General features: G+C 39.7%; 1 protein-coding gene across 1 annotated transcript; it reads right to left on the bottom strand.

Moving 5' to 3' along the window:
* Positions 1 to 35,903: 35,903 nt before the first annotated feature.
* On the bottom strand, positions 35,904 to 61,560 carry Ccdc198 (coiled-coil domain containing 198). Its single transcript, XM_026384146.2, has 6 exons — positions 61,338 to 61,560; positions 58,745 to 58,827; positions 45,130 to 45,216; positions 44,369 to 44,470; positions 42,938 to 43,097; positions 35,904 to 36,139 (listed from the first exon to the last, which is right to left on the bottom strand). Exons 1-6 carry the CDS (start codon positions 61,558 to 61,560, stop codon positions 35,904 to 35,906), a joined length of 891 nt encoding a protein of 296 aa, XP_026239931.2.
* Positions 61,561 to 72,089: the final 10,529 nt, after the last annotated feature.

Here is a 72,089-nt window from a genome sequence, read left to right as displayed (position 1 = left end):
TTTTAATAAGGGGAGGAAAAAGGAATCCCTGGGGAAACAACTACTTTGATGATTAAACAAGTATGAAATCTAATTAAAATATGTATCAATATTTTACTCTGTGAAGTCAGGTCATAATATTTTCTTTATAGTATTAGGCCCACAAAATTTTTAATGGACCCTTGTGGGAAAAAAATCTTACTTGAAGTATCAGCTTTTGGTTATATAATGCTGAATGATGGGGCTAATAAACAAAGCTCGCTTCAGATACATTAAGGTGCTAACGTGCAAAGCCTGTGCCACTTAAGTACTGGTTAAACCAACAATCTCAAGCATACTATAAAAACAACAACAAAAAAAACCCTGTCATTTCCCTATTCATGAGAATGAGGATATTTATCTTTCAGGATAGTTACTTGGACTCACTGGAGTATACCTCTATGACGGTAGGGAATTAGTTCATAGCTGGATTTGTTTTCTATTCAGAACAGTGCCTAGAAAAACTAAATTGTGCCAGAGTCATAAAAGAAACCCTTGATACAGAAATGAATTAATTGATACAGAATGCTTTGAAGGTACACAACAGAAATGAGTTCTCAGATTTGGAAGCCTCTGAGGTATCAGGGCAGACAATCTGTTTATTTTTCTCTCCCCACGACTGATCTTATTCCTTAACATCCTACATGAGAGTATGCATCCTCTACCTAAAAGGTCATAAAAAATTATTTTTTGCCCTGACCCAGTAGCTTTGTTCCATCATTCACTGAACAATGATTAAAGACCTCCTCTGAATGAGGCATCTGTGCTAGACATGGAGAAAATAGAACCACCCAAATAGCTCTTGTGGGGTTCACAGATCTACCTTGAAAGATAGGTAGCTTATTTGCTAAATTTAGTTTACCAAGGGGGAATATGGTTGTTATGTATTTGACTTTTAAATGTGAAGTATTGGGGCTGGGGATGTGGCTCAAGCGGTAGCGCGCTCGCCTGACATGCGTGCGGCCCGGGTTCGATCCTCAGCACCACATACAAACAAAGATGTTGTGTCTGCCGAAAACTAGAAAATAAAAAATATGAAAAATAAATAAATGTGAAGTATTGTTTGTAGAGACAGTTACGTAACTTATGTGTAAGCCTTGCCTTTTTTTTTTTTAAATTAGCCTCAAGGGTTTAACCAAATTATAACTACCAGCTATGTATTTCTATACCTGGGCAGAAGGGTGCCTGGGATGTAATCTTTTTGGTTCCAAGTCTGTGCATTTCTCTTGGAAAATGGGTTTGTACATTGGGCGGACAGTTGTAAGCCCTGAAGTGCAAACACTGGGAGCAATGGAAATATTTGCCAGCATCAAAGGGGATGTTTGAATATCCAGTAGAACACACTTAAGCTTTCACTATGAGCCAGACATTGTAATAGGCACTACAGAAGAACAGACACTCCACCTCTGTGGCATCATATAATCTCTGAGGTCTAAGGTAGCAGAAGTCTGAGGAAAGAAAGAAAAAGGCCTTTGGGGCCCTGCAGGTTATCTGTATTCTTTGAGCAGGCTGCAGTCTCAAAATTATACTGGGAATCTTGGGAACACTTAAATAAGTATTCCAGTGTATAGCGAGTCAGAAATATGGTAGGCAAATTTTAAGATTGATTACGAAAAGGGATGAAGTCTTCTTCCTAGAGAGCAGTTTAAAACTGAACAATGAAAGTAATGTCAATGTGACTATTACTTCAGCAGCCTAGTTTTCTCTTTCAGATCATAGCCAGCATTTTGTACTATCACTGTGTCCCTCTTTAAAAAAAAAAAAATCCTTGGGCTGGGGTTGTAGCTCAGTGGTTGAGCGCTTGCCTTGCATATGTGAGGCACTGGGTTCAATCCTCAGACCACATAAAAAAATAAAAGTTATTCTGTCCATTGACAACTAAAAAAATATTTAAAAATTTTTTTTTAAAGCTTAAGGATTTTAGTGTGTGTGTCTGTTTTGGGGAGGTAACACACAAACAGAAAAAAAAAAAAAAAAAAAGGATCCTCTGAAATAGTCCAGTCCCTCTTTGGAAATGAAGGCCTTAATCCTGCCTTTTGCTAGGAGTGCTGCTAGCGAATAGTCCTGAGCCATCAGCAGAGAAGGGTTGGTGTGTCGGATGTTATACGCCTCCTGCGAGAAGCCTGTACCCAAGGCTGGTTGATGCGGAATGTACAGTCTCAGCTGTACATTCTGAAGAACCATCCCAGTGCCAGAACTCCCTAGGGTTCAGCCGAGCCTTCATTGACACTGCATCTCGGCTCAGCTTCCCTCTCTGCTCAACCTGCCTCCTAGGAATACTTCATAATTCACTTCCTACATTCTGGTCTCCATTTCTGGTCTGCTTCCTGAGGATCCTGGTTGGAACACAAGGTAGAACTAAAGGAGTTAGAGATTTGTAGAGACAAAGGAACTTCTTCACAAATAGCTTTAAAATAGCCATCTTTATTTCTTGACATCTGGGACTGATGGGATACAGGAGGTCTGTCGCAGGAACACCAGAGCCACCACCAGGGTCTATGCAGAGGGGAAGGGCAATTAAAGGTCTTTTCTTATGGTTAAAAGCACTGCTTGGAGAATCAGATTTGGGTTCAAATCATGTCTGACTTTGGATAAGTTATTTACATATTTTCAACCTTATGATGACAATCTCATAGGCCAGTGAAATGGCATTGCTTCTACTTGCTGTTTGGGGGGATTCTGGGAGCACAGAAGGGTAGTTTTAAGAATATCTGCCAACATACTCAGTTCCCCTTATGATCCCTGTGTCACAGCTGATAAGGGAGAGATCCAGGCTTTAGGTGTGAATTCTTGGGCTGGAGTAATTTCTCACAGATATCTTTACCTCCACCTTCCTTCTCTCAGATCAACTGAGTAGGGTCCTGGGTAAAATAAAATATTTGCAAGGGAAGGAGAGGGAAAAAGTCCTAGTAGGAAGCAATAATCAAATTTAACCTAGAATGTATGCAAGTAACATACATATCCTATTTATAGCTACTTGTGACTTACTATTGATAATTGATACATAAACATTCACAACAAAATGGTATTCTTTTTTTGAATTTAGAGTTAATGGCATGCCTATAATGTCAGTGTTGCACATATTTTGATTGTGATATAATTTTCTGCTGCTCCTGACCGACAGGGGCAGGTGAACTTAAGGTCACTGTGTGAATTAACAGGAACACTAAATAAAACACAGACACACTCTTTACCTTATCTCGGCCTTAAGCTCTCCAAACAGGAGCACGAGGGATACTTATCAGAGGCTGGTGAGAGAGAGAAAGCACAGTGGGAAGTGCGCTTTTATTGGGAGGACCCTCCATCTTAGAAAGTTCCATCCAAAAAAGGTAAGAATGGGTGGAGCTACATTAGACATATATATATATATGAGTGTAATTCGACCCAATGGTTGTAGGGCCATGCCCAAGCCTGAAGACACACCCTCAAACTTCCCAGATGGGGCAATGTGCAAGTCACTAGGAGGTGTAGCGAGGGTCAAAGCCTCTCCCTGCTGGAAGACACGAATCATTCAGAGCAGCTCGCCACAACTTTCCTAGGTGAAAGAAATGAATAAGGTTTCCGTAGTTCCTCCAGGATGTTGTGAGTATGTCACACCAGGAGGATGATCCCTAGAATACTGAATCAGAAAAAAGTTTGGGAGCCTAATACCTGGGACTGAATTAGGATTAGGGATCTTCTAATTTGCTCCTGGCTTTTGGATGGTACTGCTTTATTTTTGCAGATACTGTTCAGAAGTAATTATTTTATACATTTAAAAATTCAACTAAGGGCTGAGAGTGCTGTTCAGTGGTAGAGCTAGCATGCCCAAGGCCTTGGATTTAGTTCCCAGCACTGTAAAGAAACAAAACAAAATAGAAAAGGGGAAAAACAAAACAAGCAAACAAACAAACAAAAAAACCCCACAAACCCACAAATTAAACCAAAACCCACAAAATTACACACTCAAAAAAAAAAAAAAAAAGAACTGTGGAAGAAAATACCTTGAGGCAAGAATGTTTAAAAAGAACATAAAAGGAAAATAAAAATTGGAGATGAGTATTTTTTTAATGGTCTTTTCTAAACAACCTTTTCACCCTGCCCTTGATTTAACCAAAGGAACAAGTGAAGATAACTAAATACCAGTTTGCCCTGGGGGTGAGTCATCAAGGACATTCAGCTATTTGATGTGAGTTGGAACTATGATCTAAGATGTCTCTGATATGCAGAACAATTCTGCTCTTTGTTTGTGTTTACATGGCTACTATAAATTGTTTTCCATTTGTACATCTCAGGATTAAAACATACAACAATAACAACAACAACAACAAAAAAAAAAAAAACTGGAGATGGTGTATTTGTCACAGATTTCTACCCTAAATTATTACTAAGCCAGAATCTAGAGGGACCCACAAAATGCTCATGCTTAGTACAGCATCTTACATAGTGGTTAATTACATAGGCTTTGGCATTAGAAAGCCTAGATTCAAACCCACTTACCAGCTTCATGATCCTGGAGAGTTTGGTCTGCAGAGTATCAGTTTCTTTATCTATGAAAGTAGAAGAATAATTGATCCTCATAGGGAAAAGAAGATGATTAAATAAAACAGTGCAAGTAACATTTAGGAGAGGGCTAGAGTGTTTAATAATATTGAGTTGCTTTTATTATTATTAGTGGAACATATAAGCACTTCTATTTTGCAAAATTAAAATACCCCGCTACTTTAACTTGACAATCTGAACAGTGTGCTGACTTCTAAGACAGGAAGGACACAAAGTCATCTTTGCAGAGGTTGTACTTCAGAAAGCTGTTGAAAGAGCCCTCAGCTGACAAGGTTACATCCACACCCAGCCTGAGTGCTGCATGTGCCAGGAAGGGCTACATTTCTTGAAGAGCTCTAAGGATCTTGGATAATACCTTCGCTTCACCTGGATTGAGTTACTAATGTTCCTTACAGGACCCTTTTCCCCAAGCTAGATGCTTACTACTCACTTATTTATGGGAACTAAATCCTTCCTTTTACATTTAATCCACCTCTTGGAGTTGGCACTCTTTAATAAAGCATATGGTTGGCAATTACATTTTTAAAATTAAAAATTCCAACTCATGAGGATGGAGTGTGTACTTTTAAAACCTTTTAATTTTGAAGTAATTTCAAATTTATAGAAAATTTGCAAAAAAAAAAAAAAACCACTAGGATTTCTAAATTGCTAACACTTTGCTATTTTTGCCTTATTTTTTCTGAATCATTTGAAAGTTATAGAGACTACAGCCCACTGTGTTTTCATACTGCAATGCCTATAATTAATGTTGAACAATACTATCACCTAATCTGTATACATCAATCCCCATTAAAATTTTGCCTAAGTTTCAGTAATATCCTTTATATGTCCAGAGTCTGATCTAAGATCATGGGTTAGTTGTCATTTCTTCTTAGTCCCCCTCATTGACAGTTATGTACATACTTTTAAATAAGAAATGGATACATATTTGTGGCAAAATGCTTTCAGATTATGTAAATATCCTTATCTAATTTTCACCTATTAGTTTACTATTCATTGATGATTCATGACTGAATCAGTTATTACCATGATAGCTGCCAAATGGTAAATTTCCAATGTCATCATTTATTTATTATTTGGCATTTTCTTGTAAAGTAGAGCTTCCCTTGTCCTATATTTATGTATACATTCATTCATTCATTTATGTAAATGTGAAATCATTGATTTCTATTTTATTAAATGTGTTATTACCTGTTTCTATTATTATTTATTTCTTTAAGAGGGTCCTCCTATCCTTTTGACATGTTTCCATGATTCTTTGAGCACTCCCTTTGTAGTACAACAATGCTCCAGTCTCATCTGCTTTTTCTCTGCCACATCCCTGGAATTGGTTGTTTCTTCAGAGTCCTGGTTCCTTTGATTGGAGAACGCTATTTAGAAACCATGAACTTGGTGCTCATTGCTGTTGGGTCTCATTGCTTTTAGGCTTTCTTGGCGGACCAGGAAACATGTTTATAGAGAAACACAAGAGACACACACACTTAGGTATGTACCCTGTTGCACATCTTCTCCCCCCCCCCCCATGTCTCTCATCTATTCTAGAAACCATGAATTCACAGTGACATCTTCAATTCAAATCCAGTTTCTCAGGGCTTATCCTAGCCACTGTTATCTACTTGTAACTTTCTTCTCCAATACTAAAATCTCTGGCTCTCATTGGCTTTAATATATTTACTTGGATGACCAAAAGTTCTTTCTGCAACCAGTGTCCTGACCATACAGGCTGCCTCTTTGCCCCTATCCCTGTTGACTACAGCAGCCAAAGTCTTGGCCCTGATCAAGAGAAATGGAAGTGGAAGAAACAGTATAGATTTTTTCTTTCTTTTTTTTTTTTAACTTTATTTTAACTTTTTTTTTTCACTTTGTTTAATTTGTTTATGTGGTGCTGAGAATTAAACCCAGTGCCTCACACATGCCAGGCAAGCGCTCTACAACTGAGCCACAACCCCAGCCCTAGATTTTTTTCTTTAAGCCTGATATGCAAGTTCTGAAAAATGCAACATAAAGTGTTTTTCCTTCATAACTCCAATTCCAAAGTCCAAAAGAGACAAGTAGAAAACCAAAGTGAGAGGTTCAGATTCAATTGTCACAGCTAGAGTTTGACTTGGCAAGTGATTATCTCTTGTACTTATTCTTATTATCAGAGACTGATGAAATACCCTAGTGAGGCCATTGGAGTCAACCACTTTATTGCATAATGGACAAACCTGCCCATTTTAATGAAAAACATGTGCTTGATTAAGGTGGTAGAAATTGAAGATCAGATGTTAAGGTCCTTTGCCACTCACTTTACATTTCCTAGTTTGCATTCATTTTTTTAGATCATAACCAATATTTGGGAATTTATTATTTCAGTTTACTTAAATGTTATCCTGGCTGGAGGTATTATCTATTTCATATAGTCCTTGAAGCCTTAGTAGTGTGGATGATAACCTTGAGTTTGCTTGATCAGTCCTCATACTTCTTTGTGAGCATCAAAACATTCTTGTTAACAGTGCTGATCTCTTGAGTCCTTGGCCAGAGATTCTGATTTAGTAACTTTGGGGAATGTTTACATTTTAATGAGATTCCCCAGGAGGTTCAGGTGGTATAGGGATGACTGTGAGAAACACTGGATTAGCATGTTTCCATTAAAATCTAGAAGAGTCCTAAAGCTGTAGTCAATCATTCCTGGTGATATGCAAGGTTGAATTGGCTATTAGGACTCATCAAAACTTTCATAAGCAAGACAATTGGTATGATGACACTTGACTGCAATTATAGCACAGATGTATGAACTTGTTCATCAACACTGATGTGTCCAGGCTGTGCTAGTATATCTGAAAGAGGTGTACCTAATAGAGAACCCTATAAAACTAGGCAGAGCCAAGCCCGGATGATAATGCAATGGGCCAGGCCTGATCTTCTCAGGCAGGAGAACAAAACTTGAGTTTGACTGGCTGATGTTCTTATTAAATAAGATGAAAAGTGACCAGGGACAGACTGAGGACATGAGCTTTATAATCCTTGGTTAAAGTCTGTTTCCTTTTTCAAGTTTTCCTTTTGGAACAAGGACCGATGACTGAATAATTTATATTCTTCATCAGAAAGAAAGAAACTGTCAGTATTTATTTAATCAGCAACATGGTGAGCTTTCACAAAGGTTTCTGCATGCAGTCATCAAAGTCAGCCAGCAGACAGGTGACTTTATCATCACATTCCACAGATAAGGAAGAGTGTATGAAGTTTGCTCAGGATTACACAGCTAGGAAGTGGTCATGGAAACACTTGGTCTTTGTTTTTAAATTCAGTATTTGGGCAATAAACATTACATTGGGCAACATCTTGTATTTTGACTTTTTTTCCATGCCAGCAGGATGCAATTCAGGAAAACAAGACACTGACATTCGAGAAAGGGGAAAGCCAGGTGGACCTGGTTACTTCACATTTGAGCACCAGCAGGTTGTTTCCTCTGGGTGTTCTGTTTTTTTTAAATATTGATTTTTTAGTTTTAGGTGAACACATTTTTTTTATGTAAATGTTTTTATTTGGACTGGGGTTGTGGCTCATCGGTAGAGAGCTCGCCTATCACAGGTGAGGCCCTGGGTTCAATCCCCAACACCATATAAAAATAAATAAATAAAGATATTGTGACCAACTACAACTAAAAATTAAATATTTTAAAAAAGTTTTTATTTATATATGACAGCAGAATGCATTACAATTCTTATTACATATATAGAGCACAATTTTTCATCTCTCTGGTTGTATACAAAGTACATTCACACTAATTTGTGTCTTCATACATGTACTTTGGATAGTAATGATCATCACATTCCACCATCATTAATTATCCCATTCTCCCTCCCTTCCCCTCTTACCCCTCTGCCCTATCTAGAGTTCGTTTATTCCTCCCATGCTCCCACTCCCTTTCCCACTATGAATCAGCCTCCTTATATCAAAGAAAAATTTCAGCGTTTGTTTTTTTGGGATTGGCTAACTTCACTTGGCATTATCTTCTCCAACTCCATCCATTTACCTGCAAGTGCCATGATTTTATTCTCTTTTATTGCTGAATAATATTTCATTGTGTATATATGCCACATTTTTAATCCATTCATCTATTGAAGGGCATCTAGGTTGGCTCCACAATTTAGCTATTGTGAATTGTGCTGCTATAAACATTGATGTGGCTGTGTCCCTGTAGTATGCTGTTTTTAAGTCCTTTGGGTATAGACCAAGGAGAGGGACAACTGGATCAAACGGTGGTTCCATTCCCAATTTTCCAAGAAATCTCCAATTCTGCCAAGGACCTGAAGAGACACTTCTCAGAAGATGATATACAATCAATCAACAAATGCATGAAAAAATGTTCATCATCACTAGCAATTAGAGAAATGCAAATTAAAACTACTCTAAGATTTCGTTTCACTCAGAATGGCAGCTATTATGCATATAAACAACAACAATAAGTGTTGACAAGGATGTGGGGGAAAAGGTACACTCATACACTGCTGGTGGGACTGCAAATTGGTGCAGCCAATGGGTGGACATATATCTTTATTTTATTTTTACGTGGTGTTGAAGATCGAACCCAGTACCTCATTCATGCTAGGCAAACACTCTACCACTGAGCCATAGTCTCAGCCCTCCAGGGTGTTCTTGTTGTCACCCCAAGTGGTTGTGTTATTTGCTTTTATAGAAATTTATGCCTTTACTTCACAGCACCTGCCCTGGTTGAGAGCCAAACATTCAACTGTGTGACTATTGGCCTAACAGATGTCACCTTTGCTAGATGATAAAAGCCTGGGAGAAAGGAATCCACCTGCTTTTGATCATTGTTTTCAGCATTTTTGCATGGAGTCTGATAGCTAAGAAATTGTTGAAAGGATAAATAATGATAAGAGGAATTCAAAAGGACATAGGAAGAAAATTGTGGCCAAATTCTTCCTCAAATATAATGAGACCTTGGGAGAAAAAAAAAAATCCAAGACAAGCACAACCTAATTTTTGACTCTTACCCCTTCTCTTTCCCTTTCTTTCCTCTTTTCCTTTTTTAAGGTAAAACTCTGCTTCTCTCCCTTCCCCCTTCTCTCTTTTATTCTTCTCTACTTTCCTACATCTCTTTCCTCACCTTTTTCCCATAGAAATTCTGTCATCTCACTGATGTGTGTGTGTGTGTATATATATACACACACACACACACACACACACAATGTAATGAACTTTTATGTATTCTTTCCCCAGATTTAATAAATAACATCCTGCCAAACTGGATCTATCTTTCTACTTCCACTTTTGTTGCTGGGAGATTTGAAATTATTTAAAGCACATGACAACATTGCAACTAACTCTAGCATACAAGGGTGTTTAAAAACAACTCAAATGCCTTTATAACTTCTAACAATAATCTTTCATTTAATTTTAATATTACATAATTCCCTGCCCATGCTCAAATTTTCCCTGTGGGTCTAAAAACTGTCCTAAAATTGGTTTGCTGGGTCAGGATCCAGGCCTGTATAATGTGTTGTTTCTTAAGTCTCTGTAACTATTCTTTCTTCTACCTTTTTTTTTTTTTTTAAATGTCATTTTGTTGTTGGAGACAGTGAATGATTTTTCCCACACACCATCACATTTTGTACATTTGGCTGATTTTAGTTTCCTTGTCCAATTTAAAAAACAAAAAGTTGTTAAATTGACATGTAATAATTGTGCACATTTGTGGAGTATGATGAAGATATTTCAATACATGTATGCAATGTGTAAAGAACAGGTCATGTTGATTGGTTTATCTGTCACCTCAAACATTTATCATTTCTTTGTTTTGACAACATTCAAAATCCTCTCTACTAGCTCTTTTGAAATATATAATTAATTCCAACTTTTTCTTTTATCCTTTGAATTTTCTGAAAACCAGTGGATAGATCTCTAGACATGATTAGAGAAAACATTTGGCATTTGTAATTTGGGGGGATTGGCTAACTTCACTTAGCATTATCTTTTCCAACTCTATCCATTTACCTGCAAATGCCATGATTTTATTCTCTTTTATTGCTGAGTAATATTCTATTGTGTATATTTATTTTTTTAGGTGTAGATTGACACAATACAATGCCTTTATTTTTTTTATGTGGTACTGAGGATCGAACCTGGGTCCAGCCCATGCTAGGCAAGCGCTCTACTGCTGAGTCACAATCCCAGCCCAGTGCCACATTTTTTTTTACCCATTCATCTACTGAAGGGCATCTAGGTTGGTTCCACAGTTTAGCTATTGTGAATTGTGCTGCTATAAACATTGATGTGGCTGTGTCCTTGTAGTATGCTGTTTTTAAGTTCTTTGGGCATAGACCAAGAAGAGGGATAACTGGGTCAAATGGTGGTTCCATTCTAAGTTTTCCAAGGAATCTCCATACTGCTTTCCATATTGGCTGCACCAATTTGCAGTCCCACCAGCAATGTATGATTGTGCCTTTTCCTCCCAAATCCTGGCCAACACTTATTGTTGTTTGTTTTCATAGTAGCTGCCATTCTGACTGGAGTGAGATGATATCTTAGAGTGGTTTTGATTTGCATTTCTCTAATTGCCAGTGATGATGAAATTTTTTTCATATATTTGTTGATTGATTGTATATCCTCTTCTGAGAAGTGTCTGTTCAGTTCCTTGGCCTATTTATTGACTGGGTTATTTGTTTTTTTTTTTTTTTTTGGTGCTTAGCTTTTTGAGTTCTTTATATACCCTAGAGATTAGTGCTCTATCTGATGTGTGAGGGGTAAAAATTTGCTCCCAAGATTTGCACCTCACAGATTGTTTTTTTTGCTGAGAAGAAACTTTTTGGTTTGAGTCCATCCCATTTATTGATTCTTGGTTTTAATTCTTCTGCTATAGGAGTCTTATTAAAGAAGTTGGGGCCTAATCCCACATGATGAAGATTAGGGCCTACTTTTTATTCATTGTCTGAATGCACCCCAGCTTGCTTATCTGTTTACCTACCAAAGGTCAACTTGGTTGCTTCCCAGTTTGGGCAATGATGAATAAAACTGTCATGAACAACTAGACATAAGTTTGCATTCATTTGGGTAAATACCAAAAAGTGTGCATACTTGTATCACGTCAAAAGTATGTTTAGTTTGTGGGTATGTGTGTGTGTGCATGCGCATTGCTGGGTATTGAACCCCGGGCGTCACACATGCTAGGCTCTGCTCTACCAGCCCTAAGAGTATGTTTAGTTTTGAAGCAAGTTTAAACATCTTTTAAAGTGACTATACTATTTTTCATTGCCACCAGCAATGAATGAGAGCACCCATTGTTCCACAGTCTTGCCTGCTCTTGCGTACTTACACAAAGATTGGATTTCAGTCTTTGTTTACAGTGATATCTAATTGCTGCTTTAATTTTCAATTCCCTAATGTATATGATGGTGAATACCTTTGCATGCTTACTTTTCATCTTTATATCTTCTTGGTGTGTTTGCATCTGTTAATGTTTTCTGCCTATTTTTTCATCAGATGGTTCATTTTCTTATTGTTGAGTTTACTTTAGCTTTATAGCAAGTCTTGAAGCTGGGTAGTGACAATAATACAACTTTTGTTATTTTCCTCCAACACTGAATTAGATATTCTGGGCCTTTTGTCTGATGTGTGAAGGGTAAAAATTTGTCTGTCCATGGAAATTGTAGAATCAGTTTGTCAATATCCACAAAGTCAGTTGCTGAAAGTTTGACTGAGCTTGTGTTGCATTTATAAATAATGTTAGGAAGAACTGACATCTTGACAATACTGGGTCTTCCTGTCCATGAACATGGAATATCTCTCTATTTATTTAGTCCTTTGATATCTTTCATCAGAGATTTGCAGTTTTCCTCTTATAAATGGTATACCTATTTTGTTACATTTATCATAAGCATTTTATTCTCAGGAGTACTAATATAAATGGTAATGTGATTTTTATTTAAAATTCCACTTGTTCATTGCTGGTATAAATGAAAGTGATTGACTTTTTATATTAACCTTATGTTCTATAACATTGCTTATTTGTTCAAGGAGTTTTTTTTGTCAATTCTTATGAATTATCTACATTGATGATCATGTAATCTGTGAAGAAAGAGAATTTTATTTCTTCTTCCCAATATGAATACTGTTCTTTTCTTGTCTTACTGGTCAAGACTTCCAGTGTGATGGTGAAAAGAATGATTTAAGAAGGTACCTTCTCGCCCTGTTCCTTATCTTGGTAGGAAAGTTCACTATTAGGTATGATGTTAGCTGTGGATTTTCTATAAATATTATTTATCAAGTTGAGAAAGTTCCCTTCTAATTTATTCCAAGTTTACTCAATTGTTCTTTCCTTTTTATTTTTTAATCATCAATGGATATTGAGTTTTGTCAAACCCTTTCTGCATTTATTGATACCGTCATGTGATTTTTTTTCTCTTTAGCCTGTTGATGTACATTAATTTTTGAATGTTGAACCAGCCTTGCATGCCTGGGGTAAATCCCACTTATTCATGGTAAATATTTATTTTTAAAGTCAAAATTAGAAGGTCAAGGGTTGTATGTATTCTCTCATATATGAAAGCTAGAGAGGAAAAAGAAAAAGAAAAGTGGGGGATGATCTCATGAAAATCAAAGAGAGATCAGTAGAGTAAAGGGACCAAGAGGTAGGAGGTGGGAAGAAAGTGGGGGGAAGTGCTGGGGAGTGATATTGGCTAAATTGTATTATTCCATTGCGAGCATGTGCAAATATACCACAATAAATCCCATCATTATGTATAACTCTAATTCAATAATTAAAAATGTGAAGAAAAACTTACTTTTACATATTATTGAATTCTATTTGATAATATTTCATTGATGATTTTTCATTGATGTTCTTGAAAGATATTGGTCTATAGCTTTTTCTTTATTTCTTATAATGTCTTTGTCTGGTTTTGGCATTAGGGCAATGATGGCTTCATAGAATGAGTTAGGAAGTATTCCCTCTGCTTCTATCTTCTAAAGGAAATTGTAGGGAGTTGGTATAATTTCTCCCATAAGTGATTGTAAGATTCACCAGCGAACCCATCTTGGTCTTTTCCATTCTCTTTTGATGTTATTCATTATTGATCAATTTATTAGAAATAGGCCAATTCTAATTATATATTTCTTCTTAAGGAATTTTTGGCAGATTTGTATTTTTGATGGAATTGGTTGGGTTTTGTCAAATGCTTTTTGACAATTTATCCATTTTAGTCAAGTTATCAAATCTGTGGACAGAGTGTTGTTAATAATATTCTCTTATTATCTCTTTAATGCAAATGGTATCTGTAGGGATGTTCCCTTTCTTATTTCTGATATTAGTAATTTGTGCCCTATTCTTTTTTTCCCTCTTACCTAGATGCTTGTCAGTTTTACTTATTTTATCAAACAACCAGGTTTCATTTTCATCAATTTGTCTCTATTGACTTACTGTTTTCAATTTCATTAATTTCTGATCTAATTTTTATTATTTCTTTCCTCTGCTTATTTTGGATATTGTTTGCTCTTCTTTTTCTAATTTTCTATGGTATATATTTATTTAAGATTTTTCTTCTTTTCTAATATACACATTGAATGCTGGGAATTACCCTTTAAGCTCTATTTTTATTGCATTCCCCAAAGTTTGCTATGTTGTTTCCCTTTTATTTAGTTTAAAATATTTCTTTTGATTTATGTGTTATTTAGAAGTGTGTTATTTTGTCCCCAAATTTTGGGGAGAGGGATATTCTTGCTATTTTCCTATAACTGATTTCTAGTTTAACTTTCATTGTGGTCTAAGAGCAGACATTGTATGATTTCTATTCTTTTAAATTCACTGGACTTCATTTTATGGCCCAGAATGTGGTTTATCTTGGTGAAGGTTCCTGTGATCTTGAGAACCCTATATATTCTGCTGCCACTGAATAAATTAGACTTAGGTATCCATAATATTCAGTTGATTAATGGTATTGTTGAGTTCAACTATGTCCTTATAGATTGTATGCTTGTTGGATCTGTCTATTTATGATAGTGGGGTGTTGAAGTATCCAACTCTAAAAGTGGACTTATCTATTTCTTCTTGAAGTTCTGCCAGTTTTTGTTTCATGTATTTTGACATTCTCTTGTTAGGCCCACACACATTAAGGATTGTTATGTCTTCTTGACCCCTTTTTTCATTATGGAATGCCTCTGTTTATCCCTGATAATTTTTCTTTCTATGAAGTCTGCTCTGTCTGAAATTAATATAGTTACTCCCACTTTCTTTTGATTCATATTAACATAGTATTTCTTCCTCCACTCATTTTATTTTAATATATGTAAATTAAAAATATATACACATATATATATATACCATATATACATACATATATGTATGTATTTTATATATATGTATATATATATTTCAAGTGGGTTTCCTATCTGAGTGTGGTAGTGCATGCCTGTAATCCCAGTGACCTGGAGGCAGGAAGATTACAAATTTGAGGCTAACCTCATAAGTTTAAGGGAGACCCTGTCTCAAAATTTAAAAAGGATTGGGAACATAGCTCAGTGGTAAAGCACCCCTGGGTGCCATCCCCAGTACTGAAATAAATAAATAAATAAAGTGGGTCTATTGTAGACAACATAGGTTTGGGTCTTACTTTTTGATCCATTCTGACAGTCCATGCCTTTTAAATGGTGTATATAGACCATTGACATTAATAGTGATCTTTGATAAGTTAGATTGATATCTATCATATTTGCTATTATTTTCTGTATTGCCCTTGTTGTTTCTGTTTTTTGTCTTACATTCCTTTTCTACATTTTTGTGGTTTAATTGAGCTTTTTATTATTCTATTTTCTCTCCTATCTTTATTAATGTTACCATTTTTTTAATCTTCAAATTCTAAAATGATTGCCCTTGAGTTTGCTAGTGAAAAACCAGCTTCTACCTCAGAGCAAAGCCTGTTCAAGGAAGGGGGCATGACCCTTGTCTTTGGAAAGACCCAAGAGCACTCCTAGGCACATACTTACCCTGCTGAGTTGTTTGTCTGCAAATAGCAGGAGAGATCTGTGGAGCCAGGTGTCCCTGACTCAGTCAGGCTAGGTGAGGACCCATAGCAACCCCCTCAACCACCAATCAGCATGAGACAGGAAAATACCTGGGATACCAGATGACCCTCCCAGAAATATATGGTGGTTGATAACATGTTGGGAAACCATGTAGTTCAGCACGTACTCCCCTTGTGGCTTAAACCATGATAACGTGTTGGGAAACCATGTAGTTCAGCACGTACTCCCCTTGTGGCTTAAACCATGATAACGTGTTGGGAAACCATGTAGTTCAGCACGTACTCCCCTTGTGGCTTAAACCAATCAGTTCAAATGAATCCCCCTCTTGTACTAACCAAACACCCTTACCCAACTTGTTCCCTCCAGTGAATGTGCTAATCATGTTTTAGAGTTGTTTTATGATTTTCCCGTGGTGTGTGATGATTTGCTAAGAGATGCTATGATGTATGTAAGTCCCTGCCTTCCCCAAAGAGTGTATAAAACTGCTGCAAACCCTGGGCTCGAGGCCTCTCAGCATCACCAGTTGCTGTGTGCCTGGAGGACCGAGCTAGCTCGCAATAAACACCTCTTTGCTGCTTACATCAATCTTGGTCTCTGGTGGTCTTTTGGGGGTCCTGAACTTGAGCTTAACACTAGACACAATTATAACTAATCCACATCTACTTCCAAACAATATTATACTGCTTCACAAAATAATCCTAATTCCTCCCACCTGTCCTTTGTATCATTGCTGTCGTTAATTTTACTTGTATTTAATTATGTGGGTAGTTAGGTTATTATGCATATGTTTGCTTACAACAATGGTAAGGTATGGGGGGCACATTCTATGGTTCTATGATTGGGTTTTAGTCTTTTGGTGAGTCTGTGTTCCCAGACTGTGGACTTCACTAGCACTTTGCAGTCCCCCTTACCCTGTAGATGGGACGTTGTTTTAGTCAGCTTTTCAAGGCTATGACCAAAAGAACTGACAAGAACAAGTTCAGAGTAGGGCAAGTTTATATGGACCTCACAGTTTCCGAGGTCTCAGTCCATTGATGGCTGACTTCATTGCTCTGGGCCCTAGATGAGGCAGCACATCAAGGCAGAAAGGCTTGAAGGGGGAGAAAAGCAGCTCAGGACATAGCACCAGGAAGCAGAGAGTGCTTTTACTCCCCAGGGAAAATATATCAATCCCAAAGGTACACCCCCAGTGACCCAGCTCCTCCAGCCACACCCTACCTGCCTATGATTACCACCTAGTTAGAGCATTCAATTGGAGTAAGGTACTGATTAGATTAAGGTTCTCATAACCCAATTATTTCACCTCTAACATTCCTTGCATTGTCTCACACATGAGCTTTTGGGGGATACCTGACATCTAAACTATAACAGATAGAATATTTAGAGGGGGCTAGAGTTGGGTATTTTCCTTCCCCCAGGTTGCTTAAGTTCTGATAAAACCTCAGCAGATTAGGTTCTGATAAAATAGTTTCTTCTGAAGGCAGGGCCTTCTTAAGGAGAATGGAATTCTGTAATACTTTTCCCTGCCCCTGCCAGAAGCATGAGGGGGTTTTCCTTTGATATTCATTGTGAAGATTGACAGAGCTTTTAGAGGTAAAACACCATGCAAAAATGTGGGTGTTTTCTTAGGACTGGGTTCTCCTAGAGATTTTAACTCTCAGATTTGTCCACACTGAGCTTCCAGCAATTTGTCAACTATTGTTTAAGTTTTCCTACCCTGGCACCAGCTTCTACAGTGGTTTCTACTCTGGTAAATTGGAATTTTCTGTGTTTTCCTGTCCTTCCAAGTTTTAGGACAGTGGTTCCTATGACCTCACTTCTTTGATGAATCTAAGAAGAGTTGTTAATTTTTCAGTTTGTTTAAAATTTTACTCATTGTTAGGACAAAATGAAGAATCTAAGTTCCCTACTTAGGATGAATTGGAAACCCAAACTCTTGCATTTTTAAATTTTTTATTAGTTTTTAATTATGGAAACTTATTTCTACAAGTCCAAATCCTCTAAATAATGGATTGAACTTCATCAAAACTTGAAGTGGTATTTTCATGCCACATATTAATTTATTCAACAGATGTTTGTGAAACCCCTGTGTTAGGCTCATGCTGGGCAGATAGTATTGAGCACAGCAGGCAGAACCCTTATCCCCATGAAACTATATTGGACATCTCTTGATACTCTTTGTATTTCCCCTCCCTCCTTATCTGCCAGACTGCTGTTTTTCCCTTCTCTTCTTCAGGGACTCCCCATGAAGGAGATTTCAAAATTGATCTTGAGTGGTTAAGGAAAAAGACAACTACCTATGATTCTTCTTTCTAATTTTTCTGTATTCATTTTATATATAATAGCTCTGAGTTTTCACATGCAAAAAAATAGGGGAAAGTTTTAACAATGACAAAAATGACAACTATCTCAGGATTTTGAGGAGTATATTCCACAGGACAAATATACATTAATCTTAAATCTCTAACCAGAAACAGTGGGTCTCTATTTACATTTTATTTATTAATTTATGTTATTTATTTTGCCTGACTAGAAATATTTCTTTTTTTCATTGATTCATTTTTATGATGACAAATAATTTTCAAGTTTATTTTCTATTTTTATTTGTTTATATACAAGGCCAAACCACAAACAGGTATGGCCAAGACATGTTATGTTACATTTACACACTCCTGCTGGATCTTCCTCTGGTTCACTGACCAGGTTAGCTGGGAGGGGAGGATGTTCTTAGATGGCACCATCTAATTTTTTTGGGGGGGGTACAGGGGATTGAACTCAGGGGTACTCGACCACTGAGCCATATCCCCAGCCCTATTTTGTATTTTATTTAGAGACAGAGTCTCACTGAGTTACTTAGCGCCTCGCTAAATTTCTGGGTCTGGATTTGAATTCACCATCCTCCTGCCTCTGCCTCCTGAGCCACTGGGATTATAGGCGTGGGCCACTGTGCCCGGCAGGTGGCACCCTCTTGATGCCCTGGGTCAGGAAGGGAAGGGCAAGGATGGGATGGGCCGTCCTACCTGTCTGCATTCACACTTATCTGGGACCAGGATGGTGGGATGCCCCAAGTCATGTCTCCGCACTCTGGCCCTCTGGATTGATGGTTAGCAGTGAGTGAGGATCAGTCCACCTTAGCAGGAGGTGGAAGAAGCCACCCATCCCTCTTGCCACCTTGATCTCTGGTTACTGGGCCCTGTTTTCTTCCTCATGTGCCTAGGTGCCCTTTGGGACAGTCAGCTCATGGTTTTATGTTGATTTGCTGTATCAAGAACTTCTGTTGTTTTTAGAGTAAGGAAGAGTTACCTTCGATTCAAAGTTTCTGGCCTTGGTGATATTTTTTCTTGTCTGTACCTGCTGCAATATCCATTCTTGGCCTTTGAATCTTCAGGTTCTTTTGCTAATGATCAGTTGTATTATCATAATTATATCCCTCAATGCTTGACAACTCCTGTAAGAGGTAAGACAATCCTTATTAACCAGTTTTCATTGGTCAAGAAACTCTTCCAGTTCATTTGCATCTAGCTGATATTTCAGATCAACTTCACATAGATTGATTTATCCTCAGAAAATCAAATGACCAAAAGGGATTTTGGAAGTCTAGTCTAACTCCCCATCCATCTCAGCCATTCTGCTATTATATAATTTTTGATATATGGGCAGATTGTTTACTTTTCAAATGTTTACAGGGAAGATTCTAGCCTGCAGAGTAGCCCAACAAATTATGCAGAGGAAATAGAAATGATAAAAAGATTAAAAATGGAAGTGAGGAAAGGAGAATAATTTGTGGAGACAGCTCTTGCCTTCAGAATTCGAGTCTCGAATGTGTGTCTTATCTTGACACATTTACAGCCTACTCCTTAGATGGCTGTGTAATTGCTGGTTCAGGCTTTCTGTGACTACCTCTAATTACTGATAATTCGATCTTATTTTAAAGAGTTGGTATACCTTTTATAGCCTATATTTAGGACCACCTCTGAACCATTAAGTCAGATAAACAGTCATAAACTAGATAATAGGAACTTTGCTAGTCATCATGGAAGACAGCAGCTCAGAATGAGGCAGGTCAGAGCCAGATCTGCTTACCAGCTTTCCAAGAATGGGTATTAAGGAATGCCTGGAATCCTCCGGAAGGAAGCATGCAGGAAAGAAATGTGGGAGTGAGCTGAGAGAACCAGTAGCAGAAATGTGAGAAAAAAATCTCTGTTCCCAACTTTTTTTGTGATAATTTTACCTTAAAAACAAACAAAAAACGAAGGCATACATGTAATAAGAATGGCCAGCAGAGGGCCCTCAGAGCATTGTTTAGTATTCATGTGGTGTCTGAGTTTTTACCCCCCTTGGTGGTGCTGAGGATGGCACCCAGGGCCTGGAGCATGCTGGGCAGGTGCTGTACCACTCAGCCACATTCCCAGCCCTTGAATTTATTTTTTTTAGGGGGGGAAAAAAAACCCAGCCTTTTCATCTTATTGGAAAATAGTTGCTCAAAGCATATCACAAGTATTGAGTTATAAACCCTATTTCGTGCAGAATAAGGCATTTCAGCAAAAGCCAATAGGTGGCAAATCCTCAAGAGGAAGAAGCCCTGCACTGGTACATTGGTACTTCCCACAAAGGGAAACACCAGGATTCTTGTTCCTGTTTTTGGGAAAAGAGGATGAGTGGTGGTTGGTGTGTGTGTATGTGTGTGTGTGTGTGTGTGTGTGTGTGTGTGTGTTGTTAAACACACTGAATGCCCTTTTCCAATAGTTATGAATAGTTGCTAAATCAATATGCATCAAAATCAGTGGGTCAATCTCTTGAAGGTCACCTGTGAATGCTATGGCTATCTTAGCCCTGTGGGAGGGAGAGAGGAATTCCAGGTTCCTAAATTCCCCTTCAATTCTAGCAATCTGTGATTTCAGAGTTCGGCCTTGATCTGAAGTCTAACTTTCCTTCAGTAAGACTTCCAATACGTTATCAACTGGAAACAGATGGAGACAGGCTTGGCATGTGGAATAAGTTTGGATTACATTTTGGGGAAAGACTTTTGTGTGTGTGTGTGTGGTACCGGGGATCAAAAACCCAGGGTCTCATGCCTGCTCAATCAGTGCTCTACCACTGATCTACATCCCCAGCTTAGAAATGTTGAAGGATGTCAATAACATTTGAGTATGTCTACTGGGATGCAAAGAATATAATATTATAAAAATCACCTTCTTTTTCTTCATTATAAACCTGAATTTGATGTTAACATCTTTTTCTTTATTTCTGGAGTCCACAAACTTAGGGTTTATGAACAACTCTAGAGAAAAATGATTTGTAATGTAAACTCATTGAGCTTACATCTTGGGAGCAAATTTTTACCACTTACACATTAGAGCACTAATCTCTAGGGTATGTAAAGAACTCTTGAATAGTTGAATAAACAGTTTCTAGACTAATTAGCCCTTTAAACCTTCTCCTCTTGTTTCCTCTGTCATTGTCATGATTGGATAGAACTCTGACACTGCTATGTTTTATGGATGTGTGATGTGTTGGAAAGACAGCCAGTCCCTTAGCGCTCATTTGGTTATGAACATTTGTGGCTTCTATTGTATCCTTGAATCCTTTGTTTGGAAAACTGACCATCCCCAACTCCATATAATTCCAGCAGGCTCCCAGTCACCTGCCTTCCCAAAGTGGAGAAGTGCACCATTGTGGCCACCAGATCCTTTTTGGAGGATTAATTTTCGTACTTGGGGGGACATGAAATATGATCTTTTATTTCTGTTCCTGCTCAATTGGAAGGACACATACCTTTGCCTGCTAAGGTGATCATGCCTATCTACTTTGTCTAATACTAATACGGTCACTCCAGCTTTCTTTTAGTGTTGACATTGTGTATCTGGTTCTGTCCTTTTATTTCCAACCTATTTGCATCTTTTTACTTACAGTGTGTTTCTTGTAGATAGCATTCAGCTGCTTCTCTCTGATCCTATCTCCAATCTGACAGTCTCTACATTTAAATTGTGTTGTTGACTACTCACATTAAATGTGATTATTGTTGTAATTGGGTTTACATCTGCCACCTTACAGTTTATTTTTTTTGCATCTGTCATTTTTACCACTCTTTTCCTCTGTTTCTGCTTTATTTGGAGGTGGGGTGGGTTTAGTGATTTGATTTTATTTCCTCCTATTGGCTTATTCGTTATTAGTATTACTTTTTTTTTTCTCTTAGTGATGGTTATACAGTACATGGAACACTTCTTTGATTTATCTGCCTTGCGTTTGGTATCTCTGAGTGAGTCAATAAGAATCCAACATTTTCCTGAAAACCATTATTTTGTCATCAGGTTAGCAGTAATTCACCCTTACATTTTTGAAGTGACAGTTTGTCACATAAACATATCCAACTAAACCAAACTAATGTAGCCCCAACCTAATATCCTGTTAGCCCAATTCTCAGAATGCTGATGCTTTCCCCACCCTACTTGGCAAGGAGGGAAGTATAACAGAAAGGAAACCAGGGGAAATATGACATCCTTTACAAAGGAAAGTTACTTTTTAAGAATTAGACTTTTAAAAAGTGCAGTGTTATGGGCTGGAGTTGTGGCTCAGTGGTAGAGCACTTGCCTGGCATGAGTGAGGCTCTGGGTTGATTCTCAGCACTGCATATAAATAAAAGAATAAAATAAAGGTCTATCAACATCTAAAAAATATATTTTTTTTAAAAAAAGAGTAGTGTTAGATCACAGCAAAGCTGAATGGTAGGTATAGAGATTTCCTAAAGAGCCTCCGCCCATACACATGAACAACCTCCTCCATTATCAACGTCCTCACCAGAGCAACACATTAATGACAACAGATGAACCCACATCATCACCCAAAGCCTTTAGTTTACTTTAGGATTTGCCATTGGTGTCATACTTTCTATGGGTTTTCCACAAATGTATAATGATATTTATTCACCATTTTGGTACTTCATGAAGAAGTTTCACTAACGGAAAAATCTTCTATGTTTATTCATCCCTTTCTCCTTCCCAGTCCCTGGTGACCACTTACCTTTTTTATTGTCTCCTTAATTTTGCCTTAAAGGTACTTTTTCACATTTTACAAAAACACATAACTAAGTAGAAATAAGCTCTAGGTCCTCCATCCAAACCTCTCAGGCCTTAATTTGGCCTGGCTTTGCTAGCACCTGTATCTGAGTCTGAGAACTTTTCGTGGCAGGTAGATGTGGGAACTTATGGCATTTGAGAAATGTCAGATAATTCATTTGTCTTGCCTGTGCTTCAGCATCATCAATCAGTGGCTGACTGGAGGTGGTGTGTCACCCCAGCTCACTTGCCCTCAGCTGAGTAACACAAGACACAGAATTCCCTAACAGGATTCGGCTCCTGTTTCACAGAGTAGCAACTTTCTTTTTATAGTAATTTAAAAAAATATCTTTATTTTGTTTATTTATTTTTAGGTGGTGCTGAGGACCCAACCAGAATCTCACACATGCTAGGCAAGCGCTCTATTGCAGAGCTGCAACCCCAGCCCCAATTATTTTAATTAAGAACTTAAAGTCAAAAATTGAAAAAAAAAATCATGTGCCATTTATTTTAAATATCACTGGATGCTCAAACAGTTTTAGGCTTTTCAAACATGAAAGGTAATTTTAAACTATCTCATTGTCTTGTAATATGTCCCAAGTAATTAGAAACATGATTACAACCACATTCCTAGTAGATGAAAAAGTGAGGACCATAAAATTGTGACACCTTTTAAAAGTTCATAGACTCAAAAGATAACTGCTACCCTTTAAAAAAGGGGAGAAAATGAATCTTGGACATAGGATAGAGATTCATAATTAATTCATACTGACTTATTCATTATTCATGCACATTGAAAATTCTTTTAAGATCTTGTTCATTTATTATCTATCTAAAAAGAAAGGAGAAAATTGGTCTATATTGCCTTCTGTGTTAATTTCTGTCTGGAATTTTCAGTGGTAAATGCACAAATTCAAGTCTGTTTTCCAGTGAGAGCAAGTCTGGCTATTCAGCGTGGAGGAGGGGGGGAATCCTGGGCGCCACCAGTGTGGGTCTTGTGTCCTTCCACAACTTGTCTTTCTGAGATTGTCAGATGCAACATGATGCTCAGGCCAGGTGGGTAAAACCCACCTGTGAGACTGACTTTACAGGGATAGTTTCTGCAGCCACCCAGAGTAGCAATTTTCTTGATTGTGTCCTCAATCGGCTGCTTTCCCTAAATGCCTTCTCCATTCCCCTTCTGGTGATTCCTGGGATCATCTCCTAACCAACTGCAGCATTCAGTCCTTGTCTGCTCCTGGGGGTGCTGTAACAAAAACTCAAGGAAATGAATTGCAAGAGCACTTCCCACGACAAAGGACTGTGCAAATGAGAAGTCGTGAAGCTTAAGCTCCATGAACTTCATGGTTGGCCACTCCAGGAGAGAGCTTGCAACCTGTTTTGCAGTGACCTCTGGGGGCTGCAGCCCAGCAATTATGGCAACAAGACCTATTTTAGTAGAGAAGGCCTGAAATAGCTGTACTCAGATCTGTTTGACTTCTGCAGGTTATGAAGAATATTTGAAAAATTTCCAAAATCTCTGAAGAGAGGATGGGAGAGAGCTGAGAATTGAGAGGCATGGAGACTCAGTACAGTATGCAGGACGGACAGCCTACCCCAGAGGCTCCAGAAAGAATATTATTGATTCTTGGAGATGAGCAGCACCTCGCTGACTGAGGTGGTGCCCAAGTCAGGAGGAGAAAACCACTGAGCTTCCTCCTTAGCAGTCACTCTCCTAGGCCAATGCCAAGAGTATGGTAGGAAATGACACTAGCTAGGAAGATTGAGGTGGATTCTCAGGAGATGGCAGCCAGTATTCAAGGCCTCAAGATGGGAATGAAGGACCTCACTAAAATGAGATATTCTCCACATCCCACCAGCAAGGGGTATTAGCAAGACCTGTACATCTTCCCCCAAACCTGGATCCTGACTGGGGAGAGAAAAACAAGAGTGGGAAAGAATCTTAACAGATTGTGTTTTTTTCCTGGGGTGACTAAAGTACCTTAAATAAGTAAGGGGACAGTTTTGACTAGTAATGGATATGGGAGTTTCAAAGCTAGGATTGCAAAGAATATTCTAAGATAGTATACCCTGAGACATCTTCCTTATACTTAGTAACCCCTATACTTATCATTGAGCATTTGTCTTTGCATATGAGTCTTTTTTTAAACATCAAACCATTTTATGCATATATATTATATATATGTATACATTATATGTATACATACACATATATATACACACACATATATATACACATATATCTGTATATATGTGTGTATATATATGTGTGTGTGTGTGTATTTTAGTTGTAGATGGACACATACCTTTGTTTTATTTTTATGTGGTTCTGAGGAATGAATCTGGTGCCTCATGCGTGCCAGGCTCGTGCTCTATACTGAGCTACAGCCCCAGCGCCCACATGAGTGTTTTTAGCTCTGTTGGATCAATTCTGAGAAATGGCTTGCAAAAATTATTGATTTAAAAATATATATTTTAGGGCCTGGGGATGTGGCTCAGGTGGTAGCACGCTCGCCTGGCATGCGTGCGGCCCGGGTTCGATCCTCAGCACCACATACCAACAAAGATGTTGTGTCCGCTGAAAACTAAAAAATAAATATTAAAAAAATTTCTCTCTCTCTCTCTAAAAAAAAAAAAATAAAATAAAAAAAATATATATTTTAATAAAAACACCTTCAGCCACACGACCAGCATGCTAGCTTCATATTAGAGGTTAGAAACATAGAAACTAACTAGTGAGTTCAAATTAAAGACACATGACTCTCAAATTACCTTTTTTTTGCCCAGCTCAGAGACGGCTTCTCCCAGCTCCCGCCTCTAGCCACCTGATGCAGTAGCGAGGTTTACACAAGAGACCAGCAAGAGAGAGAGAGAGAAACAAGCCAGGGAGTGAGCTTTTATTGGGGAACAAAAAATTCAGGGAAAAATTCAATCCAATGAAGGTCGAGGGGGGCATCATTCCAAGGTCAGGGTCAGTGATTGGTTTTCAGGTCAGTGGTCAGTCATACCCCCACACGGACAAGCCCTGGCACCTGGGGAAGGCTGGGGAAGCCTCTGACACAGCTTGTCTGAACGCCTCACACCCAGTCAGGGAGGTAGCTCAAATCACGTGCAAGAACGGCTTCCCACAACACCTATTTAATTTCATTATTAGGTCTAAAAGTTGTTCAATTGAGTCTTTGGGTAGCTTAAATATATAATAACTTCATCTATAGATCTTTTCTTTTTCTTTTTGGTACTGGAAATTGAACCCAGAGGCACTTTACCACTGAGCTTCACCCTTAGCCGCCCCCACCCTTTTTTTGAGACTGGGTCTCACTAAGTTGTTGAGGCTAACCTTGAACTTGAAATCCTCCTGCCTCAACCTCCTGAGTTGCTCAGGTTGCAGGCGTGTGCCACCATGCCCAGCTTTATCTGTGAGTCTTGATAATTTTTTTTTCATGTTTCCTTTACTATGTATTTCTGGCTATTATTTTATATCTTCTTGTACTGACTAGACTTCTAGAAACACATACCCCCCCCCCCCCACACACTGTATTAGGGTTCTCTAGAGGAACAGAACCAACAGGAAGTATGATTATAAAAAGGGTATTTATTAGATTGGCTTATGCAACCAGAAGTGAGATAGTCCACAATGAGTGCAGGCTGGAGAGCTGGAGGAACCAGTATTTGCACAGTCCAAGATACTGAAGCCTCAGAATAGGAGGGATCAATGGAGATTTAAGGCTTCTGGAAACTCCCTGGAGAATCACTGGCAGAGTCCACTTTGGAAGAGTGAAGGAGCGAGAGTCTGATATCCTCAGGTGATCACAACAGCAATCAAGAACCTGTTCAGGAAGAATCAAGCTTGCATCTGCTGCAGTTTCCTAGTTCTTTCAACTTTTCTTCCATCCAAGCTTCCAACCTATTGGATGGTGCTGCCCACGCTGAGGGCGGGTCTCCACTTCAATTTGCTATTCCACATACCAATCATTCCTAGAGGCGCCCTCATTGACACACCCAGAGGCCTCTTAATCTTCAGCATCTCTTAATCCAATCAAGTTGACAATTCAAATTAGTCATCACACACATACACACACAAATTCTTAGTTTTATTCCTGATTTCAATAGGAATAATACTATATATTATTTTAAGCAGTATTAACTAGTATATCATGTGTATTAAGTAATAAGTCATCTGATGTGTTATTATCTGTTAAGGCACTTTTCTAAGCATTTCATGTGTGTTATTTTATTTCATCGTCATGACACACCATGACAGGCTCTGTCCTTATCCCCATTTTACAATGAAGACACTGGCCAGACAGTTTAATTTACCTGGGACGGGAAGTGCAGAGGATATAACCTCTGACTCTCTGGCCTGGTGGTCCTTGCTTCTAGCTGAGTGTGCCAGTAAATGTTTGTTTTAGCTTTGTGTAGCTGTGATCAAAAGACCTGACAAGAATAACTTAGAGGAGGAAAAAATTATTTTGGCTCATTTTCCAAGGTTCAGTCCATGGTTGGCAAACTTCATTGCTCGGGACCAAGGGGGAGGCAGAACATCATGGCAGAAGGGTGTGGTGGAGGAAAGCATCTCAGGACATCACATCCAGGAAGCAGAGAGGGAACTTTGCTTACTAGGGACAAAATATGAACCCTAAAGTCATGCCCCTAGTGTCCTATTTTCTCCAGTCATACCCTATCTGCCTACAGTCACCACACAGTTAATAAATATAAGTAGAATTAATAGTTCGTATACTTATAATTCATATAAGTAGAATTAATCCACTGATTAGGTTGCAATTCTCATAATCCAAAAATTTCACCTCTGAACCTTCTGGTATTATCTCACACATGAACTTTTGGGGGACAACGTATTCTAAACCATGATGATGTCACATCCAACTTTCTGGAAAAAACCCTAATCCATAACATTTGCTAACTTTTTTTAAAAAAGAGAGAGAGAGATTGAGAGAGAGAGAGATTGAGAGAGAATTTTTTAAACATTTATTTTTCAGTTTTCGGTGGACACAACATCTTCATTTTTTAAAAAAAATTTTATGTGGTGCTAAGGATCGAACCCAGCATGCCAGGTGAGCGCGTTATCACTTGAGCCACTGTTATGTTCGAATTTGGGACCCCCAAAAGACCACCAGAGACCAAGATCGATGTAAACAGCAAACAGGTGTTTATTGCGAGCTAGCTCAGTCCTCGCGCGCGCGCACGCACACACAGCAACTGGTGACACTGAGAGGCCCTGAGCCCAGGGTTTGCAGCAGTTTTATACACTCTTTGGAGAAGGCAGGGACCTCACATACTTCATAGCATCTCTTAGCAAATCATCACACACCACGGGAAAATCAAATAACAACTCTAAAACATGATTAGCACATTCACTGGTGGGAACAAGTTGGGTAAGGGTGATTGGTCAGTACAAAAGGGGTATTCATTTGAACTGATTGGCTTAAGCCAAAGGGGTGTTTGTGCTGAACTGCATGATTTCTCAACACCATAAACTACTGGGAGGGTCATCTGGCATCCCAGGTATTTTTCCTGTCTCATGCTGATTGGTGGCTGCTAGGGGGTTGCTATGGATCCTCACCTAGCCTGACTGAGTCAGGGACACCTGGCACAGCAGATCTCTCCTGTTATTTGTAGATAAACAACTTAGCAGGGTGGGAATGTGCCTAGGAGTGCTCTGTGGGTCTTTCCAAGGACAAAGGTGATGTCCCTTCCTTGGACAGGCTTTGCTCTGAGGTAGAGGCTGTTTTTTCACCACATCCCCAGCCCAACATTTGCTAATTTTTGTGGTGTAAATACTACCACTACAGCTGACATGGCATCACTGAACATGAATTGGGAAGAGATCCTCACAATTCTTCAAGTCTGGGGCTGACTACTCCAGCCAGTTCCAGTATACCGCAGCCTCTGGTGTTCCACCCCATCGCAAACAGGTGGTTACTGCTTAAGGCATTGTCTGGTTTTAAGAAAGAGAAATCAACTAAAGATGGCCTGAGTAGAATGTGGAATGTACTATAGAGATACAGTCCTGGAAGGAAGAACAGAAAACTGCGGGGTTTGATAGGGACTGGGAATGAGGAGCAGACATGCTGTTCAAAGTTCTCTACTGATGTTAAGTGTTCTCCCTATCTCCAATATCCATTGCTCATGAGTGCACTCTCTAAGGTTCCCGCCAACAGCAGAGATGGAGGCCCCTTCTGATTGGCTCAGGGGGCCCCAGGTCAGCCTCAGGGTAGCCATCCATGGCCATGTGGCTTCAGAGAGTCTGTTTGCCTTTGTTCATGTTCACTTTGGAGATGCCAGTCTAGACTTCTAGCCCCTTCTATCTCTAAAACCCTGTTACACTTCCAACCCATTGTTGTGCTATTGCCCTCTAGGGTCCTCCAGTCTGGGCCCTGATCTCCTTTATGATGACATCCCTGTTCATCTTTCTACTTTGATTTAGATATACTGTGTCCCCTACCATATGATCTCTTCTGTGCACATTTCTACCATGATGCCACCCACCATGTCATGATAAATACAACCAATAAGAGTGTAAGTTATAGGTTATGGATTAGTAAAAAGTATAGATTATAGATATAAGATTTTGATAAGTGAAATAAGATAATTATAAAGCAAGGCTGTCATAGACAGGCCTAAGGCTCCATTTTGCTGCCTTCTATAAAAAAACTGTTTCTGAGGAACTTAAATGAAAGCTATTTTCTTATAATATATTGTTTTCTGTACTTTGTGCCCCACAAAAATGTACTCAGCCCAGGATATAGTGGTCTTGGTGACCCAAGACTTTGAATTAGATTCTTGCCCCTGCTAACTACCTGCTTGAACTCAGGATACAGTTGTCTAACACCCACTCAAACCCAAGATGTGATTGTGAGTTGCCATACTAATTGCTGTCTTAGCTTTTATGATTGGCCTGTTTGTATGATGCTAAGGAAATCCACTGAGATGTGGTTTTCATCTTCAAGTTCCCAGGATACAGGCCATGAAATTGCTGTTCTCCCACAGAGCTTCAGTCTCTATGGATAGGTGACAGTCCCTGGCCAGGTAAGTAAAGCTCTCATTGATTTGAATTTGGACTTTGAGTGTTTTCTGAAGCGGCTCCCCATAACATCATGATGTAGCAACGGGAGCTCTTAACAGAAACTGAATCAATGGGGGTTCCTCTTGGACTTTCAGCCTCCAAAATTGTTATCTAAATAAATCTTAATTTAAAAATTTTTAAAAAAATTTTTTAGTTGTAGTTGGACACAATAGCTTTATTTATTTTTATGTGGTGCTGAGGATTGAACCCAGTGCCTCACACGTACGAGGCGGGCGCTCTGCCACTGAGCTACAGCCCCAGACCATTAATTTTTTTTTTTTTTTGGTACTGGGGATTGAACTCAGGGTCACTCGACCACTGGCCACATCTTCAACCCTATTTTGTATTTTATTTAGAGATAGGGTCTCACTGAGTTGCTTAGGGCCTCACTAAGTTGCTGGGGCTAGCTTTGAACTCGTGATCCTCCTGCCTCAGCCTCTTGAGCCGCCAGGATTACAGGTGTGCTTCACTATGCCCAGCTAAATAAATCTCTTTTTAAAATAAAGTACCTAGCCTACAAGTTATAGCTGTAGAAAAGACCTTAGTACATTTTTCTTTGCTCACTCTACCTTTTATAGCTGTGCTAGTCAGTTTCCCATCAGTGTGACAAAATGTCTGAGAAAAATAACTTAAAGGAGGAAAGATTCATTTTGATTGATAGTTTCAGAGGTTTCAGTCCATGACTGAATGGCTCTATTGTTTCTGGGCCTATGGTGAGGCAGTCCATCATGGTGGATGCACTGGTGATTTTATGGTTTGGCTCTGGAATTTCCCCCAAAGTCTCATGTTGAAGACATGGTCCCCAATACAACAAGGTTGGAGGTGGGCCTTTCAGGCAATGATTGGATCATGAGGATTTATCAGTGGATTAGTCTGTTTGATGGATTCGTTGACAGCTGAATGAACTACTGGGAAGTGGGACACAGTTGGAGGAAGTAGGTCACTGGGGGAGTGCCCTGGAGGATTATCTTCTCCCCAGTCCCACCCCATTACCTGTTTCCTGGGGGTCATGAGCTGAGAACCTCCACCATACCCTTCTGACTGGATATTCTGCCTCACCTCAGGCGCCAAGAAATAGAACCAGCTGACCATGGATTCCAATCTCTGAAACTGTGAGATGAAATGAATCTTTACTCCCCTAAGCTGTTCTTGTTAAGTATTTTGGTCATAGCAAAAAAAAGGTGACTAACACCTGGCATGGTGGTGTACACCTATAATCCTAGCAACCTGGGAGGCTGAGGTAAGAGGATCACAAGTTCAAAGCCAGCCTTACCAAAAGCAAGGCACTAAGCAACTCAGGGAGACCCTGCCTCTAAATAAAATACAAAATAGGGCTGGGGATGTGCTCAGTGGTCAAGAGCCTCTGAGTTAAATCAAAGGTAAACCCCCTACCCCTCACCACCCCCAAAAAAGCTGACACAAAGATCAAGTCTTCAACACATAAGCTTCTGGGGTACATTTCAGACCCAGACATAACACTAGATTTCTTGTTGACCCTTGGACCTTATAAGCACATTCTCACCTCAAGGCCCTTGAATATAGTCTTATAGAATATGGAAAGCTGTCCCATAGGCTTTCTCAGGGTGTATACCCTCTTTTCATTCAGGGCTCTTCCTCAGAGAGTCCCTCCCTGAGTGTCCCGCCTCAGCAATCTACTCCATCAGTGCCTGTTTTCTTTCCTGTTTTATTTTCTTCCAAGTGCTTCAACTTGCATGGAATTATATACTAGATTATCTGCTGATGGCCTCCCTATGGGAATGTAACCAATGGGTACAGGAGCTTTTCTTGTTCAAGACTGTAATCTTAGCATCTGGAACAGTGCTTGGTGTGTAGAAGCTACTGTAAACTCATTCTCTGAATGAGTGATTCAATGCATAAATGAATGAATTGCAGACATATTAGGAAGTTTTATGACTAAAAACAAACCTTGACCATTAACTTAGTTTTCTGTATTTAAACAAAATAGTATTTCTTTAAAAATGAGATGTAATTCAGATTTTTAATGGTCCATCTTCCCTAAACTACCTCTTAGTGTGCTTTCTCCCAAGCCCTCTGGCAGTATTCTAAACCAGTGTGGTTTTACAGTAATCCATAGAAATGGGCTTCCTTTGTTCATTCAAGGCAGGAAGTAGTTGATGATAATTATAATTTGATGACAGTATGCTTCCATGGTAAGAAAGGGAGTGGCACAAAGAGCTGGCATTCTGTTTTCTGTTTTTAAAGGCTCTGTGCAAGCCACAAACATTATGTGTTTGCTTACAAGGCTGTTTCATGGATGATCTCTGAAAAAGTCATCTAAACCCCAGGACAGTAACTCAAAATGAAGTAACGAAATAAAGGGATGAGGAAATAGTCCTCGCCTGAAAAAAGAAAAAAAAAAAGAAAAGAAATAATTGAGAGAAGCATATTGTGGCCTCAGTTGCGGGGGGCAGGGGGGGCGGGGAGGGGGTTGTTATATTTCTCTTTCTCATGAAAAATTCAGAGCAAGAAGGAAAATGTTGTTTTCACAAAATAAGTATCCATTTGTTCATAGACAAGCCCTTTTTCTTTCCAAAGCTGGAGAGATTTTTAGCTGAAGAAAATTGACAACTGTGCCTCCAGGCTGAATTTTATAGTTTTCACCAGCAACATCTGTGTTATGATGGCTGTATGTTGCCCTGAACAAATTCAAGATTAACTATAGGCTGGGTGTTCTCAGATAATACCAGAAAAATGAACATCCCTTTTCTGTGGGGGCTCTAGACCTCATGCCCTTAACTGGAAAAAATTACCTCAGAAGTTGTTGCTTTTAGATAGACGTTGCTATATTCTGGTGAAATAAAATATTTATGCTGCTGGAGCTGTGATTTCCAATCTTAGACAAGCTTAGAATTTTCTTCCTTTCTTCCTTTGCTGGGGATTGAACCCAGGGCACTTATCACTGAGCTGCACCCAAGCCCTTTTGATTTTTTAAAATTTGACAGGAGTTCTCATTAAGTTGCTTAGGTTCTCACTAAGTTGTTGAGGCTGGCTTTGAACATGCAGTCCTCCTGCCACAGCCTCCCAAGTGCTATGATGATTGGCGTGCACCATCAGTGCCTGGGCCAAGCTTGGGTTTTCAACATTACATCCATTTGGAAGCTTAAACACAAACAAACAAACATTCTAGAGCCAGAGCTCTCTACCACTCCCAACCCCTAATCAAAAGGCAGGCCCAGAAATCTTGACTATTTTTACTTTTTTGATCACTTTACAGGTAATTTTAACTGAGGCCAGCATTGAACACTGCTGTCCTCTGGCCCTTGCCACAGTGTTTCTCTGAATTCCATCCTGGATGGTGCTTTCTGGTAGGGCTGCTCATCCTGCTGCTCCCCTGCCAAATCGTGAAGGGGGCTAAGTAGGTCTCCACTCTCGCATCTGCCTTTCTTGGTGCTTTCATTCTTCTCTGTGCCCACAATTCAGTGATCAGTGTAGCTACTCAACATCCTTGAAAAACAATACCACAAAGTTCTTGCCTTTTGCTGTATACTGTTACGTCTTTCAAACAAAATGAAACAGAACACACCATATAATAGAAAAGAAGTGTGGAACACCACATAATGAAGCTGGTGTGTTAGAAATAAAATTGGGGAAAGAAGGAAGAGACCCTGGGTCCCAGCAGGTTACCTTTGGTAAACAATGTTCTACCCCAAAGGGGATTTCTGCTGGGTGACTTTGGAAAATGAATCTCTCTGTTCTCAGTTACCTCATCTATAAGATGGGGATGATGTTAATACCAAAACACAAAATGTTGCAAGGATTGAATATGTAAAGCATTTGAAGAGGGCCTGACACACAGAAGCAGCCCATGCACATTGGCAGTTACTGTGATCATTGTTATGGCTTCAATTCTTGAATTTACAGTCGGGGAGGGAGAGTTCCACATGGAGCAAGTAGATATACTCAGAGAAGGCATTATGATTGATTGTCTTTGCAGCTAACACATTCTGATAGAGTATTGAGAAATATTTTGAGCTTTTTGCATCTTTATCTACATGTGGGTATAGCTTCTGTACCCCAGGTGATGTTTAATTTAGGCCATCCATTTAGATGTACAAATTCCAAGAGCTTTTGGAACAAGTCCTTTTCTTTACTGTCTAATCAGCCTTGAATATATAAGACTCTTGAGAAATGATGGAAATGAGTGTAAGCAACTGCATAGCTGGAGAGAAACAAGTGCTTCTCTAATTGACTAGTTAACACATCCATTAATTAATCCAGCTAACATTTAATAGTAAACTCTGCAACAGATGTTGTGCTAGGAAGTGTTGATACCACAGGGAGAAGACATAGTCTGTACCCTCATGAAGCTCACAGTCCGGTGAGTTTGCAGAAGGGAGCTTTGTCCAATTTCAAGTGACAGAGCAGAGCAATAAAGGCATGCTTTGCCCCTCTGACTTCAGCCTCTGGGAGTCCAGTCCTACTTTAAAATTTCCAGTTTCACCATAATATGTGAGGACACTATGCAGAGGTTGCTGCATTTATTTATCCTCTCAAGGATCTTTTTTGAAAAATCTAGCTGGTCAAACAATTTATAAATTCAGCTGCTGGAAATAAGCTTCTTGCTAAGTACAAAAATAGTAGGAGGAGTACTCACAGAGTGCTGGGAGTAGATGTGCCCAGGGATGGGGTTGTCTTGGAAAAAAATCTGAATGTTCATCCCCTGACATATCAGGCTTTTTGTCTTCGTAGTAAGATTGGTCTGGATGGACTGAATGTCAAATTTCTATTTTTCCTTTTTTGAAGTTTCCATTTGAAGGTTTCAAGAGGGTTTTTTTTTATTATTCTGTTCTAAAATTTTATTAGATTCTTGGAAGTTTCTGGATTGCTTCATCCTGCTGCTCCCCTGCCAAATCGTGAAGGGGGCTAAGTATGTCTCCACTCTCTCATCTGCCTTTCTTGGTGCTTTCATCCTTCTCTGTGCCCACAGTTCAGCTATTTTTTTTTAGACTATGCTAGACATGGAGCTGAATCATATACAAAAGAAGTTCATAAAAATTGCACAAAAATATATTTTTTTACAAATAGAACAACTTCTGGACTTAACATTTCTAAGATTTCCTTTGGTTTTATTTTATTTATTTAAAAAAATTCTTTTAGTTGTAGATGGCCACAATACCTTTATTTATTTATTTTTATGTAGTGCTGAGGATCGAACCCAGGGCCTCACACGTGCTAGGCAAGTGCTCTACCACTGAGTTACAACTCCAGGCCCATTCTTTAAGTTTCAAAGAGCTCTAAAATCAACATCATAATCTAAGAGTTCTTAATTTTGAGCTATTATTAATTCATAATGACCTTTCACATCTGACATTATTCCATTTCTTTCTTGAAGACTTTCTGTTATGGTCAACTCACAAAAATGTGACCTAAACAAGCTTAGTGTCCAATATAGCATAATTGTGATTTTCTTAGAAATTCACTTTCATTTGTATAAAATCTACTCTCTCATTTATATATTCTATATGGTATAATTTGCTTTTAAAAGCATGGTGTGGTAGCAAGGCTCTAAGGGGGACTCCGAATTACTATGGTTTGGCATTCATGCCCTGCGTAGACACTTCTGTTGGCATTTGACTCCTGTTTACCAACAGCTGTGCTGGATGTACTGCAGAGCCAGTTCCATGACTAGAGACCTCGAGACTAGCAGCTTCTGTTTCCTCTTCTTGGTACATTTGCTTTTGGGAGCGCTTGGCTAATAGAAAAAAAGGGCTGATATCCCTTTTCTTCATAGAAAATGTCTCCACCCAGCAGCAGAGGCCATGGGAAGTGGCTCTGAGACTGTATGGAGAGGAGGCAGGGCCCAGCTATTCCAGTGTGCTAATTAAGCTTCCAGATGACTCTAGTCCAGACTCTAGTCTGATTTTAACTACATGGGAGATTTCAAAAGAAACCAGCAGAAGAGTCACCTTGCTGAGCCCAGCCACCCACAGAAGGGTGAGACAACAGAATGGCCGTTGTTTCCGCCCCTCAGTGTTGAGCAGCAGGTAGTTCTACAGCAATAGTTATCAGATATATGATAGATCTTCTAGACAGAAGACTCCAAAATGGTGTCCTGTTTATTAAGGTGAATTGCTTTCCTCAAAGTCAATAAAAAATCTAACTTGAAGGATAGGAAAACAAATTTTCAGTGCCCCCACTGTCTCACTGAGTGAGTGACACTCTTATTCTCCATCAAAAAATTCATCGAAAAGTGGGATTCTCTCTGTCCTGGTCCTCACCAGTGCTCGTGGCTTCCTATCATCATTTCCCTGCTCATCTGAGTCTGAGCTGGAAATGTCCCAGAGAATCTGTCCCCGGGCCTCTTGTTCACGGAGCCATGCTTCCATTTTCCCAATTTTTCTGTGACAATATTCATTCCTTGCTTGATAGTCCAGAAATTCTGCAGCCTGTGAGTTTCCTACAAAAGATGAAAAACTCTTTTAATTTATGTTTTTCCTAACATTGTCTTTTTTGTTTGTTTGTTTTTCAAGTGCCTAGGTTTTTGTGAACACAGAATAATCTGCTTAGTATTTTGTTTGGTGTGTGTGTGTTTGTGTGTGTGTGTGTGTGAGTATGAGATCTCTCTCTCTCTCTCTCTCTCTCTCTCTCTCACACACACACACACACATATACACACATACAATTCCATGTGATGTCTCTATAAGGATTAATAAAATATTAGTCATTATTTTAAAAAGTTTTAAACCTGGGGCTGGGGATGTGGTTCAAGCGGTAGCACACTCGCCTGGCATGCGTGCGGCCCGGGTTCGATCCTCAGCACCACATACAAACAAAAGATGTTGAGTCCGCCGAAAACTAAATAAATAAATATTTAAAAGAATATGTTAAAAAAAAAACTACTTTATTGAGGTATGATAACATACAAAAACCAGTATGTACATATTTAATGTTTACAGCCTGGTGAGTTGAGAATCAAGTATTGCAATGTAAGGATTCATGCCTGTGACATACCAGTTTTCTTTCTGCCTGAGCAAAGGGCTGATTTTTTTCCTTTGGAGGAATACCATCATCATTGTTATTTTTTGCTTATTTACATAGCCATGATAGATAGCTAGTTAATTTATTTCTGCAGCCTTAACCTTTCCTCTAAGCTACAAGCCTTTTTTTTATGGTAAAACTGGACACCTACACTTTGATGTCTATTTGGCAATGTCACAACCTTATCTTTCTCTCACAAACCTGCTCAGATCTTGGCTACCCTAATCCCACAAATGGTGCCACTTTTGCCCCATTACTTATTCAGTTATTCAAGAGGAACCCAGGAATCTACCTGGCCTTCTTACTTTTTCCATTTACCTATGTCCAAAACATCACCAGGTTCTGCAAAATTCTCTCATCTGAACCCTCTCCACCCTCATCTTCGCTGTACTCTCCCCATCCACACACCCTTTTTCACCTGTGTCACTGCTGTGTTCTTATAACCACATGCACAATTGCATTTCCTTTCCATTTCCTTTTGCATTTCTCCACAGTGTAGACAGAGTGATATTTAAAGACATAAAACTGACCATGCCACTCCCATCAATGGCTTTTTCTTGATCTTAAGATAGATTTCAGAATTCTTATTTGACATTACCTGCAATACCTGGGTTGATCTGGCCCTGTTGATGCCTCAGAACCATCTCTAGTCACTCTTTGAACCTCTCTGCTCTGACAAGTATCTAGAACCCACTGTGCTTCTTCCCACCACAGGGCTTTTTCACATGCTGGTAGTAATTACAGTTTGAACGTTCCAACATTCCTGGTTCTCATTCTCATGGCATTTCAGCCTTTTATTACAGTTACTTCATGTCTCAGCTAAATGTTACTTCTTTACAGAAATCTGACCTTGCAGGTTATTTTAACTTCCAGTTATACTCTCCCTGAACATCTCCCTATTCATTGGGTATACTATGAAAGCTCCAGAAGCCAAGATTCACATCTACCTAGCTCACTATCATAGAATAAACCTACCACACCATGCCTGGCACCTGTTATATGATCAGTAAGTACCCACTGAGTGAGTGAGTGAATAAGTGAATGAATCAATGAATGATCAGAAAATTTTAGGAGAAAGTGAGAAGTAGTGGTAATTAGGACCTGGGAAAGACTTCATTCGTCGGGATTTAGGGGTATCAGTCATCTCTGCTCTGCAAATGAGCCAAGAACTATTCAAGGCATCATCTAAGTAGACTAGGAACATGAGTTTTCTAAAACATCTAAGTAGAGTCAGGAGCTTTGAAACAGGAAGGAAATGTTTGTTAGTAGTGTGATCTAATGTAATATTAATGATAGCTTCAATCCCACAGCCCTGTTGATGCTGTGATAATTCAGATCTAGAGTTACTGCATGAGGCAAAATTCACACATTCAGTTTTATCCTTGAAAATCAATCACTGTCACTGTATTATATACATGGTTCTGTGTACATAACATTAAAGTTGAGACCTTCTGAGCTAGATGTTTTATTACTTCTTACATTTCTATAAGATCTTTGGTTCTCTGTGGTTTAGAGACTTAAAAAGAGTAAAAAACAAAAACAAAAACAAAACCATAACTTTAAAGAACTTAAATGGGTTTTGAGTGAGCAGAGTAAAGGGCAGGTGTATCCTACTCCAAAATTAACTGGAGAAACCACATAGGCCAAGGGGGAAAACCTGGGGAGTGACTTGGAAGAGTGATTTAGGGTGTACAAGGATCACGGAACATGGCCAATGTTGGTGGTTGTGTGCTTTATAATATGTGTTTTAGAAAAGTGTACCACTACTATGCCAGACCCACAATTTCACAAAGTTATATTTAAAAAGCAAAACAAGACAGTCTGCAGGAAAATAGTACAGGTAGCCAGATAAGAACAGAATTGTGAAGTAATTTTCAAATGATGGATTTAGGGTGACATTTCTGTGAAGCATATGGTTGTTTTGCTCTATGAGATCAATTCCATCCTCTCTGTTTTGTCCATTCCCCTATATGTTTAAAAAGTATTTTACATTTTATTTGTGCTGTTACACACATAAGGTTCATTTTTACATAAACCCTTCATGGCAGACAATATTTATTCCCACTTTGCTGATGTCAAAACTTAGGTTCACAGAGGTTATGGAAGCGTAATTCAGCTATATTCTGTATGTAGAATAAAACCATGTAGAAAAATATACAGTTACTATTTATTGAGAGGCTAGTATGTGCCAGGCCCTGTTGTGGGAACAAGAAAACGTGCTGCTCTCTTGGAGCTTATGTTTAGTGAGTGCTCTGTTGGGATTCAGTGAAGGACTTTGACCCTGCGTCCAGCACCTTCCCTCCACTGTATTCAAACCATGGCTTCTGGAAAGGAGAGACGCCTCAAAAGCACATCAAAACTCATACACCCCAAAGAGCAATGCTCACTTCAAGTATGTTGTATATAATTATACAGGTCATATGATCTATGTATATAATTTATCAGGGAAATATATGTAAAGTATATGCAAAGAGCAGGTGATTTTTAAAGAGGCAGCAGAAAAGATTGTTTTTTTTTTTTCCTCACAAGAGGGCCAAAACTCTCAGCCCACCTTCCAAAGGGAGAACAAGAAAGGGTGAATATATCATTGACTAAAAGGGGACTGTTACAGAGGAACCTTAATGGCCAAATGCTGACAAGCAGGATGCTCAAGTGCATGTAGGATCTTGGCTATGCCCCACTTGTAGGAGACAGCAAAGTTAAGTACTTTTAGAAGGCAGGGAAAGAAAGCAAAGACGCTCCCTGGAAATAAAAAGGACTCATTGCTAGACCATCTGCCAAGTGCAGTGGGGTGTGTAGGCTCTGGAGTCAGGTGCTCTGAGCGTGGATCCCTTGAGCAGTTTCATGACTTGCAAGGTCAAGGCTATGATCTTGACCATGGACTTGACCTCTCTGGATCTAGTCTCCTCAACTGTAAAAGAAAGGTGGTAATAACTCTCACCTCACAGACCTGATATGTGGAGGATTCAATAATGCATTTAAAGTGTTAGAAACTACTTTTAAATACTGGCTCTGCCCATTATTATCCCAATATTCTATACTTTAACATGTACAGTGTACAATGAGACTTATAGCATAGAACAGAAGGGTCAACTGGCATGCACTGTAATCTCTCCATCAATGAATAAATGCTCAGTGATATTTGCTTTACTTCCCTTTCCAACAACTCCAGCAATAGGTTAAGTGTGTTGATGCAGTCCATGAGATTCTAATTACTTGTGATTTCATTCTAATGAGAAGAATTAGAGTTTCATGCTAGCAAAATCTACATTTTTCTAGGCTCATTTTGTCATGTGTACCCTCACATACAGGTGCACACACAGGCAAAGGAAACACACACACACACACACATTATAAAGAAAAGATTGTCATAAAATTTAAGTGTTGATGGAGTTCTCAAGGGTTATTGAGTCCAAGTTTGGTTGATCTTTAAAGTCAGTTCTGGGACTTTTTTAAAAAAGTAGAATTCTCTGGACCCCTATCTAGAGATTCATTCAATAGGATGAAGGTGGGACTCAGGAATCAGAGCATTTGTAAGCTCCCCAGGGGTTCATGACCAGGCTGTGCTTCACCTCCCTGCCTGGTGAGTGGCTTGGCTTCTGCCCGTGTCACTTTTTCTGTCCCACCCTGGGAGAGCTGAGGGGCAGGAGACCAAGCAGGTCAATTCTGTTCATTTTAGAAGCCCCAGAGTGCATCTTTCTTCTGAAAGGGAGGGTTGGGGAGTCTCAGCTGATAGGTTTGCAGGCTTTCCTGAGGTGTCTGCACAGAGCTCTGAGTCCTTGGGGTCCTGAGGAGCCTGTGTGAGCTGATGGGTAAACAAATCAGGACTTTGAATCCTGGCTGTCACATGGAGTGCCAAGTAGTAAGTCCTACATTCTAAGTTGTAGGAGAATTAAAGGAGACAATATCTGTTAAGGAAGGAGCACAGACTGGTTTATCATGCACACTCAACAAACCTCAACTTCAACAAAATGGAACCACTTTAAAAAGCCCAGGACAGGAGAGGAAAACCCCCTTTTCTGTGTGCCACAGTCTCTCCTGGGCCCCTTCAGGTCTTGGGGTGTATTCCAAAGCCTTTTCCAATGTTGCTTTCCTTTTAGGTCTTAAGTGATGAGTTGTTGGAGTGTCTAATTTTCACTGAGGCTCTCTTCTTGGTTTTTGTGCCCATTTTTTTTTTTTAAAAGGGCAGGAGAAATATTGGAGGAAATGTGATAATTTAAGAGTTGATAGACCTTGCCAGCTTCAGTGAGCCAATCCATTGGTCAATGTCTGTTTTTTTTTTTTTAAAGAGAGAGTGAGAGAGAGGGAGAGAGAGAGAGAATTTTAATATTCATTTTTTAGTATTTGGCGGACACAACATCTTTGTTTGTATGTGGTGCTGAGGATCGAACCCAGGCCGCACACATGCCAGGTGAGCGCGCTACCACTTGAGCCACATCCCCAGCCCTTGTGCCCAATTTTTTGAATTGTAAAGGTTGTTTATCTCTGTGCTACAAAGCATATTTCATTCTGTGATTTGGGAGCACAGGTTAAATGGATTTTCAATTATTCAGCCTTTTCTTATTTAATTAACTTATTGATGAAGCATCTTGTTCCTCTGAGCTGGGGCCATGTCTCTTTGAGCAGGTGATTTTGCATCTTAGAAGTTCTAGGTCTCCAGAGACATGGTCAATGTTTCTGCAGCTCTCTCCGTGGCCAGTCCCACTGATGTGGGGTTTGGCCCAGAGGGCAGCACTGCTTGTGCAAACAAAAAATGTTCACTTTCAACTTCATGTTTACCTTGGGGAATATGGACAGGGAAAACCAAATGGGGCTCTAATGGGTGGGGCAGCATAGTGTCGAGGTTGGGGACAGATATGTCTCTTAAGAAAGTTATGAATAATCTGAGTTCACAGAGTAATTTGGGTTGGTTGGACAGGAGAGTGGCAGGAGATGATGCTAGGAAGGAGGGCAGTAGCTAGAAAGGCCTACAACCCCGTGTTGAGGACTTTAGTTTTGTCTTGAACACTCACAGAACAATTTTTTTTTAAGCAGGAGAATGACATGATCAGATTTGTATTTTATGATTGCATGTAGTACTTCTAAAACTTCAGTGTGTATGAGAATCACCTGGGGATCTTGAGAGTGGATCCTGATTCAGTAGGTCGGGGGCTCTGGAATTCTACATTTCTAGGCCATTCACAGGCAGTGCCTATGCTGCTGGACCTGAGGTCCTACTTTGATCACTGAGCAGAGTAAAGAAATACTTCAAGTTCAGTGTTTCTCAATCTTTAAGGGCATCAGGATCACCTGTAAGATGGTCAAACCCAGACTTCAGGCCTCACTCCTGCAGTTTCCGATTCAGCCACTGTTTCTGTGGCCTGGGCAAGTTCTCAGGTGATGCTGATGTTGCTGGCCTGAGGGCCACACTGAGAACCACTGGAGTGGAGGGTTGCTGGAAGGTGGGTAAGACCTAAGGGGGAGACCTGGTCAGGTGCTATAGCAGTAGCCCTGGTGTGACAGACTGAGGGCCTGACCTAAGGTGACACCACTGAGAACAAAAGAGAGGACAGATTTCAGCACGAGGTGACCTCAACAGGACTTTGTGACTGACCAGCTGCAAGGAGAAGGAGAAGAAAGTCTGGAGAGGGCTCCAGGGCTCTGGCCCGAGACAGACTGGGCATGGAGGCCTCATCTAGTGTCTTGGTTCTGCAAGAAGAGCCAGCTTGGGGAAAGCAATGATGATGGATACATTTGAGGCCTTCTGCATGTGCCCAGGAGAGCTGATCTGCAGAAGAAAGTGTGCAGCCAGGGACAGGGGTTCTGCATATGATGTCAAACGAGCTAATGCAAGTTTGCTATGTGGCTGCGGGCTGTTTAATATTTCCACATGCTTCATTCTAACCATAATTTAAGGCTTTTTTTGTTTTGTTTTACCTCTTCTCTTCCTAGGGATGGGGTGAGGATTCTAATAAGAATCTAATTCTAATATGAATCATGTTACACCCATAAAAAAGAAAGAAACATCTTAATACAGAGCTTAAGCTTCTGTCTTTCCTCCCCAGCTACCCAAAATTATATAACAACCTGCCCACTACCTCTGAGAAGTAAAACATCAGCAAGAAACCAAGGATGTTTGCTGTTTTCCCACTCTCCTTCCCACCCCAACCCTGGGAGTATATTTGATGAAGTTTTAAAAATGCTTGAGATATTTTACTAAAAATGCCACATGACTCACCTGGGCCTCTGTTCATGGTTTCATCAGGTAACGTGGTTAGAAGGTCATCGTCTTCATTCCCTGGGATGCTTTGAAGAATTTTCTTGACTTTATGGTCCCTCAGGTTTTGCTCAGTAATTCTTTCTTCCCTATGAAGATTCTTCTTCAACTCCATTTGGACCTGAAAATCAGCAATAAATGGTCAATGTTCTCTTCAAGCTATCCTTGCAGGAATAGACCAGCAGATTAGCCACTGTGCAAGTTGTAGATTGTTCACAGACATCTTGTGGTCCCTTAACCACAATAAAATTTTCTTTTTCTGTTAGAAGGTGTGGTGACATTTTTTTTTTTTATTCTCAGGCTTGTTAGGAGAAAGGGGAATGTGCCCACAGTCTAAAAGTATCGCTCAATTAAGGTGAGGATGATTGTAGAAGCCTTTCTCTGTGGAATTGTAGTCAGTTACTACAGGCTCATTCCTCAGAGGCAGGAATTTAGAATATGACAGTTATGGGACATCCCTGGTAAAAAGGTTTATTATCTGTTATGGTTTGAATGTGTCTCCTAATAAATGAATTTACTCCCCAAATTCATATATTGATGGTATTTGGAGGGCAATCTTATTAAGGCTGTGATCCCAGGATCCTAGGTAGGGGTGGGTTTGTTTCCAAGTTTAGTGCCTTAGCTCTCTTTCGTTCCAGTCTTCTAACTCTCATACTCTGTCACCGTGTGATGCCCTCAGCTATGTTATGACACAAGCAAGGCCCCTACGAGATGCTAGCACTTTGATCTTAGACTTCCCAGTCTCCAGAATTGTGAAGCTAAGTTTCTTGTCTTTATTAATTCCTAGTCTGTGATATTCTGTTACAGCAGCAGAAAATGGACTAAGACAAGGTGTTTCTTATAGGAGAATTGTACAGCATGATTTAGAGAAAGAGGCCTAGGTGTCGGAATAAAGACCAACTCTTTCCCAGCCCCACTCCTTTTTTTTAAAATATTTATTTTTAGTTTTAGGTGGACACAATATCTTTATTATTATTATTATTATTTTTATGTGGTGCTGAGAATCGAACCCAGTGCCTCACACATGCTAGGCGAGCCCACTACCACTTGAGCCACATCCCCAGCCCCCCCACTCCTTTTACTAAACAAAGAAAAATGATCTACTCCATTTTCCTGCTGGAGCCAGAATGTCAGAGAAGTGACCTATTTTAAAAAAGGGAGACTTGAGGCATAGATATATTTTCAAGGGGACTGAAAACAGAGAACAGAGTCAGTAGGGTTGTTAGCAGAAGGGATCTTCCTGTCTTCCCAGGTTCAGTAGTTGAATCTTTAGCTCCAATGACTTTTAAGATACTAAGTCAGGACTCGACATGTGCACTTACTATATTCATGTGCCAGGGCAGTGATTAGGTGGTATACATTTGGTAAATATGACATTCTTCTTATATTTACCTCTTGTCTTCTACGGTTCATTTCCAGCATTTGCATTTTATGCAAATATTGTCTTTTCCCAGAAGTATATGTTGGAGTTTGCATTTTCTTTTCCAGTTTTTGCTATGAAAGATGACACAGTCATTAGTACAGGGTAATTTGTTACTGACTGCAATCTACAACCTTAAATTCTTCTTGGAACAGAGTGAGATCTTAAGCCATTATAATCCATAGAGATTTCTTGTGATGATAAATGTGGACTACTGTGTGTCCCTGACAAGTCCTTTGTATCACTATCAGTGAGTGAAGTGGCACTTTGCAGTATATATAAGGTAGTTTTAAAGGTTCCTGTAGAGTTTTGCAGACCTCGAATGCAAAAGCTTTGACAATTTCATTTTGGAAATCTCACTTTGACAATACATAATTTTCCCTGCTTATTACTATCCCTCTAGAAATGTGTTCTGATTAAATGACACCTTCCTTTCTCTCCTTGCCTCTTCTACCACTGACTGATGGGCTGGTTGTAGAAGAGCCACTGACTGGTTAAATGGAATCTATTTCCCTATGGTGTATTCTCATCCAACAGGAAAGAGCAGCTGCTGGCTGGAGGCTTGCACACGTGAGAATGGACAGCTCTGAAAGGTTCTCACTGCAAAGGATTTATCTATTTGATCTGGCTTTGAACTCTTCAGTGCAGACAGGACATGAGAAAGACCGCTTGCCCTGTTCCCATGCAGCCTGTCCCCTGCTAACCACCCCCTCAGGTGACTCCCATAGCTCACCTTTGCTTTGTGCCTTGTCCACGTTTGTTGCTGGCTCAGGAGTCTTTCGGAGGTAATTACTTGTGGCAGGTCAATGGGTTCAAGCTTCTAGAAGTCCAACATTAGAGTATTCAGCATTCCTCATGCCATGAGATGATGAAACACAAAAGCCAGTCATTAAACTATCTGAACACTTTGTAGCAGCACTTATTCCTGCATAGGGAAGGTGATCCCAATGGCATTACAGTCGTTATCTGTGCCCAAGGCTTTTTGACCTATCTGGGTTCTTTATTTCTATTGCACTGTTGCTGCTGACTTACCAATTGAAATACTGGTCAGAGAGTTAAGAGACTAAATTGTTTTCTGTCTGCACTGCATATTCAAAGTATCAAATAGCAAGTTTGTAGAATATTAGAGGTCAAAGAGGTACCTGGAGGTTACTTTATTTTACTCATCTCTTGACCACCCAGCTGACCTATTCGACTCCTTAGGGAAGGGTCCTGTTTTTAAGATCTCCAGAGAAGCTCACTCAGACTCCTGCAGTGACAATCACAGGTGATTAGGAGAAACATTTAAAGTGGAAGGGCAATGTGTTAACAAACCTTAGTGATGTCTTTTTCTAGCAGAGTCTAGGCTTCATGGAGGACATCATATTTGAGTTTTGAGGGGTCACTAAGACTGGGTGGTAACTCATGTCCTTGGGTCTGCCTATGGCCTTTTAAAAATCTCAGATGTCCTTATGTTCCACAAGCTGAATAGCAAGACACTGAGAAGGGACTGAGCAGACTTGGGAGATGAAGCTAGTCTCTTCACAATGTGATGTGCAAGGAGGGGCCTGGAGAGTTTATTTTTCACCCAGTGAGCATTTGCTGAATGACTGCTGCATGTCAGGCATGGGGATGTAATGGCCAATGAAAGTGGACATGTCCTTGGTGGAGCTTATAATCTATGGGCAACAGGTTGACTTTTGCTTACGTAATTATCTGACTGATAATTACAAATTATGATCAGGGCTTTGAATAAAAAAGTATTTGACGACATATAACTGGAGGACCCAACCTTGAAAGTGAACGGGGCATGTTATGGGTTGAATTGTGCCCTCTCCCATTCATATGTTGAAATCCTAACCCTTCGTACCTCAGAATCTGATCTTATTGGGAAATAAGGTCAATGCAGAGGCAATTAGTTGAGATAGAATATACTACCGTAGGATGGGCCTCTAACCTAATATGTTGGTTTTCTTATAAAATGTGGACCCAGACACATTTATAAATAGGACACCATGTGAAGATAATGGCAAAGACCAGGAATGTCTTGTTTCCACAAGCCAAGGAATGTCAAAGATCATTAGCAAATCATCAGAAGCTATGGAAGATGCATGGAACAGATTCTCCCTTACAGCCTTCAGAAGGAACCAACCGTATAGATATCTTGATTTCAGACTCCTTTCCCCCAGCACTGAGTTATAATAATTTCATGTTGTTGTAGTCACACAGCTCGTTGTGCTTTGCTATAAAAACCTTAGAAGGCCAGCTGGGGGGAAAGGCTAACGAGGCAGTCCAAGAGAGTTTCTTGAGGAGGAAATTTTCTAGCAGAATTTGGAAGATTGGGAGTTTTTAGGGAACTAAGGTGTTCTGGGCAGAGTTAACAGCCTGTGCTCTAGCCCCAAGGCAGGGTGAGAACATGATCTGTTTAAGGAACTGAAAGAGCTCAGTTGACTGCAGCTCCAAGTGAGGGAAAGAGAAGCTCAAAATGGGGCTGGAGAGCTCAGGCAGGGCCAGCAGGTCATTCTAATGCTGGTCCATCTTAAGGGAAATAGGAAGCCACAGGCAGTATGAAGCACAGTAGTGACATGATTACCTTTGCTTTAAAAAAATATGATAATTCTGGGTACAGTGTGGAAATGAGATTAGAGAAGAGTAACTATGAAGTGGGGAGAAAAGTGAGGAGGACAAAGAATGATGCACTGAGGTTTCAAAGAGGATGGAATGAAGATGACAGAGGAACACTGATGGCTCTGTGAATATATAGACCTAACTAGAGAAGAAGAGCCAAGGCTCCCAATGACACCCAGAACAAAGGATGGAGAGTGTTATTTACTGAGTTGGGGACCCTAGAGGAAGACCTCTTTGGGGGTGGGATTTAGAAGAAAGATAAAAATTTGGTTTGCAGAAGGTTGAGTTGGAGACATCTTTGAGAAATGTGAGTTTAGGTGTTGAGTAGTAATTAGTTAGGCAAGGAGCTCAGAGGAGAGGTCTGTGTTGGCTGTACATTTCGAAATCATCCCTGGGGAGAGTATGACTGAAACCAAGGTCAAAGGCAAGGTCAAGACTGAGAAGAGCAGTGCCAAGGACAGCAGATTTGAGCTCCAAAACTGAGAAACTGGTGGATGGGGATGAGCTGGCCAAGGAGACTGAGAAGTGATGATTCAAGTAGTAGGTGGAAAACCCTGAGAACATCAAGCTGCAGGCCGCAGTGTGAGTACCACTCCCACACTAACCAACACCAAAGACAAATGATCATTTATTTAAAAAGTGTTTCATTTTGGTGTGACTTGTTGCATTGTCAAAAAGTTGACCTGGAAGCCAGCGTGGCTTTTAAGGTGACGGTGGAGAGCAGTGGTCTAAATCATGGCCCATCTGACTCTCATGGCTGTGTTTTCACTGGGAGCTGCTTGTTCGAAGGTGCAGGTCAAGATGCCCCGGTTGCTATGGTAACGCTGGCCAAGGGTGGCTATGGGCAAAGGCACATGGCTCCATCAGTCGAGGCCTCGAGTTCAGCACCTTCTCCCAGGGAGAATGAATTCTGAGCAAAACAAGATGACCCTAATGTCTCTCCAGTCCTGTGTCCTTAAGATTGCCTGCTTCACTGAAACTTTCCCAGAAGTAACCTTTTGATGGTGAAATCTGTACAACAAACTTGCTGAGCTAGTTCTGGAGCCAATCAAGCCTCACCAGAGCTTAGTAACCCACCTGGCCCCAGCTTATTCTCCCTATGTGTGTCGGTTTGTCTTTTCTTTATCCCCTATCACCCACAGTCCAGTGTCTTCTTAATTAATGGCTGCATCTGAGAGAGATGAGAGAGTTGTGACAGGTGACTAGGGTAAAAAGAGACAACAGAACCATGAAAATAGATGCCGAGTATCCACTTTTCTGTGGACTCATTTCCTGGCTTCTGGTCCTAAACTTGACCTGTTCTAGGGACAGCAGACTTTCTGCTGGAGCAGTCCAAATTTGACCTAGCAAGGAAGAAAAAAAAAGTCAAAGGATATGGAGACAGGGAAGGGACTTAAGGGCAAGGAGCTCCTCTTTATGTTTCAGGCATTTTGCATTTGTGGTAGGAACTACTTTTCTATTCCATTTTCATATCCAGTAAGGAAGCGGTCTTTTAAACATAATTTAGCAAAAATGTAATGAAAAATAATCAATAGTAGTAAAAGAAGTTCGTTTCCCTGACTCTCAACTTTGTAGGACATGAAAATGTCAAGCAAATGAATCTTGCTAGCACCGGATGCAGCAAAGGATTGAGTCAGAATGCTGAAAGAAGGGAAGACAAGATAGGAAAAGGGAAACCAAGACAGAGGGGACCTCAAGACACCTGTGGGAGGATGGATCAGCAACAACAGGAGGGAACTCTTGGAGGTCAGAAGAACATAGAATTTTTTGTGCTATACTCGGCACTGGGACAGGGTTCAGGATTTGGGTCTCTCCAATGAAGACTGTAGGATTTTTGCAGCCACTGCATGCTACACCTAGGTAGAAATATGTCACCTCACTCAATCCTCGGGTGCATCTTCTGCATAATTATGAGGATCCCCATTTCAGAGAGGTTAATGACTTGTCCAAGTTTACATAGCTAGAAAGTGGCACGACCAGGATTCAAGCTCAGGTGTGTCCAGTTCCAAACACCAGGTTCTTTCCTACTTGTTCCCCAAATGATTTATCATCAGAATCTCCTGGAACTAAAAAAGAAATTCCTGGGCAACTCATTGGAGATTGAGATTCAGTAGATCTGAGTATGTCCTGCCTGTGAAGTGAGATGCCTCAATTCATCATCTCCAAAGATAACACAATGGAAGGATATATATATATATATATATATATATATATATATATATATATATATATATATATATATCCTCTCCCAGGAACTCTGATGATTTCTTTCCAGATTCGGTCCATTTGCCTCCACATTGCCTCAAGTAAGTAAACTACATCAAAATACACTGTAGAGGATTTGTTTGCAAAGTATTACTGAAAATTTGAGTCTGAAGAAGTCAGGCTATTTTATTCATTTTAAATCATCTATCCACAAATTCTTAGGGCCAGGTTTTTGCTTTTATAAGGATATGGGTAACAACAGATCCTTCTATTCTTGGTCTTTCAATTTAAATTCGCCTTCCTTCCTTTCTCCTTCCTCCTTCCCTCCTCCCTCCTTCTCTTTCTTTCTTTTTGTACCAGGGATTAAACCCAGAGGGGTGTTAAGCTGAGCGACATCCCCAACCCTTTCATTATTTATTTTGAGACATGGTTTCACTAAGTTGCTTAGGGGCCACCCTAAGTTGCTGGGACTGGTCTTGAACTTGTGTTTCTCCTGTCTCAGCCTCCTGAGCCACTGGGATTACAGAGGCGAGACACTGCGCCTGGCAAAATCACAGTTCTGATAAGGGTTAAATGGTAGGTAAGCTCAGGAACTCTTCCAGGCAATTACTTTTTTCCTGTCCTTTGGAAAAAAACCCAAAGAACCACACGATTCCTCCGGAAAGCCACTAGATGGCGGCAACTGACATTGCAAATGGGATCCCACCTTGAAGTCATCTGCTCTTGGCCTCCTAAATGTTACAGAAAATATTGCTTGGAAAATTGGTTTCATCTAAATAGTCAAACAGCATTGCCTTAGAATTCTGGGCCCTCATATGCATGTTCCTTTTCCCTGCCTGTGAAGTGAGATGCTTCAATTCATCATCTTCAAAGAGAACCCAATGGAAGGAATTACTAGAAAATGGGTAAAATGATAATTCTTAAAAATCATTTTATAATGTCAAGATATGTATTATTTGTCTAAAGGCTTCTGAATTATTTGGCTTCTCAAACAAAACAAATGGCCAGCCTAGTTGAAATGTCTGCTAGGAGATTCAAGAATCAAGATTAAATCAACCATAGGCCCCAAATCAGTGAACCTGGTGATAAACACTAATCTTTTCCAACAAGAAGAGGAAGATGGACTGGAACAACTTAACAAAAATGTGAAATCTATCTGGCACCATAACTTAAGAATGTGTTTTTCAAGGTTCTGGGAAGCAGACAAAGGGATCCAGGACACCTTTGAAGTGAGAAATCATAAGGCCAAAAAGGAATTTCTGATCAAGGCATTGCATTGAGCTCCTAGTTCAATAACATTTGCTCCACATAGCTAGCAACGAAAAAATAAAATGCAAAATAAAAAAAAGATATGGCCTGGCTTTAATAAAGACAAATATCTCCTTAGACCAAAAAAGGAATACAAACATTTAGGGGAAGCTGATTTATAAGGCACTTAATGGTCTTGATGGCCATTATTTCTATTGGTTAAGGAGGATCTAAAAATGGTCCATTTAAATGGGAAATCAGAATCAGACTCACAGATTGAAATTAGGGGCTGAATTATTTTCCACCAGCCTACCTTATAAAAGAATTACAGGGGTGGGGGAGTAGCTTAATGGTAGAGTATATGCTTAGCACGTGTGAGGTCCTGGGTAATATTCCCAGTACTGAGAAAAATAAAATGAAATAGCAGAATCTAAAGGTAAGCTGAAAGATTTGTTTTATAAGCATTATCAAAGTCAGATATAAAGAAGATAAGACTTTTTGTAATTTTAAACTTTTTTGTGGGTATAGATGGACAGAATGGCTTTATTTTATTTGTTTATTTTTATGCGGTGCTAAGGATTAAACCCAGTGCCTCACACATTCTAGGCAAGCTCTCTGCCACTGAGCTACAGCAAATTTAAAAGTTTAGGTAAATGGAAAATTTCTTGTAATTATATGGATTAGCAAAAACGAATAAGATACCCAAATCAACTAAGAACCATCAAAGAAATTCTTAGTAAAAAATTTCTCACTCCCCTTAAAAGCCCAAGTGGCTAAAAATTGTTTTAGAGGCCCATTTTACCAAACATTAGAGGAACAGATAACACCTGTGTTATAACAAATGTTTTAGAGAGTAGAAAAGAGGGAAAGGTAATTGACTCATTTCACAAGACTAATTCAATGTCGACAGCAAAACTGGAAAAAACCATACAAATATTATATATGTCACTTATTAAAATACATACACATAGCTGTAGAAAACCCAATTCAGCGGTATATTTATATATGTATCTCATGACTAAGTAGGACTTAGTCCAGGAATGCAAGTCTAGTTCAACATCATAAAATTTATAATCTACTCACTGGTTAAAAAGGAAATCCATATGATTATTTTAATATATATGGAAAAATAAACAAATTTAACACAGCCCTGAGGAAAACTTTTAGCACTGGCTAATAAAGGGGAAGATGATAATTAAAATAAATGGCATTGTGCCAGTTCTCTTTCATTTGTTTTTCTGGATCCACTTGCCACACTTCTCTGCTCTGGTCTCTGTCTGTAAGGACTGAGCAGTTTCCCTGCTTATGACTTCACATCCAGTACAGCCACTGGGGGACCTGGCAGGAGACCAGACTCGGGAAGACAAGAAAGCGAGGTGCTTGTTCCTCTATATCCCTTCCTGCAAAGCCATACTGGGGTGACTCTGTCCCTCAAAGGAAGGTCCCTGCTACTCTCAAAGCAGCTCCCTCTTCCCCAATTCCTCCTTCCAGGCTCCAGAAATCTCTCCCTTTCTCAGTCTGTGGTTACCCTCAGAGGCCATTTGTGGCTATTGCAATATCTTTTGTGGTTTTCTTTACCCAAATCTCTATACATAGAGAGTTAGAAGGAAAATATTCCTGGATTATTGTAATTTGATTGTGACATTTGTTTCCTTTTGGGAATCTGACTGGTACCAGTATCTTTCAAAATCCCATTGTAAATATTGTACAGGTTGAGTGTCCTTTATCTGAAATACTTGGAATTAGAACTGCCTCAGATTTCAAATTTTTTTCCCCCAGATTTTGGAATATTGTCATGTACATAATGAGTATCTTGGGGAAGGGATCCAAGTCTAAACACAAAATTTGTTTCATATGCTTCCTCTGCACATAGCCTGAAGGTAATTTCATGTCGTATTTTCAGTGCACCTGCATTTGGCTGCCATCTATCACATGAGGTCAGGTGTAGAATGTTCCTCTTGTGGCATGGTCATGTTGGTTCTCAGAAAGCTTTGGGTTTTGGAACATTTTGGACTTCAGATTTTCAGATGAGGGATGTTCAACTTGTACTTAGTTTTAGAACTAGTTCCATTAATGTCATAGATAAGACAAGGATACCCATTATCACTCCCTGTATTCAACATTGCAAAGACATTCTAGCTGATGCAGAAGTCAAGAAAACAAGTACAAAGAATAAGAATTGGGAAGAAAGATAAAAAAATTGTAGGTGATATTGCCTCTATAGAAATCTAGAAGAATCTACAGACCATGAGAATTATCAAGGTATGTGAATAAAGTTCTGAAACACATATTACAAAAATTTATAGTTTTCTTGTTCACTAATAATAATCATTTAGAAGATTCAATGGAAAAAAAGACCTCATTCAAAATAGGTAGGGGAAAAGTCCTATCATATCTGATGGTCAGTTGTAGGTGGCAACTCGGCTAGGCTATGGTCTCCAGTTATACACACACTGATCTAGGTGTTTCTGTGCAATATTTTGAGGATGTGATTGAGGTCCATAATTAGTTAAATTTAGTGAAGATTATTTTGGATAATCTATATGGACTGAGTGAGATTTTAAGCCATTATAATCCATAGAGATTTCTTGTGATGATAAATGGGGACTACTGTGCGTCCCTGACAAGTCCTTTGTATCATTATCAGTGAGTGAAGTGGCTCTTTGCAGTATATATAAGGTAGTTTTAAAGGTTCCTGTAGAGTTTTGCAGACCTTGAATGCAAAGGCTTTGACAATTTCATTTTGGAAATCTCACTTTGACAATACATAATTTTCCCTGTTTATTACTATCCCTCTAGAAATGTGTTCTGATTAAATGACACCTTCCTTTCTCCCCTTGCCTCTTCTACCACTGACTGATGGGCTGGTTGTAGAAGAGCCACTGACTGGTTAAATGGAATCTATTTCCCTACGATGTATTCTCATTTGCCAGGATAAACCCTGGGGAGTTCTGCCATTTAGGGGGTACACTCAGGGAGGGGCCCCATCTCTGCAGGTGTCTGCAGTAAATGGCCTGGAGGATCTGACAGTACCTGGACACCAAGTCATCATACCAAGTCAGCCAGCTTCATAGCAGCCCCTGGCTGGCTCTGGGACGACTTAGTGGAACCTATAAAAAATTAGCCCCACCTCACAGCTTTTGTTTCTGTGTGTGAGGAGTCCTATTCAGGAGAGCATTGTCAGAGTATGGAGGGAGAAGGTGCTACAGAAAACTTCCCCCAGGATCCCCAGGATTCTGGTGAGTTAGGAACAGAAAAGTCAGGAACAACCTGTGGTTAAGATTTCTCCTGCAAACTGAGAATGAAGAGAATGGTTTAAACTGAGGAGAGAAAGAAAGGAAAAAGTCATACTAGATTTTTCACAGATCTGAAAACTTCTAGAGTCACTAGATTCCATGTAAAATTTCTCCTTCTCATTGACATGTTTTCCCCACAAAGGGCCCAGTACTCATCCAACAGGAAAGAGCAGCTGCTGGCTGGAGGCCTGCACAGGTGAGAATGGACAGCTCTGAAAGGTTCTCACTGCAGTCCTCACTGAGCCCATTGAGAAGTCCTGAGAATAAAACTAAAGCTACCTTGAAGAAGAAATTCTGCCAGTGGACAGCAGCTTCAGCTTCTGCCTGAGAGTTCCAGCCTGCCCTTCCTGCCCTGTAGTTATTGGATTTGCCTTGCCAGACTCCACAATCACATAATCCAATTTTTTGCTGTAAGTCTATTCATAGATAACTTCTTCTGCTGGTTCTGCTTCTCTTGTTGAACCCTAACTGTTACAAGGGCCTAGAAACAAACTTTAAAAATCACACAAGACTCCCATGGAGAAATCATGAAACGCTATTGAAAGAGCTAAAAGGAAATCTGAGTAAATGAAGGTCTGTGTCATGTTTGAGGTTCAGTAGACTCAATATTGTCTAAGGCCAAAAACAACGTTGAAACCATCCAAGGCAGAACCATCCTCCTTATTTCTCACTAGCAGATTTACACTCATCATTATTTCTTCTCCAATTCAATCATTCAATAACCAAAACATACTTACTGACCATGTGTTATGTGCCAGGCACCCTTCTAGATATTCAGATACATTAGTAACAACAGAAAAATAAAATCCCTGGCTCTGTGAAGGTCGTATTCTAGCACAAGACAGATAAGGGAGCAGTGAAGAAAATACAAGATGAACACAATAGGTAAGTAATGTGTTTGATGTATTAGATGGAAATAGGCATGCCGGGGAAAAGACAAGACAGTGAAGGACGGAGGGAATCAGGAGGATTGGAAGAGGGTTGCTATTGTCAGTAATTGGTCAGGAGGGTAGGCCTTCTGAAGATGGTGACATTTGAACAAATCCTTGGAGGTGAGGGAATTATCCAAGCAAATCATCTGGGGATGCAGTAACTTCCCAACTTAGGCTGGATTTTAGACGTTTGTAGGAGAAGGTAATCAGACCAGAGGGGGTGCTGCTGATCAACTCTTGTCCATGGGGCAGGCACATTTGATTCACTGTCCTCAGAGCTCAGTTCCAAGTTGAGGAACCTTAGTTCATGACCTGCTCTATACTTGAGGAGTAGATGTTCAGGAAATGGAGAGTGCCAAATACACCGCTCAAATTATTTAGGATGCCATTATATTTGGTTTAATAATTAAAAATACTTTTAGAAATTTTTTTGGGCAGAGATTAGGCTATTAATTAGCATGTCATGGGAAACCAGCATTTATTATTCTCTCAAAAACCCATTTGTGGTGGAAAATGTGCTGAGCCTCATTTGTGAAGATAATTATAGCTGATATCTTTGGGAGTGTCTGCCAAGTTCCTAGTGATTTCCCTCTTTCTGGGAGCTGATTCCAGAATCTAGAGGGTGACTCTTCCACCCACATTTCTACTGCATGAACATGTCCTCTGCTTATAACTCACTGGATCAGAGCTTGAATCATGAGCAAAGCTTAGCCAGTCATATCTTGCCTCCCAGGAATTTGGAATCAGAGCCAAGAGGCTCAGGTCAATCTTCCATTTGACTGGAACTATAAGTTGCAATCCCAGGGTGCCCATATTTCATCAAGTGCACCTGAGGAGCAGAGAAAGATGATCTGCCGAGGCATTGAGCACACAGACAGAAGAGAGCTTGGGGGAGAAACTTACAGAGTTCTGCCTTTCAGTTGCCGACAGGTGTCTCCCTGCTCTGAGGTTCAATAAAACATTCCTCTACCTTTATAATTAACCATATTGGTTGCTCTGGGTAGGCAGCTGGAATTCTAATACAGGGATGCTCCAGGTCTGTAGAAACAGGGAGTGCATTTTGAGTGTTTTTCCCCCAGCCGGCATGATGTTCATTCATTCACCAACTGACTTTTCTGTGGCACACAATGTTAGTGGCTGAAGATATATGATTAAATGAGACATAGCCTTTGTACTCACATAATCTATCCATTCTTCCTTTCTTCCTTCCTTTCTCTTCCTTCTTTCTTTCTTTCTTTGGTGCCAGGCATTAAATCCAGGGGCGCTTAATGACTAAGTACATGCCCAGTTTTTAAAATTTTTTTATTTTGAGACAGGATCTTAGAATAAATTGTTTAAGGCCTTGATAAGTTGCTAAAGCTGGCTGTTATGGTTTGGATGTGAGGTATCTCCCAAAGCTCAGCTGTGAGACAATGCAAGAAGGTTTACAGGAGAAATAATCTGGTTATGAAAGTTTTAAACCAATCAGTAAATTAATTCCCTGATGGGATTAACTGAGTGGTAACTGAAGGCAGGTGGGATGTGGCTGGAGAAGCTGGGTCATTGGGGTTGTAGCTTTGAGGTATATGTTATATATATAAGTGGAGACACCTCTCTGCTTTCTCATCATCATGTGAGCTACTTGCCTCCACCTCACTCTTCCACCATGATGTTCAGTCTCACTTGAATCCTGAGAAATAGAGTCGCTGTCTATGAACTGAGATCTCTGAAATCGTGAGCCCTCAAATAAATTTCTCCTCCTCTACAACTCTTCTGATCAGGTCTTTCAATCACAGCAGCAAAAAAACTGACTAAAACACTGGCTTTGAACTTGCAGTCCTTTTGCCTCAGCCTCCCAAGGTGCTAGGATGACAAGTTTGCAACACTGAGCCCAGATATTTTTCTTGACTTTAATTTTAAGGTGGTTGGTTAGTGTGTGGGGTGTAGTATTAGATACTGAAATATCAAAGTCCTCATTTGAGCTTGACGGACTAATGGGAGAACCCAAACCTGACCTTGTCTTCTATAGGTTTGATAGATAATAAAAATACTTTGTGGACTATACAGTGTTACACAGATGTTTTTCACTGGTTATAGTAATTTCTTCTGTTTGAGTTAGTCAGCTTCACAGAGACATATTAAACACACTCCATTGAAAGGAAACTTTGGTTTAGGAATAAAACAAGTCTTAAAGTTATTCAGTTTATCCGCAGATATGCTCAAAAACTTTAAAATTAGATATTAATTCATTACATTTATACTTTATTTTTCTTGAGCTTAACATATTTTTGAGGTTTTTAATATTTTGGAATATTTTCTAATAATTTTGGAAAAGATGCTCTTTTTGAATGAAAGCCTATAATCATTTCAAATGATAATTTTGAGCTTCTGGAGAAGACAAATAAGAACCAACCGAAACAGAAATAATTCTCAAAAATAAGCTTCAATACCCCTGGGGATAGCCCAGGCATCTGGGTGAATTATGTAGCAGGTGGGATTTGGCTATAATCCTGTTTCTCAAATGTCAATGGAAGATCCTGCTCATGAGAGAGCCCCAAACCCTCCTTTTAGCTGTTGCTTATTTTCAAGGACCCACTCTGATCTCTTTCCCTTTCTAGGATGATACTTTTTTTTTCTTTTGCCATTATACATATTTTTGCATTACAATTCTTTTTTTTTTATTATTGGTTGTTCAAAACATTACAAAGCTCTTGACATATCATATTTTATACATTTGATTCAAGTGGGTTATGAACTCCCATTTTTACCCTGTATACAGATTGCAGAATCACATCGGTTACACATCCACTTTTTTACATAGTGCCATACTAGTAACTGTTGTATTCTGCTGCCTTTCCTATCCTCTACTATCCCCCCTCCCCTCCCCTCCCCTCCCATCTTCTCTCTCTACCCCATCTACTGTAATTCATTTCTCTCCCTTGATTTTTTTCCCTTTCCCCTCACTTCCTCTTTTTTTTCAAAATGTTTTTGTTTTGTTTGTTTTGTTTTTTTAAAGAGAGAGATAGAGAATTTTTTAATATTTTATTTTTTAGTTTTCGGCGGACACAACATCTTTGTATGTGGTGCTGAGGATCCAACCGGGGCCGCACGCATGCCAGGCGAGCGCGCCACCACTTGAGCCACTTCCCCAGCCCCTCCCTCACTTCCTCTTATATGTAATTTTGTATAACAATGAGGGTCTCTTTCCATTTCCTTGCAATTTCCCTTCTCTCTCCCTTTCCCTCCCACCTCTCGTCCCAGTTTAATGTTAATCTTTTTCTCATGCTCTTCCTCCCTGCTCTGTTCTTAGTTGCTCTCCTTATATCAAAGAAGACATTTGGCATTTGTTTTTTAGGGATTGGCTAGCTTCACTTAGCATAATCTGCTCTAATGCCATCTAGGATGATACTTTTTGGACTTTGTTGCTCTTAGAATCTGCGTCCCTCTAAAGGGAAACTATTAAACATTTATTATGATGAATACATTTGATGCTTTTGCTTTGTTGAGATTTAATGTTCCTAATTTCAACAACTAGTTTATTTTCTGGGAAAATAAAGTTAAAGATAAAAGTTGTAGAGATCATTTGGACTGATGATTAGGAGTAAGGACTTTGATACCTGGCTGGTATTCAGTCTCTGTGTGTCTTTGGGAAAGTTACTTAGCTCTCTGATCACATGTATAAAATAAGGGTAAGACGTCCTTTCTAATAGGGGGCTTAGTGGGTTAAATGAATGCCATAGATTAAGTTGTCTAGTATAGTATCAGACTTGGAGAAGGTGGTAATTGAATAGTAGTGGTAGTCATTGTTTTTATTATTTATTATAATTTCCCAGAGACACAGTGCTAGATTCAGGCCCCGAAGTCCCCCTACCCATGTACTTGTTAGTATACTTGCTCGTTTTGGAAATGAAACCATTAAAAAGGAAATCCTAAGTAGATTGGTCTTTGTAATTGGCAAAATTATCTTTAAAAATATTCTTATTAATGTTAGTCAATATCCTTCTTTTATGATGATAGTTAAAAAGAGATGTTACTATTAAATCCAAGAAGTTCTTTATGAAGCATCTTAAATTCATCTTACTTCAAGTCTTCGAGGTGGATGCCTTTTAATAATACTTGTTTCTCCCCGTTCCAGTGGGATGTCAAAATACATGGCCCTGGGTGCTTGAAGAATTGGGGGAGAAATGAGAATAAGCCATTAAAACAATTTACCATTAAATTAGAAAGATGATCCTTAGTTTGTAGACTTATTAACATAATTTTGTACCTTTTCAGTTATATACGTTTAACCCATAGATTGAATGTGGAGATGAAAAACATGGAACAGGGTTCCTACTTGAATGCGAATGATAAATTTTTTTTTAATCATTTTTTTTAAAGAGAGAGACAGAGAGAGAGAGAGACAGAGAGAGAATTTTAATATTTATTTTTTAGTTTTCGGTGGACACAACATCTTTGTTTGTATGTGGTGCTGAGGATTGAACCCGGGCCGCACGCATGCCAGGCGAGCGCGCTACCACTTGAGCCACATCCCCATCCCGCGAATGATAAAATTTTAGTCTAATTTCTGATTTCATCATTTCCTTCTCTGATAGATATTTAGAGGAAGATCTGCAAAATTAACAATGCATGGACTACAAATGCAACTGAAACACAGAATTTGGCCTATGTAAGAGAAAGTCATAGAAACTTACTTATTTTAGTTCCATGAATCTCCTCCCCAAAATATAAGAAATCAGAAAAAAATATATTTAACAAATAAAAAAAATCTATCTTATCTATGTTTTGGAACTCTGAATAGGTAATAGGTGATTAGATGCAGAGAAAGGTGACTCAGAATTAGAACATGAGCTTCCAATAAGAGTATGCAATGCTTAACCTTGTATGATCACAATTAAATAGTTTCTCACAAATCAGGGAAATTCCAAGTTGCTACTGTAATACAACATATCGGCATTCTTTCCTGAGAAAACAAACCAGGGCTACAGAGTTAAGCCTCTGCTAGGAAACAGGGAGGCTCAATAGGTCTATTGTGAATTTTATAATCCTGGGCTCTTGTACTGTTGCCAAGACCAAACAGCACGAGTGAAATCCTTGTCCTTTCCCTTGGCAATATGGATGAATTGGATTTCTAGATTGTTAAATAGATCATCCTATACTCTCACTTCACATTTGAAATGGAAAATTCCAGGAGCATTATGCAACTCCATCCTTAAGATTTTTAATGGCCACTTTAATGACTTTGCTGTAACTTTTAGTAGTTTGAAAACTATGTCTTTATTTTCTTTCAATGATGATACCACATTGAGAGTACAGAAACAACAGAAAACATTGGATTTAAAAGTGTAAACTTTTTGGCAAATTTTTTTCCGAAGTCTGACTACTTCTTATTTTTATACTGTGATTTGAAAGATATAACCCCATTATTTAGTTAGATTTTTCCCAATATGGCATGTTGTTTTTACCCCTGATTATAGGTGAAGAAAATTGATGAAGTGACTTGTCCAAGATGGTCTGGTTTGGTATTTGGTGGAGCTGGGATTAGTCTGCAGCATGCTCACTAATGCCTTGTTATTTATATTCAATGAGATTTTGTCTTCTCAAAAATAAAAATTTCCAGTTGGAACTCTAAAGCACTAAAATCAGCTTTCACTATCCAGTTACCAAAAATCTTAAAACTCTGGATAAAGAGTTTGGATTAAAAAAAAAAAAAGAATCTTTCAGTGCAACTAAGGGGAAAATTCCCATTCAGATATTAAAGAAGTTGGAGAACAAATAAAATAGGCTGTATAGAACTACTTAACATTGTCAATTCTACAGAAGACACTCATGCAAATCATTGTGGGCAAGTTCTGCTAGGTTCCAAAAGAGAATGCAGGCATTCTGATCAAGACTTCCAGTAAGGGGAGCTTACTTGTGTTACTGATCCAGGATGAGAAGAAAAGAGAAAATTCCATACATATATACTTGCATATACTTTACCAACATATTTCTCTTCCCAAGTTAGAATATCTGTTTCATTATCTCGACGATCACCACAACATATTTTACATGTCTTATAAAATATCCCAGAATAATTTATAGCCACTTCAGGCTAAGAGCTTCCAATCAAATGGAAAAAATTATTTCCCCTGAAGATGACCATGAAGAGAAGGGGTGACTCATCCACTCATCTGTTCTACAATAAATCAATTTTGTTTGGGGTGTTTTCAAAAGTCACATTAGAGAAGACTCACTCCTAAAGTGGTGCTTTCAAAACCACAAAGCCTGATGCATTAAACTGTATTGGAGATGATGATTTAAATTTAGAATCTAACTGAAATACATGATTGTTATCATTCATTACATCAGTGCCTTTATAATTTTAATGATCTGGCAAAGCTCAGTACAAACATGGAAAGCACTATAAACTAAGCTGAAACAAAATGATTTTCCTTCTCATTTGGAATGTTAAAAATGCTTTTGTACACAGTTTGCACTCCCATTGTAAGGTGCCAGAATACCTTTGATTGACAGACATTCAATTCCCACTTCAACTGACAAATGTTCAATCCCCACATATTTCCTTACATCTCAATAAATTAGAGACTTGCTGAGATCACAGAGACAGGTCAATCTACCGACAGCTCTATTAGGCCCCGATACATAAATCCCAAGCTGAGTTTTGCATTTACCTGTAGAATATCTTCCATACCAGGTTTCTCGCAGAGGTGGCAGCTGGCCATTCAGAATTTCATTCCGGTCCTGTAGTCTTGCCAAAGAATATGAGCTCTTTTCTTCCAGGTTGTGATTAAATGCAAAATCCATAGGGCCAGCTGAAGGAGTGTCTGCTCCTTTGTTTTCCAGAGGGGCTACTTTGGTGACCCGAGAGTGAGCCTTAGAGTGACTCCGGCCCATTTCCCATGAAAGAGATTCAAAGGAAAACCATGCTGGAGGTAGTTTGGGGGTCTTTAATGTAGTTTGTTTTAATTAAGATATTTCAGAATCCCGGCAGTTTGGGAGACCCTAAGCAACTTGGTGAGTCTCTGTCTCTAAGTAAAATACAAGAAAAGGGCTAGGGATATGGCTCAGTGAGTGCCCCTGAGTTCAATCCCTAGTACCAAAAAAAAAAAAAAAAAAAAAAAGATATTTTGGAAGCTGACCCCAGCTGTAGAAAGTAGTGGTTTCCCTCACAACATCTCTCTTGCTCTGTTTCACCACATACTAACCCCCTGGCCACTTCCCAGAAGGTTGGTTTCCATGGAGACTTCCCTTCACCTCTTGCATTGCCATTCCAGAGCCAAAGAATCCAGTTAAACATTGACTTGGTTATGCTACTCTCTGAAAAACACAGCTGTAGGAATAGAAACCACTATTGATCATTAAACAAATGTCTAACACCAGGAAGGACATTAACAGAGACGGAGAGCAGAGATTTAGAGAAGTCTTAAACTTCACCCTTTCATTGCAGGTACCCTTGTAAGGACTAGTCATCAAGAATAGCTAAGTCATCTTTGGAAATCAGGGAATACATGCTAATTATGGAGAGTTTTGCTAATCTTTAATTTGAATCAGAGTATATGTTTTTCAAATAGGAAAAGAAGCAGCAGAGTGGCCAAAGTTTCATTTGATTTTTCTATCAATGATTTCAGTTTCCTTTGAAGGACTACATTGAGACAAGGCAGGAAGACAATAGGATCCTCCCACCCCAGAAAAGGGAAAAAATATCTTGAATAAATTATCCAAATAAAAGCTGTTTTCAAAGCCAGCCTATTTACTACATTTTTAAAAAACAGAAGAAAAGACTGGATGGGTGAGTAGTGATTTATGCATGGTGGGGCTATGGGTGATTTTTATTTTATGTTTTATACTTAAAAACAAGACTCACTGTCAGATTTTAATTGCTCATGATCATACATTACATATGTTTCCATCATGTCTTCATAGAGAAATTTTAAAATATATATATATTTTTTATTTTTGCAAAATCCATTTGCTAAGGGGATAACATGGTTTTTGGAAAGTCTTGAGAGTCAACAGAAAGATTCTGCTCTCATTTTTTGCCTTATTATTATTAAACTTGGGGAAATTATATTTGTGGGGAATATAAGCCTTTACTGAGGAACCAGCATAGTTGATGAGGAAATAATTAAAGAAATGAAAATGTGTTTCTGGCTATTTTTTTATTCTTTTTATATTTATCTTTTTATTCCTGGCCACTTCCAAGCTTTGTGACTTCCATAGGTTACTCAATGTCCTCCTGCTCTGTAAAATAGGGTTAATAATAATATTCATGAAAATTGAAGAGCTTGATTCCATTTATAGCTCTTAGACCACTACTTAGCAAGTAGTAAGTTCTCCCAAAGCATGGACCAGTGTCCTCTTCCTCCTAAGGAAAATTTGCTGTATGTCCACATGTGCATGGGATAGTCCTGATTGCCCATTGACAGAAATTCATTAAAATAGACATGTTCTATGTGTAAAAATAATTTTACACCTAAGTATAGAAAACCCAGTGAGGATAAAGAAGGGTTAATTAATTGAGTCTACTTACCTGAATAAACAATAGTGCTGAAGAACTATCATTTTTAAAAAATTTCATCTGTTGAAAGGATTTAATAAGCATCATGGTAAAAAGTTTTAATTTCATTAAGAGAAAAATGAGAATTTAATCTCTCCTATAGACTTAGACATAGATGTAGTTTGTTAACCACTAGAGTTGGCACACATTAACATTAAAAAGCTCTTATTAACCCAAACCTGACCATTCCCAAGACTACCCATAATCCTTTATAATGATTACCCCCTGCAATTCAAGAATGACTATAAATACACATTATTATATGCAAAAATAATAAATAGGGTGTTATTTGTAATAGAATTCACAAATATGGAATGAGAATACAAGTTTATAAATGTCTCAAGATGAAGCTCAGAAAGGATTAGCCACATTTTTTTCTGAAGCTGAAGAAAGTACCCAGAGTAAAATTTATTAAGACAAAAGCACAGATAAAAGAGAAGGTGGTGAGACCCCAGAGGGAAGGGGAAGAGCAGGGGCTAGCAGTCCCTGTGAGCTATTTCCGCATGTGAGGACAGCAAACCCCCAGCCTGGCACAGCTCCACAGGCAGCATGACATGGCACTTCCCACAGAATTGCCTTGCACAAGCTCAGAGTGCTGGGACTTGTCTCCCCCGGTATAAGGAGTGCCCTCCCACAAGACAGGGTGAGCCTAGCTTTGAGGCAAAAAGCTACAGTCAGATTTCTCAGTCAGAAGTCTCAGCTTTTGTTTTTGATTCACTCCAAACTAGCCTTGGGGCAAGCCTGTTAAGTCATCTTGTTTAGAGGATTTAGATTCTATAGAAATTTAATACACGTTCATAATGAGATATGTGGATTTTCCTGCTTTCTAATAAAAGAAAGTTTAACATTTGAAAGGACAAGAGACAAGATCCAGGGCTTTAAAGTATGAATTTGGTATCACAGAGAGATTTAGGTGCTCTCAAAATTTCCTTAAAGCCTTCTATAGCCTAATTATCTAGTCAAAGTTTTCAAGAGAGGAGTTTTCTTGCTGGGTATAAACATTTACCTACCTTTGTCCATAGGACTGTGATTTAGCTACTTTGCCTTGGTTTTGATGGACTTGCAGAGTCATCCACACTCTTCTAGCCTCACACCTTGTAAGGTGGTTGCCTACGGTAAAGAATGTGCCTTTGGTAGAGAAAGACCAATTTATTTGATAGCTCACCAGCTACCGTGAGAATCAAACAGGGAACCAGTACCACAATAACACTCTGTTGTAAGTAGCTACCTATAGATAACCATAGAACCACTTGAGAGTTAATAGCAATACATCTTAAAGTTGAAACAAACTAATACTGGGTGGATCGGTTTCTTTTTGAAATAGGCTCTAGGTAACCACATTGGATGTTTTATACAGCTGCCACTTAAAAAACCAAAAACCTATGGATGCTCAAATCCTGATATAAAATGGCATAGTATTTGCATATAATCTACATGTGTGTTGTTTTGTATCTCAAATCATGTCAAAATTACTTATAATGGACAATATGATATAAATGTTACGTAAAGAGTAGTTATACCATATTGTTCAGGGAATAATAACAAGAAACAAGTTTGTACATGTTCAGACAATTAAAAAAAATATTTTCGATCCATAGTTGGTTGGATCTGTGGGTGCACAACCTGAGGATACTGAGGGCCAACTGCCGAGTTGCTCTTGACTTAAACACTCAGGGGTCACTCCAGGGGAACTGGGCAAATTGGGCTGTGCGAAATAACCACACAAGAGACAGAAATACCTTTTTCTTTGTGGGCAGTGACGGCTCCTCTGACCTTAAGGGTCCGAAGAGAGAGAGAGAGAGAGAGAGAGAGAGAGAGAGAGAGAGAGAGAGAGAGAGAGAGAGAGAAACACTCACTGACCCCTTTTATTGAGGAGAAGCTATTCAAATGAGGCAAAGGGTCAGGTTTCAGGGGGCTGAGTCTAGTTTCATGATGTCTGCTGTCAGCAGGTTGACTGACATCTGGGTAGGCCACACCCAAGGGCACAGTAAGAGAAGGGGACACACAAAAAGCACTTCCATGGAACATTCTATCCCAAACAGGGCAAGGTAATATTACAAAGGAATAGGTGAGCCTAGCTCCTCCCTTGGGGCTGTAGGAAGACACACCCAGTCATGAAGACACAGACACTCGAACCCTAAGGGAATGGACTCAGTCACGTGCTAGTGGGTCTCCCACAGCCAAATATAATAAGCAGACGACAAACACTAAGGTGACACTCCTTAGGATAGGATGGTAGCTTCCAGGAGCCAGGTTGGTTAAATTGCCTTATACTCCTTTAGTATATAATTTTCTTGGAAAAGTCTCAGGTGGAGTTTCAATGTGCACATAAATATTCCTCAGGGTTAGATTTAATTTCACACATAGGTTAATGATTATGCTTTCCATCGGTGTGTTTTAAATCTTAAATGTTTACAGGATTCCTAGATTATGCTTCTAATAAAGTTAAAGCCTCATCTGCAATTGATCTGTGATGGATAAGCAATCACTGGAGGCTTTTCATCAATGTGAATTATGTGTTTGGATGCAAACTAAGCACAGTGAACCTTCATTTTCCTTTCAGGGATTATTCTTCTCTGTATTTATCTATACCTTGGGTGTGAAGGTGACAGTGCAGCAGACCTATCTAGTTTAGAAGCACTGAAGCAAAGCAGGTGGGGAAAAAAAAAAAAACATTCTGAAGCTTCTTGTGTAAACTGCTAAATAAGATCAATTGAGCCTGGTGTGGTGGCACACACCTGTGAGCCCAGCAACTTGAGAGACTGAGGCAGGAGTTTGAGGGCAGCTTCAGCAATTTAATGAAGCCCTCAGCAACTTATAAGGCCCTGTCTCAAAAAAAAAAAAAAAATAGTGGGAGGCTGGGGTTACAACTCAGTGGTAGAGTGCCTCTGGGATCAATCTTCAGTACCAAATAGTAACGATAATAATGAGAATAATAAAGTTCTGTTGAATGAAATCTGTATTTTTCCCCTTTAAATATACTTTGCAAGTACATCATTGAATTAAATGCTAAAATCAGGCTGTCACATGCCTATGCTACTCTGAATGCAGTCAGTGGATAAATTTGTTAAAATGCATTGCTAATGGATTAATTTAGATGAAAGAATTTTTTGTATATTTTCTCTCCCATTGGGAATATCAATCTAGTTATAATACTTTTTAAGACGTCTTTAGAAAATTGTCTTCCTTTATCTCCTCCTCCTCCTCCTCCTCCTCCTCCTCCTCCTCCATCTCATTTACACTGAAATTTAACCTTTAGTAGATGGTCTCTATCTGGTCTAATGGTCACTCAGCATATAATTAAATTATATGTATTTTTCTCCTAAAGGAAAAATTCTCCTCTTACTAATGCCTGCCAAATTTTTTGCCTCTCTCTCTCTCTTTCTCTCTCTCTCTCTCTCTCTCTCTCTCTCTCTGTCTTTTTGGTAAATTTAAATTGTGGACCCAGAAGTGGAGACATGAGCTTCCAGCTGCTAAGGGAGCATAAGACCAGGGTAGAGAGGAGTGTGGTGAATCAGGTGTCCTAGAGTTTAGGGTTGTTCAGAGCAGAGATTCAGCTGTTGTCACAGAACTAATGTCAGCCTGGCCAGTGCTAGTTCCTGAGTTCCAGAGATATCAACCATCAGCTGTGAGTTTTAAAACATTTCAGCTGATTCAAGATAGGAAGTAACCCTGCCCTGGGAAAGTCTTTGCTTTGGGTTTTGAAAAATCACATCAGTATGAAATTTAGAGGACACCAAAGAAGAGACCAGCCCATTTTCTTGTTTTTTTTCTTGTATTTTTCATCAAATACAATGCCAAGAAATACTAAGATAACATTATTACTACTCAGGCCCTCTGCCTAGCATTGGGATTCTTTGTTCAGGTGGCCTAGGGTCCCAGACCTGGTTCAGGTCACCTGGCAAAGCAGTGAGGACAGAGGATTCCTTTGACCTGTGATTGAGCTTCCATTGGTGCACTTGGGTGTCCACTCAGACCCTAGTTATTACTTTACTTGGGGCAGAAGTTATATTGATGATATCCAATCTTAACTCTATGATCTCTTTTGGAGTTCTGGAGGGCAAGTTTTGGCATGTGTTTGCTTTCTGGGTTATTTACTTATTTGGTATTGGGAATTGGATTCAGGGGCATATTACCACTGAGCTACATCCCCAGACTATTTATTTAATTTATTTTTTTAAAATTTTGAGACAGGGTATCACTACGTTGCTGAGGCTTTGAACTTTGATCCTCCCAAATTGCTGGAATTACAGATGTGAGCCACTACACCTCACAATCCATGTCACAGAATTTTTTTTTTTTTTTTTTTTTTTTTTTGGTGGTGGTACTGGGGATCAAACCCAGGACCTCACACATGCTAGGCAAGTGCTCTACCACTAAGCTATCCCCCAGTTCTTTGTTTTTGTGTTTTAATAGCAGCAGAAAGCAAATCTGCATGATTGCTAAAGGACAGAGGCAAGAGGTTTGCTGATCTTAACCTTGCTTCCTTTTTATCAATTTGCAGCCCGGTAAAGGACATAGATCTTGAAGTAGCTAGCTTCAGAAATATAGGACAATAGAACAGTGTGTTCAGTCCGTTTATTCTGACTACGTCTCATGAGAAGGGAGCAGAACATTACACAAGAGTGTCAGGGACTTGGACTCCACTTCCACCATAATGCCAGCTTGGACTCTCACTCTTTCTGAAGTAGTTCCAAGAGCAATGCTCAAGGCCTTGCTGCCATTTGTCCTGCTGCCTGTTCTTATGGCTTCTTGGCTTGTTCTGGGCCTCCTCAGCATGTCCATAGGCACAGGTGTTCGTGGGCAAGGTGGAGGGTTTAGGATTCTCTTGATAGAAGCAGTGCAGTCTTTGGGGGTCTTTCCCAGGGCTTTCTCAGTGATCCTGCGGAAGTTAGGTTGCTGAGGCTTTGAACTTTGATCCTTTGAACTTTGATCCCCGGGCTCAGAACTCACAGGCAGTCAGTCAGGTGTGGTCCAGAGCTTCACCTCTTCTAGATGTTTTCTATTACAGAAGTGATGCTCTCTGCAGGATTGGATGCTTAAACTTCAGGCATTTCCAAGCAGCCAACATGTCTCTGGGTAACCAAGGCCTCTAGGGTGCCAGCTTTGTAGCCATCACTCCTGGTGGGAAGCAAGGTGAGGAGGCTGTGGTGGAGGGGAGGCTGGAGGGAGCCAGGTGCTGCTCTGGGAGTAACTGTGGAGAATGAGGCATGGTGCTTGCTGCTCTGCTGGGATTCAAACTCTAACACTGATGGTGGAAAGGCAAGAGCAAGACAGCTCCAATCTCTAGAAGAACACTGTGAACTTCCTCACAAGCAGACCTGGGTTGCTGCTCTAGCCTCACCTATAGTTTAGTCAGTACCTCATCAGTTGTCACTGCCCTCAGTGTACAACCCAAACTCATGTCTGTGCTGTCTTAGTTTTGGTTCCCTCAGACAGCTTTCCATGCAGGTAGTTTATTTGGGTGATCATCTTGGGAAACAGAGGCAACAGATGTAGGGGGTAACTCAGGAAAAGGCAAATAAAGCTAGTCTAGAGGGTATCACCCAGTCTGTTAGTGGATATGAGAAAAACTGACTCTTGCTGCCAAATTCTCAGACACAGTGTGGAACACACTATTTCCCCTGTTTCTGTGTCAGAGATATCTCACCAGAGGGGTGAGGGTGTTGGACACCTATTCTCCAATGCCTGTCAGTGGTGGAGAACTCCTGAGGGGAGGCAGCAGAGGGGTGTTTATTCCCTACCACTTCTGGAGATCAGGGAAGGCTCTAACAGGTAGAGAAAGCCCTGAGGTAGAGAGATGCATGTGCCAGCAACTGCCTTGAAATAGGAAAGTTCCAGGGCACGGGGCAGGGCCCAACAGTGACTGCTAAACACGTTCTTACATACTTCCTCACAAGCAGACCTGGGTTGCTGCTCTAGCCTCACCCTAAGAAGTGTGTGGATGTAATGGGGAGAGTGCCTGGGGAGATCACAGTCCCCAGTGCATGACTATAGGCATCCAATGTGGAGAAGCCCATCATGGTAAGCAGGAAATTAGGTAAGTACGTAAGCAGGTAGGCCACCATGGCCCCAGACCCAGGGTGCTCCACAGGCAGGCAATGGCCAACCCACTAATCTCAGAGAGCTGCTGGTTTTGAGTACTTGGTTTGCAAACACTCTGTGCTAAATAGTGTTTCCAGAATTTCCCCAGTTCATCTAAACAATAGTTCTGTGAAGTAGATCAGTTGCTTAATATCTCTGAACCTTACTCCCTTAGGTTCAGAGAGGTGGCACCACTGGTCTAAGGCTACATGGTCAAAACAAGATGTGAACCTGCTTTCTCACCCCACAGCTTGTTTTTGTCTTGGGTTTGGTTTTGGATTGTTATAGCTCTAAAATGTCAATTTTTAAAATTTTGAGCAATCCTCCCACCTTTTTTTCATGCTATTACAAGCTTTCATGCTTGTTGAAGAGACTGGAATTATTTTCCTGTGGAATGTCCATAGTTTGGATCTGCCTGGTTGGCTCCTCCTGGTGGGACCTGTTTCTCCAGTCCCTGGATATGCTGTGAACTGGGAGTTAGGCCAAAGACTTCTTAGATGCAGGTGTGTCACCTGGCCCAGGAGGGCATGTGGATGCCTCCAATGAAAGGCTGCACACCCTCCTCATAACCAGTGGGGTGATACTTTAAAGTTTGAGCTTTTTTTTTTTTTGTGGTACTGAGGATTAAAGTCAGGGCCTCTCCATGCTAGGTGAACGCTCTACATTCCCTAAACCTGTGATCTCAACCATAATGTGATGGAACTATTTCAATGCCAGATTCAAGGGTGGCTATGCTAAATCCTGTCAGGGTACTGAGCCTGAACTAAGAGGGTTCACACGTTAGGCAGCTTTGACCACCTTTTACAAAGATATGAAGAAGAGGCAGGCTCCCTTCCTGCTTCCCCAGACCAGGATGGTGGGGGCTTTCTGACCTCAGGTTCACGTGAAGCTAATAACTAAGCTCGAAGACCGCAGATGCTGGGCAGCCAGGTCAAGACATGAGATGCCGGCACAGAGCTCCTTACTGGAGGACACCGCCTTCCTTCCAAGCTGTGGGGCAGCCCCTCCTTTCCTGCACATACCAGATTTATTTCAGATGATGCTGGGTCCCTCTTCATTTCCATGCCAGCTGCTGAAGGTCCCAAACAACCAAAGAAACTTCCAGCTTCCAATTCCATTAGTGTCAAATGAGACTCTGGTTCAAGTGCAAAATAGATCCCAAAGCACCAAGGGACTTAATGACATCCCCCCACACTCTTTCTCCTTAACCCTTTGTCTGGCCTGCTACTCTGCCACACTCAGGTATGTCCTGGGGTTTGGCACTATGCAGGGACAGCCTGGAGCTGAGCTGATACAGCTGTTCCCCTGAGGCCCTGAGGCTGGTCCTCTGGTGGTGCCTGTCATTGCCCCTGCATCATCACTACATTTCCTTGACATCTGGGTCCAGAGAAAAGTTCATGGACTCCTCCATGCCACAAAGCAAGAGGCCAATAATAATAATAATAGCAACAACAACAATAATAATAATAAACAATAATCACAAAGAATTCTTAACATCTCTTTCTTCCACCCCTAAATGTTCCTGGGGAAATGGAAATATCGGTGACAGAGAAAAGTCGTTGTCTAGATTTTTGATCTAATTTGTGACATTGGTTTGTTCCAGAAAACAGGTTAAGTTCTGCATAAGAGAGGTGAGTTTTCAAGAAAAATTTTAAGGCTAACTGTGAAGAGTGGAAATGTGGCATAGATAGCACTGTGGCCAGGGTAGCAGAAAGATCCAGGAAAACTGCTTTGCGTTTGAGGGGAGATGACTCTAGGAAAGATGGCCATGGAGGTCCAGAGCCCAGGGAGTAGACAGTACATGGGACAATCTAGAGGCAGGGTGGCATATCCACAGCATTGAAGAGAAGAATAATCATAATTTGGGGAGACCACATAAATATTATTCTTTTCAAATATTTTGTAAAACTTCCAATCTCACAGAAGACCAAATCCTTCAAAGTGTATCCCTATTCAAAAACCTAACTGTTACCTTTATGAATATTCATGATTGAAGTGATTTTCATCTGCTCTGGATTATTTTTAATAATAGCAATATCCAATAACACATAATGAATTCCAACTGTGCACTAGGCACACCACAGAACTTTTTAAATACTCAATTTTGTTTAGCTCCTACAGCAATGCTATGAGGACAGGCCTACATTACCCTCCTTTTCATAGTGAGGAAATGGAGCTGAGAGAGTCACACAGGGTGCATGGGAATTGAATCCAGGTTCGCTTTTGACTGATCTGAGAACCTAGTTCCATGTCTTATCATGTGCAGTAAATAAAGTCCTGAAAGGTAGCGATTATACATACTCTCACCCTCTCCACCTCCACACAATTAGTGCAGAACCTTCCTTATCGTAGCCCTTGTAAGTGTTAATTGGAAGAATGGATATCTTACTCTTACTTCTCTTCTTTTTTTGCCCCAGGCTCTGGGGAAACAACTCTGGGCTTCTAATTAGTGCCAGATCTTCAGAATAACATAGAAAAAAGAATCCTTAAATTCTCATTAAGCTCTTAATGAGTTTTATTGCAGGCACAAATGAAGAGAAGAGTAGTGGCCATTTTAGATCTTGCAGCTGTCGATCTGTAATTGTCTTTATAATTGTCTTTATCATCACATGCATTATGAAGTCTCAACCGAAGCCTTTTGAGTCCTAACCTTTGAAGAAAATCTCCCTGGAAGCAGAAGTTGTTTTTTTTTAGAAGCCAAAATATGCTCTGGAGAAATGTACCATGAAGAAGATAGCATGGCTCTTCCCGGAAAGAGGGACAACTTCCCTTCCCACAGTTG

Source organism: Urocitellus parryii, chromosome 6 (assembly GCF_045843805.1).
Source record: "Urocitellus parryii isolate mUroPar1 chromosome 6, mUroPar1.hap1, whole genome shotgun sequence".
NCBI classification, from domain to species: domain Eukaryota; kingdom Metazoa; phylum Chordata; class Mammalia; order Rodentia; family Sciuridae; genus Urocitellus; species Urocitellus parryii.
This window is presented reverse-complemented; position numbering and strand designations above follow the sequence as displayed.

Excerpts from the sequence above, each read along its gene's own strand:
- Ccdc198 (XM_026384146.2), bottom strand. The coding sequence starts at position 61,560 with ATGGGCCGGAGTCACTCTAAGGCTCACTCTCGGGTCACCAAAGTAGCC. Across the intron at positions 45,217-58,744 it reads ATCCACCTCGAAGACTTGAA|AAGCTTGAACCCATTGACCT; the intron begins GTAAGATGAATT and ends TTGGACTTCTAG. Across the intron at positions 44,471-45,129 it reads GGACAAGGCACAAAGCAAAG|CAAAAACTGGAAAAGAAAAT; the intron begins GTGAGCTATGGG and ends CATCTTTCATAG.